Source organism: Rhamphochromis sp. 'chilingali' (genome assembly GCF_963969265.1).
Source record: "Rhamphochromis sp. 'chilingali' genome assembly, chromosome: 5".
Taxonomy (NCBI): domain Eukaryota; kingdom Metazoa; phylum Chordata; class Actinopteri; order Cichliformes; family Cichlidae; genus Rhamphochromis; species Rhamphochromis sp. 'chilingali'.
The window spans coordinates 30,655,268-30,727,356 of NC_137932.1; the positions used below are offsets into that span (position 1 = coordinate 30,655,268).

The window sequence follows — 72,089 nt, forward strand, 5'->3', positions numbered from 1 at the left end:
CTCGCTATTACAACTCTGTAAAACTCTGTAAAAAACCCAGGAGAAATAAAGACACAATGAGACAAGGTTTCTTTTTATGCTTTAACGTGAACACGGGTGAGCTGCTGAGAACAACTCACACCATGAACAGAGGCTTGGCACTTTTTATAGGAGAGACAGTGAGAACAGGATAAGAAAATAATAAACAGATAAAATAAACAACTCCATATGTGGCGCTAGTCTCGTCAGCAGAGAGCTGGGAGAAAGCTGTGAGAGATAAAACAATCTAAAACAATATGTCCCAAAACAATATGTCTTTGCTGGGAAAGTCTAAAAGGATAATTCTAAACTAATCTAACCATAGACAAAGGGCATCTTTGTACATTTAAAAGAAGGTAAAGAAACAAAGAATCATTTTCCACTAACATATTCCCTCCTGTTTTAACTTATTTTAAATGTATACAACAATTGTCTGTAAAGGTTATTTATTAAGTATCTTTAGCAATTTTTTAATTTTTCAAAATGTCAACATAGCAGAAATGTAAATCATGTGGTCTAAAGAATAAAACAAATAAAAAGATAATAAAAGAATTAAGGAAAATACAGTAAAAGAAAGTATAAAAGTAATAATGAAGAAAAATAATAAAACTAAAACTACAAAAAATAAAAGAAAATAAAAGAATAAGAGAACCTTATGTTGTACCTGTATAAACTACTAATGTGTTCATCAGTGCATGATCACTTGACAAGTCATTTTTAATCACCACGTCATTTATTAGCAGCTATTACAAGTTCCTCTAACAGAATTGCAACGGGATGCTGTTCTTCTTGAGGCACGGCAACATAAGCAGTCATTGTAGTTGTTATCATCTTTGAAATCATTACTCTTAGACATGGCAACACACACAACACTAATATGAGCAGTGCTATCATGATGAGACCTAGAAGGACAAACGGTTTTGCTACAGCAGCCAGCCATGAACCGCCGAACAGCCAGTCCAGCCAACCTTCAGGGAGTGACAGATAAGCCTTATTGCCACATAGGAAGTACCAGTCAGCCAAAACTCTGGTTCCTCTACTGCTGGGTGCCGTCCGTGCACATCCTGTCTGGTACTGAGTCTTTGTTTGTAGTGGCATTCGGTAGCTGTAGTTGGGGCGACAGTTGAGGCTCATCAGCGTCGCGTTACTGGCACAGGTTGTGTTGGTTGAACAGCCCTCTCATTCCTTGGTGGGCAGAAAGTGTATATGTATTTACATAGGTGAGTAGGCAGCTCCCCCACTGCCCGCGATCCATTTTTCATCACACATACTGGCAGTTGTGATGCGTTCAGTTTGTTCAGTAGAATTACATCAGGCAGTGGGTCTGAGACTTGGGGCCAGGTCAGCCCAGTCACCGGGCTGTAATCTGCAAGACACTTGATAGACATCATTACGTTCTTCGTTATTTACAATCATCTCTTTGTTTTCTAACAGCTTAGACATCCATTTTGCTACTGAAATTGCATCTGCCTTTTTCACTGGGTAGATTTCTGGCCACTTTGAGAATACATCTATAACCACTAGGGCGTATTTTTACCCTTGGCATTCATTTAGCTCAATAAAGTCCATATGGATTGTGTGAAAAAGATAAGGTGGTGTGGGAAAACGGCCTCTTTTTGGTCTTAGATTTCCCTGAGCATTATATTTTTGACACGTCATGCACGTTCTGACAAATTGTTTTGCTGAGGTTTCAAAATTTACAGTGTAGAATTTACAGTGTAGAAATGAGAGTTGACAATACTGGTCAGTCCCCCCCGTTGACAAATGCGGCCGTTTTGTGGAGGGATTTTGGCAACACTGGCTTGCCATAGCACATCATTAAGTCGTTTGTCAGAACTGCACCGTGTTTTAGCCATTTTGTCTGTTCGGCTGTGCTTGCTGCTTTTTGTTCATTTTGCAACACATCCAGTGGAATCTGATGTGTGTTTACTGCCATCAATGTGATGTTTGTCATTTGTGCCGCCTGTTTTGCTGCTCTGTCAGCAAAGTTGTTGCCTGTAGTAATGAGTCAGTAGGCGTTGTAAGAGGTTGGCATGCTGAACCGGTTTTCCGGTTGATGTAATCATTCCTCTGTTTTGCCAAATTTTTTGCAAAATGATGCACAGCAGAGAAAACATACTGGCTGTCTGTATGTATATTTATTAGTTTGTCTTTGTGTATTTCACATGCGCGAATCACAGCTATCAGCTCAGCGCTCTGTGCAGAATATGAAGAAGAAAGTGGTTTTGCTTCTATTATCCTACTATCTGTGGTTACTGCGTAACCTACACAATTTCGGCCTGTGCTGTAAGGTCAAATGCTGTTCTCCTAGCTTCCACACTTGCTGATCATAAGGTGGATCTGGGCCTGGAGTTTGTTTAAATCTCAGAATGTTGTGATACTCGGTTGGTTTCTGGAAAGTGGATGTGGCGGTTGTGTGTTGATGGGCCACATCGTGTAGTGCTTTTAGCTCTGGTGGGGTGTCATTTAGCATGCACTCAGCAGTTAATTGTTGTACAGTTGTGTGGCCTGCAGCTGACTTTACAACTAATTTGTCCTTTGAAAACTGTAAGTTCTTAAGTGGCTGCCTCAAAACTGTTTTGCATTATTTCTCTGTGGCCTACTCCTACAATCTCGTGTGAAGTGACCTTCCTCTCCACGGTTCTAGCAGGCATTGTCTCTATGTTATCTGCTGTTTCTGCGTGGCTGTCTGCAGCCTTGGTGTTTGTAACTTTGCTCGCCTCTCTGTCCCTGATAGCCACCTGCGGATTAGTGTTTTAGTCTATTGTCAACACGTCAGCCTTATTTTTAAGTTACAGAATGCTTCTTCTTTTTTTTTGTCTTGGTTTGGGAGAATAGATGCAACACTACATTTTCACTTAAGGCAGTTTTAAATAATTTCTAGTTTTTCAAACAAATCATGGATCTCACACATTTCAAACTTTCAAGTTAGGGTTGTTTCCCATTTATACATATATATATTTAACTTTGCATTGCTCACAGCTCATAGCTCACAGCTCTAAACCTAGGCATTTTTCAATCATATGCCTAATCACTATGTGTCACTGTGATTCTCAAGTATTGTCACAAGTTCGTTTAAATTTGTTTCCAAAACCAACAAAATAATCAAACAAAAACAAAAACATAAACGTGTAAGGACACAAAAGAAAAAAGAAAAAAAATGCTGCCATCCGAACAAGGCAGAAGTCTGCATATGTTGGCTTTTAATAGCATGCAGCTTCTGCTCTAAAAGAAACAAATAAATAAAAATAAAAGAAAATGTGTAACATGCTCATCAGCTTAGCAGTGTCTACATATTTAATTCAGCTTCTCAATCCTGTAGTTTTAGCTGTTGTCTACAGGGTTTTGCTTATTGGTTGTTATTATAGGTGTACTCTATATCTCAGCAATGTGTCATTCTAGGATGATAGGTTTCAAGCTGGTCAAGTGCCTCTATGCACTTCATTAGTTTAGTTATTCTCTGTATTGTCTTCATCTCACATGTCATTACACTGAGTTTCAGCAAACCTTAAGCTTGATGCAGACTACTGCTTAACAGTTATCCACCTCACATCATAACCGACTAAGGTGCCTCTTCATATTAATATTATGTCATTGTTAATATTATCCTCTTTGTCTTATATAACAGCAATAGCATATTATAATGTTTTATTAGTGTGTACCACTATACTACTACTGAGCCAATTTGTTAGTTAGGATCATCTTATTCAGCAAACAGATCATTTAGAATTCATCCAATCTGCGGTTACATTTGTTCTCTCTGTTGCATGGCGGACCAGGCAGTTCTATTATAATATATTATTTATATTTTATTTTGTATCCATCAAGGGCTTCAGATGACCTGCAGTATCATCCTTTTCCCAGGATGGAGACAGTTACCTTTTCACACACTGTCCTTGGCTGAACAGTGACACAGCCTTAATATACTTTATTTATGTTATTAAAATATTTTCGTGTGAATTATTTGCTTTATATCCATTTTATACATTGTGGGCATGGTCATCATGCCAACTGTGTTTCATTGTTAATATCACTTTACAGGTTATCCTTGCTATTATTAATTTCAAATACTCTAAAGATAATTTCTACTGTAATTTTCCCTTTATCTTTATTTCGTACTTTTTATATTTATATCTACTCAGTGGGGTCTGTTTTCAACCCTTTTAAACTACCTCAAACTACTGTGATCTCTAGTTTTCACTTAATAAGGGATTATTATGTTCTTCCTGATATGGGTGTTGCTGCAGATGCGGCTGCAGGAATGAGTGTTGGTTTACTAAAAAGGATTGGAAGGGACGAAAGACACTGTGCAGTGCGCACAGTGTCTCGTCTTCTGGTTTTACTAAACTGGCAGTTGAGTTCTATTCTTCTGACTGTTTATATTTTGTTTTCTTAAATTTCTCAATTTACAGACATTGTTTAGTCTGGCCCCTGGACTTTTCTTTTCTCACCACTGCTCGTCAGCAGGAGTGAGTTTTAATTTCACTTGCTTGATTACCCATCTTATTTGAGTATTTACTTATTTTTGTTTAAGTAATGTATACGCGATACAGCTGCTATCACCTTCGCTGGTATTAGAGACGAGAGTGGTTGCTCACACGCCCTTCGACTTTCGGACTAGTTCCGAAAGCGGTGTGAACTTTACGAGACGGAACTCGACCGTTCTCTCAACTCACCAGCACGTCAGTGAATAGCAGTAAAAGAAAAACACAGTAGGAGCAGCTCAGTCTCTTATTGGACCGTGAAAATTCAGCTTGCTCCGTTAATTAAAACAATACACACACACATTCACATTCACAGCTAGGGGTGGGTTTTTATAATCGATTCATCGATTAAAATCGATTCTGGCTTGGATAACGTAAAATCGATTCATTAAAATCCTGAATCGATTTTTTAATATAAATTTATTTTGTCCGAAATGCCAGAATCTCTGGTGACATCTCACAAAATTTCAAGAACCACCAAACAGTAAATGAGAGCAGGTACAGGGATTCTGCACATAGACTTAAACACACAGCGCGACCCGCGGATCAGAATCAGTTAGATGTCGCCTTTCTCACAGTCGGGGCTGAAAGCCGACAGCTCGCTGATCCGGGTCCGCGCTTTGTGTTCACGCCCTTTATGCGCTGATTCTAAAGCTGTTAGTTTGATCTCTCTCCAAACAATATTGACCGAACCAGCAGCAAAAGAAGATCCAAACGCTTCACATAAACATCGTCATGAATTCACTCTTTTACTGTTTTGCTTCCATTGCGATGCGCAGCTCTCTCTCTCTCTCCCTCTCTCCCCCCCCCTCTCTCTCGAACAGTTTCGCTTTCTTCATTATTCGCTTGCTTGTTACACAAGTCTACTGTTGCTTACAGCGCTGTCGGCCGCTGTTTTTTCCCCTTTTACATTCTTCCGAAAAGAAAACCTCATTTCTGCTGTTCAATACTGAACAAATTGAAACTTTTTAAAATTATTCAAAATGCAAAATGCTTAGCCATGTCTCTAATAAAACTGCTGTAACGTCAGAGGTAATGTTGATTAATTAATGGTTTTCTTTCGTTTTTGATGTACTGCAGAATATTTTTATAAAATCCCAGGCCAGGAAAATCACCTACATGTTTTTCTGTGTTTTATCTTCAGCTACTTTGACACAAAGGCATCTGCTGTGATGCTCACACCTTGGATAAAGTCTTGAGAGTGTCAGCTTCCTTTTTATAGATACAAAAATATGTAAATGTCCTGATCTGAATTATATCTCTGACTGTCAAAATTTCCCAGATTTAAATCGAATCGAATCGAATTAAATCGAATCGTGGATCGAATCGATTCGGGACCTTGTGAATCGGAATTGAATCGATTCTAGAAATCAGTGACGATACCCAGCCCTATTCACAGCTTCGACGCGCGCGCGACCGGAACCCTTATGATAAGGGGAGCTCCCAGAGCTACTTACTCCCTAGACCCAGTCTAGACCCAGCTGGGGGAGCTACCCAGAGCTCCAAAGCTACCAGTCGACGAGCTCCCAGAGCTACCAGTCGACGAGCTACTTCCGCTATTTTAAATTCCCTGAATTTAAAATGCGCTTTTACGCAAGATTGTGTCAGTGTGTCTGTATCTACCTGGTCAGTGTCGCCGGGTCTGGTCCACCTCGATCGGGTCCCACCACCATGGGTCGCTTTCTAAGACGTTGGCCAAGACCCGAATTTAACGCTCTTGGTCTTTTTCCACACACCTGGTGTGTGGGCTGTCGACAGGCGACCAACGTGGACTGGTCACGGAGATGGGACACGATGGAGGTGCTCCGGCTGCGAAGGACCAAGAAATGTTGGGGGAAAACTCTGTAAAAAAACCCAGGAGAAATAAAGACACAATGAGACAAGGTTTCTTTTTATGCTTTAACGTGAACACGGGTGAGCTGCTGAGAACAACTCACACCATGAACAGAGGCTTGGCACTTTTTATAGGAGAGACAGTGAGAACAGGATAAGAAAATAATAAACAGATAAAATAAACAACTCCATATGTGGCGTTAGTCTCGTCAGCAGAGAGCTGGGAGAAAGCTGTGAGAGATAAAACAATCTAAAACAATATGTCCCAAAACAATATGTCTTTGCTGGGAAAGTCTAAAAGGATAATTCTAAACTAATCTAACCATAGACAAAGGGCATCTTTGTACATTTAAAAGAAGGTAAAGAAACAAAGAATCATTTTCCACTAACACATTTGAATGGAGTTCTCGCACGAAACAAAGCATAGGTTTTCATTATGTGAATAACTTGAAAATCTTAGCTCAAACAGCTGCAAAACCTTTTTGCCCAGCACGGGGATATTGAATTCTATAAGATAAAGCCATAAATATGTGTATCCGTTTCTCGCTATTACATGCATTTGAATGGAGTTCTCGCCCGACACAAAGTATAGGTTTTCATTATGTGAATAACTTGGAAATCTTAGATTAAAAAAACAGCTGCAAAACCTGTTTTCCCAGCACGGGGACATTGAGTTCTATAAGATAAAGCCATAAACATGTGTATCCGAGTCTTCTATCAAAAGTTACAGCTATTTATATGAAGTTGTACAAAAACGCTTAATTTCGCCAAGACAGTGCGTTTCTCACTGTTACATGCATTTGAATGGGAAACTCGCCCGAAAGAAAGTATAGGTTTTCATTATGTGAATAACTTGAAAATCATGCATTTGAATGGGGTTCTCGCCCGATACAAAGTAGTTTTCATTTTGTGAATAACTTGGAAATCTTAGCTCAAACAGCTGCAAAACCTTTTTGACCAGCACGGGGAAATTGAATTCTATAAGATGAAGCCATAAACATGTGTGTCTGAGTCTTCTATCAAAAGTTACAGCTGTCTTTATGAAGACCATGAAAAACGCTTTATTTCACCACTTTAGTGCGTTTCTCGCTATTACATGCATTTGAATGGAGTTCTCGCCCGACACAAAGTATAGGTTTTCATTATGTGAATAACTTGAAAATCTTAGTTCAAACAGCTGCAAAACCTGTTTGCCCAGCACGGGGAAATTGAATTCTATAAGATAAAGCCATAAATATGTATTTCTGCGTCTTCTATCAAAAGTTACAGCTGTCTTTATGAAGACCATGAAAAACGCTTTATTTCACCACTTTAGTGCGTTTCTCGCTATTACATGCATAATGACCTCAGTGAACTGCTGTCTGTGATCTGTGTTGATTTTGACTGTGTAATTATTGCTGGGGATTTTAACATTCATGTGGACAACCCTCAGGACAAAGGGACTAAAGACCTGAGTAACAGTCTGGGCAACTTTGGGCTGACTCAGCATGTAACAGAGGCCACACATAATAGAGGACACACTCTTGACCTACTGATCTCCAAAGGCCTGAGCATTTCAAAGGTTACTGTGTCTGATGTGGGCCTGTCTGATCATTACTGTGTTTTCTTTGAAAGTAAAATCTCAGCCCACACAAATATATCAACAACAGTGATCACAAAACGGTGTATAACTGAACACAGTAGTGCAATTTTTAACCAGGTCTTCCCATTAACACCTGACCTGCCCAGAGGGTCAGTCAATGAGCTCGTCAATAGCTTCAATGCTAACATGTTAAATGTAATGGACACTATTGCTCCCATTAAGGTGAAGGTTATCTCTGGAAGGAAAAAGTCTCCATGGAGAAACTCCACACTGGTGAAAAATGAAAAAAGAGAGTGTAGGAAAGCTGAGCGCAGATGGAGAAAAACAAACCTCCAGGTTCATTATGACATTTATAAAGAGAAACTTCACAATTATAATTTACAACTGAGGAATGCAAGGAGGTCCTACTTCTCTGACATCATCACTAAAAACAGCCATAATGCTCGGGTCTTATTTTCTACAGTTGACAGGCTAACAAACCCTCCTGTGTCAGTGGCAGCTGAACTTCATTCGACCATGGCCTGCAATGACTTTGCCAAATTCTTCACTGAAAAAATCCAAAAAATTAGACAAGCAATTGGTACATCAACAGCAGATCCAGGATATGTACTGTGTCCACCAAAAAACTGTTTAAACACCATGAAACAGTTTCAACCTATTAACAGCTGTTGAAATCTCCCAATTCTTTGAATCTTTGGGCTGAAGGAGGGACAATATTCGGTGTATCAATGCTCAATCAACAATCATTTATTTCCATACAATTCAACAGTCAGAGCATTACAACGTCCGGACGGGAGAGATGCTACCAGAGGGTCAGGCACATGTCTCAAAATGGTGACGGGTTGCTCAGCTTTTTATAGTCTCTAGTGGCCCCCAGCTAGTCGTAAAAGCCAAAACATCACATTTTTTTCTCTGTTACAGCGCCTAAGTTATGACCTCGGCAGTTGTTTCTCTGCTTTCTGTAAGGTGGGGGTGTGGAATGTAGTCTATCTATCTCCCCTGTCTTTAGACACAGAGTCTCCTGCTTACAACCTTCTCTTCATGATTCAACAATTAAGCATGTCAAGAAAACAGTGTAACACATTCCCAGCAGATCAAGGATACAGAGTGATGCACATTTATCTAATGAACTAATATGTGAATATGTTCTTTTAACTCAAAAGTATAACGAGAACTAAACTACATACAGCTCACACACTCTATATTAAAGGGTATAATATGATCTACAGCAGTATTCTAATTCAACTACTTTGATTACATATATAAGGTAACATATAATAACAGAATAATATCACAATTCCCCCTTTGATCTCTTTTCTTCAAAGAGATCACTTACAACATACACTCCAGCATTGCAAGGTCCAGGTCTTCTTGATCCTGAGGCCCTCTGTCCCCCTTTAACGGGTGGACCATATGTGGGATGACCTCTGTGTTCACGCAGTTCAGATGCAAGCAAAGTTAGATTTACAACCATAACAGCAGTTACAGATGACTCTCCCATCACTCCCCAATTCTCCCACAGCTTTATTTTGGTGCTCCAGTTTTCCACTCCCATTTTAATGCCCCCTTATACCTTTCAAATGTACTTAGACTAGAACCTCTGTCTAAGGAGCTTTTAACCTTTATTTTTATTGCTGCAGCTACCAGTGTCTTCCAGTTGGGTGATTCTCAGCTTCTTTCTTCGACCTCCGGGGTTAGACCACCCTTTAGTCATTGCACAGTTCTGGGGATTATTCTGCCCTGAGTTCAAACAAAGATCTGTGTGTTTTGGGTTCACCGGCGTGTCCCCCTTTTTGCCAAGAGCCTCTCGAACCTCGTTGGTCTGGTGTTCCTGGTTTTCGCCAACCCCTTCATGGTTATTGCTGTGTTTGTGGGATCCATCTTCTCCAGGAGCCCAAACGTCATGACACTTGACCCCAGTTGCTGTCTCGGCAGTCCCTACATCTGTCTCTGCTGTGAAGGGTCCTCACATCTCCGTGTCCCCGTCTGGTGTCTCTTCCTTTCTCTGCAAGAGACAGAAAACCAAAACACCTCTCTCCCTAGCCTTGATAATCTAATATTGTTATCCATTGTTCTTCTAATGATTCAAATTTGGTTCAAAATATTATGTTCAGGACTTATTCTAATCATAATCTATGTGTGTGTGTAAAAGAAATCAAAAATTTGTGAACCATTTCTAAGTCTAACACATTATATGCTTAAGTTTTACCATAGCTAAATTATTAAACCCTCAAATAACGTCATAAGATGTTCATAAAACCATTGTTTGATGTTCGGACTCAACTTCCCCCTTTTTGACACACTCCCATGTGTCAATTCACCGGAGCTAGGCACTTAAAAGAGAAGGTTAGTGACATCATATCTCAGAAAGTATCTTCAATCCCGAAAATTTCCCTTCTCCTCATGTAATAAAGTCTGTCATCCTTGCATGCCCAGGTAACTGGTCCATCCAGAGCTGTAACATTTTGAAATGTACATACAACAAGCCAAACCACACCTTGGTCACACCAACCCTTTTCTGCCCTGAAGATGTCCAACGCCATCTTAGTCTGGACCAGGGTTGTAATAGTTTTGCAATTTTCATCAGTTTTAATCAGTTTTTACCAATTGTTTGCTAGTTTAGTTTAGTTTTTATTTTCTGAAAATCCTTAGTTTCAATTTAGTTTTATTTGTGTTTTGCAAAAATTAAGTGTAACAAAATCCCAGTTCCATCATATCAGTCATGCTCTTCTGGTTATCCTTGGGTGTTGAGACTAATAACTATTAACTCTTGCCGCACCGAGTGGTCCTAATTTTGGTTGAAGTGAATTGATAACCTTTTGAAGGCGATTGTTTCACACCTTTATTTAGATGTCCCAGTCCTGTTGTCTCGGGATACATCATGCTGCCTTATCTGGGGTTAGCTGTTTTCTGGGGATGCGGGTTGAGTGGGTGAGCTCTTCAAGGACGGGGAGTGTGCTCCCCCTGATGAGGTCTTCTAGGTAAGCTAGGTTAACCTTCTTGTGTGAGCTTTTCAAGTGCACTTTAAGGTTAGTGGGACTTTTAGTTTTATAAATGTCCCTCATGACCCCCTGATGACCCAGTATTTCATTTTTGCACACTGTAGTACACATTTTAGTTTTTGCTTGTAGCTCGCATACTCTACTTGCCACTCCTCTAAGTCCTGATGTTTCTTAGAGAGGGCAACAGTACCTTTAAAATTATATCACATGTGTGGGGGTGTGGCCTTGCCAATTGTTTTGCCCACCTTTTCAAAATGGCTGGCGTGCCCACAAGCACATTTCATGGAAAAAGAAAGGTAAGCTTGATATTTACATTTAAAATGTTTTGTTAAACTCAGATTTTTATTTTATTCTTTTTGCAAGTACCCCTCCTCGGTGGCGAGAAACTGTTGGTGTGGTCAAGTGGGTGCTCTAGAAACAAACGCTCAGGACAGAACAGTTATCAGTCATGTACTTCCTACAAATTTTGCATATGTTTTATTCCATATTGATCCTCTGAGTGTAATGGTACATTTTAATTTGAATTTATCCAAACTAAACACAATATTTTCTTTATTTACTTTGCTCTTGTTCTTTTTCAGTACCACATCCTATCAAATGTCCCTGTCGATTATATTCTACATTTAATAACTTACTATTTCAAGTGAGAACCTAAATCACGTGGACCAATGTTTATTATTGCATATCTCTATTCTGAATGTGGCCAGTCATTCATAGGTATTGTTAAATTTTGGCGATTTTCCTCTATAAAATTTAATTGACTTTTTTACAGTGGCCTGCTGTGGTTAATAGTAACATATTCCAGTCATGAGTGATATCAATAGTTATCTCCTCTGTAGCATTTGGCATTCCCAATAATATAACATGATACCTTAATCAAAACACAGCTAATATAGCACAGTTTTCTTAATGCAAACATCAGTAACTCAAAATCAGCAACCACAGTGTTAAGTCTGCAGTTCATACTTATGTGAAGCTAGAGTCTCCTCCTCCAGTCTCTCTTATCCTCCTGCTCCTGAAAAAACAAAACAAAACAAAGCGAAGCATCCACCCTTCTCTTGTCGGCTGGGTGAATTGTTTATGAATTGTTTATTGGCATTTACTAATCCTAAAGTTGGTGCAGTCATTGTCTCAGTATCAAGTCAGTCAAAACTTTTAGTCGTCAGTCCATCACAGTCCATTCACATGCATACCTCCATACACATTCATACCAGATGTTGCTGATAATGGAGTCTCACGCGCAACCTATTCGAGCATCCATCACCAGCAAGATGACGTCATCATTTTAAAAGGAAAACAATTCCTTGTTGTTTTTTGGACCGGATTGACTCGGTGCAATCCTTTTAGATCAGTGTTCCCTATAGGTGAATTTCTCCCAAGCCAATTACAATCATGGAGAAGCACACTTTGCAACTGTTTACAGTAATAATATTTTATAGCGCTTTAAATTTCAATCTTTCAGGCCTGGTTTAAAGAGCTGATTGTTAAATCATGAACTCACAAAATATCAACATATCACCACCGGTGGATCACACCTCTCAGATTTTCTTATCTCAGTGCACTGTAACAAAAACGAAAACAGACATAACCAACAAAATACTACTAAAATAACACAAACTAGGGCCCGTTGCAGACATGTCCAAGCATAAAACTATCCCTCTCTCGCTTACGAGAAAGAACACAAGCCAAAGCTCACTGATAACATCAAACTAGCGCTAAACAAAACCAAACAATCAACCAGAAATTCACAGGAACATTTTGCTTCCTGCCGGAACAATATTGTGTGGGAATGAGAACCTCAGGTGCCGTAACACCTTTTGTTCCTCCTTGAATTAAAACTCAATCACAGAAAATGCCGTACTCCAACCTAAACTTACACTATTAATTCATCATTTTCACTCTGTGCCACTGTTCCTCATCAGGGCTGTGTGAAGCACAGCAAAGAACTCAGTCAAGGCCTTGAGCCATAAACAGACATCACGCACAGACATTGTTTTCATAACCAAACTTTTTAGACCTTATTCCTAAAATCTACATAAATGCCCTCTGGGTGACATATAACACATTCTAAGTAATCAATGGCTCCTCATAAAAATTATGCATTGGGATGTTTGTGTGCAGCATTTTGCATATCAGCATAAGCAAAGCATTCTTCATTGCATCAGCGTGTGTGTGTGTGTGTATGTGGATCACTTCTCAGTGAATCAGCATTCCAATGTGTGTGTGTGTGTGTGTATATGTGTGTGTGTCATTTCTCACTCACTCAACGAGTGCACGTGTTCATGTGTGTATTTCACTTCATTCTGAATCTGTGTGTTTGGAGACGTGTGTGTGTGTGTGTGTGTGTTTGTTTCTCTTCATTCTGAGTCAGTGCATGTAGATGTGTGTGTTTGTGTGGGTGTTTGTGTTCATCACTTTCCTGTTCTGGTGTTCTGGGTAAACCACGGCCTGAAGCATGCCCTGGGGTCCTGCCCCCCTCCTTTTCAGTTTGTTTGTGACCATTGCTGCTGCTGCTGCTCAAAGTTCAGTCCGTCCTGGTTCTGACCCCAATTGGGGCAGTCCTTTCTCCAGTGTCGATGTTCACCGCAGGTGAAACCTGCATCTTCTTCTGTGTTTTTTGTCCATTCTGAGGTGCCTTCTGTCCTCAGTTACTCCTCCTGTCTCAGTCACGCCCTTTTTGCTGCCCGATCATCCGTGTTGGTCCATCACTGTCCTGCACAGTGTAAATGCAGAGTTATCAAGGTCAGCATTCTTTTGCTCGGCCTTACTTTTCCTTCGGGCTTGGCGGGCGTCTCTTTACAGCTCTGTCAGCTGACGCAGTCTGGGAATTTTCCCCCGTGTAGTGAAACGGGCCTTAGGTTTAGTGCTCTCCGTCTCGGCTGCATGAGATCACATTCCTGCAGGTCTGTTGACATTCTCAGGTCGTTGTTGTGGGTCCAGCTGTTGCAGCATTTGGTCAGTGTCACGTATGGGGGAGAGCAGGAGTCCAGTCAGCCTCGGCTTTCAGGGCCGGCAAAGCAGCCTGTAATTAAATATATATAGAGAAAAAACAAAAAAACAAAAACAGGCAAAAACAAAAGCAAACGAACAGGAAAATGATGTTGTGTTGGCTGTATTACAACGATATAATCAACTCCTAACCCACCAAGTTGACAGGACAACATGCACCTGTTAAAATTCTTAAGATCATGTTTAAAAGCCCAAAAGGAAATTTTCTTTCATTCAGTAATCACTTGTATCAATCAATCAGCAGAAAACATGTCACAATTTGAATCTTTTAACCCCTAAATTTGTCGTGTCATCACTGGTTGGTCAGACCAGTGTCTTTTTCTTTGAAGTTAAATTGTTGTCCTGCAACCCAGAGGGTTTATTTGTCAGTAATGTATTTATCCTTTAACAACAGATGTATGTTAAGTTTCGCTGCTTTAGCCTTGCTGGAAAATCTTCACGTGTTCATGAGTGTAAGCTGTTTCTTCATTGCGTGTGTGTGCATTTGTAGGCAGGCAGGTTAATTTTATCTTTTCTCAAACTAGGCGTTACCTTAAAAGGAGCCTTTCTCTCAGATTTCTCTGCTTGTGTGTGTTTTTGTTTCACCTTTTTGTTGTGATGCTCCGGACGCCTTCCCAACCTCCACAAGTCCGTTGGCCCCAATTTTATGTGTTAAAACTTCTCTTAATTTCTCCTCTAATTCTCTCCTCGCTGCTGTCTTTTTCACAGCTGCTGATTCGTGCTGGGTGTGGTTCCCATTACCTATAATTTTGCTTCGGCCACTGTGCTTGTGGGGGCAGTTGGTCCAGGTCCGCAGCTTCCTGTATTAACACACTAAGAGATTTATTTTAATTTCATTTTCATCACTTTTAAACCGATAAGCAGGCAACACGCCTACCTTGACAGCGTAAACTGTACGCCAGTCTCCCAACACATTCCTCTCTGTACTCCTCCATAATTCTCCACTACACACCTCTTACTATCTCTCTTTTTTATTTTTATTACACCACAGAGTAATACACCCAATTATGCCCGTCTATCTCTATGTGGCTCCAAATTCCCTCTTTATTTTAATTTCACACTCGTCAGGGGACAGGCACACAACAATTTCAACCACTGAAACGAGGAATTCAACCTTTTTATATTTCTTTACTAATCTAGACTCAACCTTTGTTCGCAAAATGTGTCTTGTTCTAGTCCGGAATAAATGTGAACCCGCGATTACGCTGCGGTCCCAGTGTTATTCCGTAGCTATGCGGGGGCCCTCACCTCCCCAAGTCACCACCTCGGCACCCGGACGCCGCCGGTCCTGGCCGCACGTCCACGAACAGGAGGGTCGCCACTCCTAGGGCAAAATTATTTCCACAGGTACACTAGGCATCAACCTTTGATCCTAAAATGTGTCTTTGCTCTAATGTCCTCCTAATCAAACACATCAACCGTCACTGTTACTGTGTTCAGACTTCACACACACAAAAAGCACACTCAGAGCGCGCCTCACCCACGGCCAGAGCGCGCCTTACACACACAGCGCGTTACACCATCAGTGTGACACACAGAGAGCGCCTCTCATCAGCAGAAATTTGCACAGAAACCTCTGAGCTCAACTATTAGATCTTCTTAAAGCACACTGCACCATAGACCAAAATACCCCTTTCTCTGCGCTTATGACCGCCACAACGGGGCAAAGTCGCATCATAAAAGTGATGCTTGCATCCCCGAAGTTATACCTGACATCATAAACCAGGTTTTGCTCTATGTACTTCTTGGCAAGTAAAATTTTACTTTGTTTTATGACCGCAGCCCTTGAGACTCGACTGACGCCACAAACCACCGTCAAACCTCTATCCAATGTACTAAAACTAGCACCAACCACTACTGCACTCCACGGCCGTACCACCGGAACACGGCCGTATCATAAACCAAACCTACGGACGTGTTTCGCTTCCGCGTTGCCAGTGTTCAACTGCACCGTGAGCCAGCATCTGCTTTTCCTTAAATCAACTTCTATTTCATAGCCGGCAAGAGCCAGGACTTTACCGACACCATAAACAACTCCAAAACCTCGACTTCAATGTACTGAACTAATGGCCGCGTCTTCAGAAGAAATTCTAATGTATTATTGCTACAGAAGCCAGTATTAGACAAAATTAAATGTGGAAGGTAAAGTGGCTGCAACTAGTCCAACGTAGTATGTTATTAGTATCTCGGTAGAAGCAGTTTACTGCAATTAGTCCAATGTAGTATGTTATTAGTATCTCGGTAGAAGCAGTTTATTTAACACACTGGAATTCAGCCTCAACTTATGTTGTTAGTATCTTGCGCCAAAAACCAGACACCGACAAATTAACTGTGAAAATACATGTGACTCAGCGAACAGATTAATTTGGAAAGCCCAATATGCACATTTGGTATTTATAATACAACAGGCTGTGGTTACCTTTCTGTTTTAGGCCGGCCTTCTGTTCACTTTGCCCCACGATCTCACCAAAGGCCAAATCTACACCACCTCAGCACACCAAAGATCCGGGTCACACGGCACCAAGTTGTTGAAATCTCCCAATTCTTTGAATCTTTGGGCTGAAGGAGGGACAATATTCGGTGTATCAATGCTCAATCAACAATCATTTATTTCCATACAATTCAACAGTCAGAGCATTACAACGTCCGGACGGGAGAGATGCTACCAGAGGGTCAGGCACATGTCTCAAAATGGTGACGGGTTGCTCAGCTTTTTATAGTCTCTAGTGGCCCCCAGCTAGTCGTAAAAGCCAAAACATCACATTTTTTTCTCTGTTACAGCGCCTAAGTTATGACCTCGGCAGTTGTTTCTCTGCTTTCTGTAAGGTGGGGGTGTGGAATGTAGTCTATCTATCTCCCCTGTCTTTAGACACAGAGTCTCCTGCTTACAACCTTCTCTTCATGATTCAACAATTAAGCATGTCAAGAAAACAGTGTAACACATTCCCAGCAGATCAAGGATACAGAGTGATGCACATTTATCTAATGAACTAATATGTGAATATGTTCTTTTAACTCAAAAGTATAACGAGAACTAAACTACATACAGCTCACACACTCTATATTAAAGGGTATAATATGATCTACAGCAGTATTCTAATTCAACTACTTTGATTACATATATAAGGTAACATATAATAACAGAATAATATCACACAGCAAAGACCTGGAGGACATCTTAGGTCAACTGAACTCCTCCTCCTGCTGTTTAGATGTCCTGCCAACAAGTTTTTTCAAAAAGGTCTCAAAGACTTTAGAGTCAGACCTGTTACAGATCGTCAACTTTTCTTTATTATCAGGTGTGTTTCCAGAATCACTAAAAACTGCTGTAATCAAACCTATACTGAAAAAGGACAATCTTGACAAGACACAAATGAACAACTACAGGCCGATCTCAAATCTCCCGTTTTTAAAGTAAGATCATTGAAAAAGCAGTTTCCCAACAGCTCAGTTACTTCTTAAAACAGAATAATTGCTACGATGCTTTCCAGTCAGGTTTTAGACAGAACCACAGCACTGAAACCGCTCTGACCAAAGTGTTTAATGACATATGTCTGAATACAGACAGTGGAAAAATGTCAGTCCTAGTTTTACTGGATCTCAGTGCAGCATTTGATACAGTTAACCACAACATATTACTCAAACGACTGGAGAACTGGACAGGTCTTTCAGGAACTGTACTAAACTGGTTCAAAACATACGTAGAAAACAGGAAATACTTTGTATCAATAGGTAACTTCACATCTGAGCAGACAAGTATCACATGTGGAGTTCCCCAAGGTTCCATCTTGGGACCCCTTCTGTTTAACATCTACATGCTCCCACTGGCACAGATTATAAACAACAACAAAATAAACTATCACAGCTATGCAGATGACACACAAATATATATCACAATGTCACCAGGAGACCGAGGCCCTGTACAGGCTCTTGGTAAATGCATTGAGGAAATCAATGACTGGTTGTGCCACAATTTTCTCCAGCTAAACAAAAACAAAACTGAGGTAATAGTCTTTGGCGCCAAAGAAAAACGATTACAGGTCACCAGAGAACTTCAATCTATACATCTAAAAACCACAAACCAGGCGAGAAATTTGGGTGTAGTGATGGATGCAGACCTAAACTTAGAAAAACACATTAAGACAATAACAAAGTCAGCTTACTATCACCTCAAGAATATATCAAGGATAAAAGATCTGATGTCTCAACAGGACCTGGAAAAACTAGTCCATGCATTCATCTTTACACTGGAAAAAACGGCCCTCCAAAAACAAGAAAAAAAAAAACTTAATACAAGTTATTTTTTGCTTGAAATAAGTGAAAAAATCTGCCAATGGAACAAGTGAAAATTCTCTTGACAAGATTTCTTGAAATAAGCCAGTGAATCAAGCCTTACGAGATCTTGAAATTAGCTGGAAAAACTCATTCTTAGCTATATTTTACTAGTGTTGTGAAGTTTTTGTGTCTCATAATAAGTTTGTGGTGCTCAAAAGTAGTATTTTCGCCTCAAAAAAAGCATTTTTTCTATAAACCTCCCAACATCATCCTCATTGTTTTCAGTGTATATAACTTGTTTTCAGTTCTAAAAACGTGACACCCATCTAGATTTAAGTCCAACACCTTACTTGAAATAAGATTAGAAATTGGCATTTCGAGACAAAATGTACTAAAGTTAGCATTCTTTTACTAGTATTAGGCAATCTTTTTTGTAATAATTCTCTATTTCTAGTGCATTTACCCCATATTCAAGACTTTTACCTACTGCTTATAAGGCAAAAAAAAATGAGAACTATAGACTTCAAAAGCAACAACTTTATTGATAAAACCCCATAAACAGAGGGGACTACATAAAAGAAAGCCATTTTGCAGTGACTTTTTCCCCTGCCCAAGCTAACACTAAACACACCTGTAACATATGTGCATTGCACAGGCCAAGTACAGACAAACACTGCTAGGCTAAAACTCCTCAACCTGTAACGTTTATTATTACAAAGTGCTTTTAACATGAACATTTGACCACATTCTTCAAACAATACCATAACATCATTAAGGATGCACAGTATTTGATTTTTCAGCTATATCTAATATTTTACAGTTGTACTAGCCAATACACAATAAAGCAATTCTTACTTTTATACCAAACTAGTCAGTCTCAGCTTAGTCAATTTACTCTTTCACAGTAGAGCCTATTTTCTGAATAGTCCTCTGTCTAAACTCAACATTAAAAAAAAAAAAATTAAAAAAAATAAATCTTAAAATTAACTAAAAGCGAGGCTGTCTCTGCACTGCACAAACCAAACACAAAATGCCGGCATGTTAGCCAATATTATTGTGCACCCTTAATTATAACACTGGGCTAACCTGGCCAAATTACAAACGAAAATCAATCACAACCAACATGGACTGTAGTAGCCGTGGAAGGAGAGAGGAAGTGCTTTCCTATAGTCCATCTGACCATATTGGCTTTACTGGCCAATAAAAGCAGTCCACTCAGCCATGCTCTTCTTGTAAGATGATGTGAGATCTCTCTCATGGATTTTGTCCAAGAGAACCTCCGTCTGTATGACGGAAAGCAGAGTGGCTACACACTTTGGGTATGTAAGGTGAAGGGTGTAATAGTAGGCCATAAGGTATAAAGCACCCTCGGTAACCAAGTCTTTTGGAAACGTGGTTATTGGCACATCTCCTACCGCTAGGATGCAGTTGGATGGACTCACAATCAGGACTGGGCAGGAGAGAGGACGTTTCATCAGATAGGTATTAGGGTCTTCTTGGTCCTTTAACACATAACACGGACATACTTTTGTAAGGATGATGCACTTTTGTTTCAAACACATAACTAAAGCTAAATTACAACAAAAGTTGAGGTTCTGAGAAAACACATCTGAAATTGCTACTTTTAATTATTCTCGATGGAATTACTGTTCACATCTGTCTAGCCTTCCTGAAAAACAGAAAACCAAGGCTACATTTAATTAGGTATCATTGAGGTGATAAAAAATGTGCTACCACGTAATGCATCCATGTTTGTATTTACTGGTCACAGAGATCTAACCTGTGAGAACCCTCATTCCAAAAATGTGTTTTAGGTGCCTTTTGAAGGCTTAGAACATATAATATGTGAATATAAAATACTTTGGCACTCATCAGAAGAAGCATTTTTTTAATACTGTTGTCCCAAAAAGAACAAAAACAAAAAACAACTGCTACATTTTACACAACTCACCTCAAGGACATGCACCAGAGCCTCACTCGCATCCCGTGCCCTCTTTGGAGGAGCAGAGGTGGATGGGAACAGTGATGGCAGCACATGTAGGATCTCAAGAGCCTGTTCAGCTATACAGAAGAAAGAATCATCATCTCATTACCACACTTAAACAAAATCCTCAAGATCAAAAAAAACAAAACAACAACAACAAATTTTTGGCCAGTGACAACCATCGTGGATTGAAAAGGTGAACAACAAGACACTAGCACATGAAAGTTAAAGCTGTAATCCATAGTTTAAGCTTGTCACGGTAACCTAAAAAAAGCTAAATGGTGTAGATAATTGTTGTATACTGTGTTTACAGTAGGCTAATATGACTTATGCTTGAATGCTAACTACACCTACATTGACTTACATTTCATTAATGTCAGTCTGTAAAACTTAATGCTGAGGAGGGGAGGGGGAACAAAAAGGGATTTATCTTACATCGTATGTTGTGTAGTGAGCCTACACAACAACCTTTTCCTAAACCGGCCTGTTGGTTTGTATTTTTAGCCTTTTGTAGCGTTGAGTCTGTTTTCCCTGCGCATAACTAGTAAAGGTGCGGCTTTCAGCTCCTTCAAGAAGGAGAGGGGGGGTGGGGGATTAGGCCTTTAAAATTTCAAATTCTCCTCCTCCTGTCCTCAGTGAGATTACTTTAAGCATGTTAAAGCAGTAGTCCGTAAAGATCCAAACTATACTCTGATGACCAATAACACCAAAACATCATTGCTTACCTTTATCCATTCCCATTGGGGGCTTCAGCGTCTTTTTCCATACACCAAAAAACTGCACCTTCTGGCAGAAATCTTGCCATCTTCCCTTCAGTTCATTGATGAAGTTGGCATTTTCTTTATCCAAAATGCGATGAAGCTCCTCCATCACCTATAAAATATTCAGCATACCAATACAAACATGTCAATGCATCACTGAGGAGCAAGAAGTTGGTATGATAAACATTGTTTGGCTTGAATCACATGGATTCAACAATGACTTACATGTCCAATGTCCTTGAAGCAAGGATATGCTTCTAGAACCTTTTTGTGTCTGTCCTCCTCGCGAATAGTATTTGAATCAATGAATGCTCTTCTGGCTGAAAATTCCAAATCCAGGAGCTGAGAGACATCCTGCTGGTTTGGGTTTTTTCTTTTAAACAAAGTTTGTAGGGTCTTGTAGTGTTTGGCCAAGGTTGCTGGACAGTGGGTGTCTGGACTGTTGATATCTGCAGGCTTGTTTGCTGCAAGACACAAAATTACATAAACAATGTCTCTCACTTTAAAAAAAAAAAAATCTGTCATTAATTATGTCATTAAAATGACAAGTGTCTATAGACTATACTTTAATGGAGTTAAATCTTAAAAAAAAAATAAAATACAGCTCTGAACTTAACTATTAAATACTTATTCATTTTTCAAAATATTTACCATGTAAATGCCAATTTACATATGGTCATGCAATCATATACAATTATATGTAGGCACACAAGTGCACCCCTATAAAGAAGTGCCCACACACACACACAGCCATGAGGCAGTTGGATGGACTCACTATTAGGACTTGGCAGGGTAGAGGGTTCTTCTTCAAGTAGGTTTTGTGCTTTCCTTTTTCCTTAAAGACATAGCAAAGAGATATTTTGTGTCAGGGTAATACACTTTAAAAAATAGTTTGGAACCTAAATTAAAAAACAGTTAAAAAGAGAAAAAAAAAAAGCCTCTAGTGAGGCACATTGTTTTTTAAAAACATTACTTTACATGATATACTGAGTGGTTAGAGACAGTGATGTTGCACAGACTTATACTATAAACACACCACAATACCCAGCTCTTTAAATTTATAATATACTGGCTTTTATTAATACCAATACTTTATTAACATTAATTTCCACAGAAATGTTAACAAACTGATGATAAAACAGGAAAAATGTGATGTAGTTATCATTTTCTGATGCCCATTTTAAAGCCTTTTACTTCTGTCATGTCAGGACTGCCATCTTGACTCAACATGCAGGTATATTTGTTTTATTTTTTTATGATGACCACACAGTTTGTAAATGTAAAGTTGAAACTCACCTTCTAACTCACTTGTTTTACTGGCCGACTCTGGGCTGCTCCTCCCTTCTGTGGACAGATCCAGAATGATTGTTGAGTCACTTGAATCCATTTCTTCTATGTCACTTGGCTGATCAAGACGTCGCCTCTTGGCAGAGCTGCGAAGATTAGTCAGTTAATCAATTAGTTATCAACTATAAACTCAATCAATTCATATCTTTATTGTACAGCCATTTTCAAATATACAAAGTGTAACACAAAGTGCTTCTTCCTTTCATGCTAAAACAGGTGAGGAAACTAAAGGCAGGTCACCAAATACTTGATTGATCACATTGGATCACTTCTTTCTTTCCTTAATAAAATGCCCAAACATGATTTTAGCTTTTTTGTTTGTCCTCTATCGTTGAAATTAAAATTGTCAGGTTGTGGACAAAAGAAGACTTTTGGGGAAAAACTTTCACAACTTTCAAACATCGTACTGACTAAACAACTTATCAATTAATGAGGAAAATGAATAACAGAATTATCATAGTTAAAATTAAAATTAATTAGTTACAGCCTTACCTCTTTGAATGTCTCCCATCTGGAGTGGCTTTTTGTGGGGATCTCACATTTTGCAGTCTTTTGTTTAGCTGTGTGTACACAGTAACCTGTATAGGACATTTAATACATTTTTCCAACCACTACTAAAATGTCCAACATGAAACACTTTGGTATTGAAGTGGATGCATTTCACTTACCCATGTATTCTTGATGCCTTGGTCCTGTAGCATAGGGTAGTACTGCACTATTCTCTTTGCCATTGCTGTAATTTCTGGTTTTGATGGGTATCTATGCGATTCTCCATCCCCTTTTGCCCTCAGGATTGCAATCATACTAGTCATGGTGTTTCGGATGAGCCGACATCTGAGCTCCTTTGACATTTTGCAGCTGCGCTCTTCACCTTTCTTTGACAACTCAAAGTATTGTTGGCGGACTTGCTCAAGCTCAGTGTCAGTGTGCAATACATATTCTGGATAGAATAACTTCACAACCTTTTCAGGGCTTGTGCATTTTGCAGCAGTTGCATTTACAGTAGTGGATGTCTGTTGCTTGGGTGACTCATTAATGGAGGAGCTGGTTGAAGATTTTGAGTCATCTTGGCCAGATTCCTATAAAATAAATAATAATGAATAAAAGCAAAACGCAATTTTTGTGTGTGTGTGTGTGTGTGTGTGTGTGTGTGTGTGTGTGTGTGTGGAGAGGGGGGAATAGTGAAGAGCCATTCAACTCTGCCCGCGGTTAAACTAGTTGTAATCGGACAAAAACACGACGATGCCAATTTTAAGTGGTGGTGAGTGACTGAGAAACTGACCTCCAGTACATCCTGACAAGCACGTCAGACAGCTTTTCTCCGTAAAAAGTTCTCTGGGCCTGGGAAAAGATCCTGCAAGTCTTCACGAGACAGGGTGCCCATCATTCCCTCGCTGATGTTTGCAGCTATGAACACATTGGAAGAAAAACATAGCAAGATGAAATTATGCCCTACAAAGGAAACTGCATGAGAGATGAGACTATGAAAGTTGACACTTCATTAAAATTGTGTTGCTATTGCTAACTAGTTTAGTATAGAAATGTGGATACCTCATTGTCTGCTACTGTTTTTTGTATAGAGCTAATGATCAACATGCTAAAAAGACTGTACTTAAGTAAAAGTAGTGTTACTTCAAAATAAAATGAAGTAGAAGAAAAAAGTATTCTCCTCAAAAAAATTACTTAATTAAATTAAAAAATATATATCTGCTGGGCTAACTGCTGTGGAAAAATTCTGTTTACAGACAAATTGTCACACTACTTTAGTAGCATTGTTGACCTCATTTTTTATATATTGGACACTGAATTTTTATCCAGCTTTAGGTATTATTAAAGGAACTGAGCTTTTTGGAATGTAGTGGAGTACAGTTACTTCTTTACAAATCTACTCAAGTAAAAGTGTAAACTATAGTGCAGTAAAACTACTCTTAAGTACTTTTTTTCCCCAAAAGTTAATCAATTAAATGTAAATTGTTAAATGTTACTGAGAATTATCCACCTCTAAGGATGAATAAATACACTTGCATAAGTAAAACAAATAACTACAAATGTTCCTAAAATGAGGAAATGATCACATGAAATGGAAGGTAAAAAAAATTACTTAAACATCATCAACGACATTATTTATAAAATAATGTAATTTGCACACTTCCGTGTTCATACACCTATGTAAAACATAAGTCCATTTAATCTGTTTAAAAATAAATTTGCATACATTACCCTTTAAAACCGACACTGTGACCTCATCCAGTCCTTCCATGCTGTTAGCCTACTTAGCACACTAGTTAGCTTTTTTGGCGTTAGCTTGCCTCGTCCAGTCACTGTTCGGCTGCAACGTTACACAATATAAACACACCAAAACATTTAGAACTTTCGAAAGGAGTGTAATATGTACAAAAAATGAGCACTGTATAATACATTTTAACTTACTTCCAATGAAACGCGAATGCAAAGAACTCTGGGACAGTAGTGGCAGGCACGTGTCTACATGAACTTAAGATGTCCACCAGATCATTCACGACAGCCAGAAACGAAGTTCGTCTTCAATTTGCCTGACATTTCTTTGGCCCAAAAATCCTAAAAGGATGATTGATTGGTTTTTAAACCAAACAACTGTCTTTGTGCATTGCAAAATAACGTTAATTATTATAGGTTAATAAAAATTTTTTTTTACTTTATCCCCCACATTTACGACAATTTAGCAGGCGCGTTTAACCATGGTAACGAGTTATTTTACGGCACAACTGCAGCCCGCGCTACCGAATGAAACATACTAGCTTCCAACATGACTTGGCGTTGCTTTATATGCTACGTGTTTGTAGCATTGAGTCTGAGACAACTTTTGAGTCACATTAATACCATGCACAGCCGCAGCCCTGACTTTCGCGTGGTGTGTGGAATTGATGGCTGTCCGAGTGAGTACAGAGTATATAACTCTTTCGACTATCACGTAAAGCGGACACACGCGCGTCACCTTCTCGGAGTGGAAGCGGATGAGGAGGATGGATCAACCCGCCACGGTTTACCTGGAGCAGGTGAAAGGACGGCCCCAATCAACCAAACTAACGCCAGTTCTTCAGTAACTGACGAGGGCTCAAGCATCCCCGCACTAACGGTAAGTTATTTTAACAAAAGCCAGAGAAACGAGCTGCAGAAGCTGTAACATAATGTTAGCATTTACTTTGGCTGATCCAAGTACGTCCATTAAATGTGTTGTTTTTGACAGACTCATGTTGTACTTTTATTTTAACAGTGATGAGTGTCGAACTAGTTGTTTCGCTAAATTAAGTAACTCACCTGAAACGTAAATGAGAGCTGTGGCAGAAACGCAAAGCTGCAGTCTTGTCAGACTGTTTTTTTTTTTTTTTCAGTCATCCGTTCGTTCGCTCCGGTGAATGCATCCAAACTTTGCAGAAAGTCCTATTAGTTTAAAAAAAGTTGATATATTGTTGAAATACGTGTTGAAATCAGCTGGTAAAAGCCAGTCAGCTAACTGAATAGGTCGCTATCATGTTTACATATGTGTTCAAGGTCAATTTAAGCCATGTCCACACGTACACGGGTATTTTTGAAAACGGAGATTTTCCGTTTTCGTTTTAAAAAATAATCCCGTCCACACGTAAAGGCAGAAATGAAGGAAAACACTGCTAGGAACATGCCAAAGCAACAGGTGGCGATATATTCCTAACCGTGCAGCAATGTTGGCCAATCAGAAGTCTAGAAGCCTCGGTGGGAAAAAGTAAACAAAGCTGGGGCATAGAAGCAGAAGCAAGTGGTATGTGTGGAGGGACAGTAACTGTGTGTGTATATGTAAGCATTTAAACAGTGCAGAGAGTAGAAGTAACAGTATTGTAGAAATTCATTTCACCGAAATAATAACGTGGCGCACAGTGTGACGTCAAAAAATGAGCACACCTTTGACACTGCGTTTTCTCCATTTTTATGTCCACACGTAAATGCAAAAACGGAGTTTTAGAAAATATCCACCCTGGCCGGAGTTTTTAAAAATCTCCGTTTTCAGTGACCAAAAACGCCGTTTACGTGTGGACGAAAGGTGCAAACGCATAGAAAAATCTGCGTTTTCAAAAATACCCGGGTACGTGTGGACGTAGCCTAAGAGAATGACTATTAGGCAAAGCAAACCAAAATTACATGATTTGTTCAGAGTTACTGTCAAAAAAAAATTTAAACACACAAAAAAATACTCATCTTCACATTAATAAGAGCATTAAAGTCAATATTACTTTTATTGTCAGTATTGGTCATTTTTTTTAAAGGTGAAATTACTAAATATAACATATTTCAAATTGTCAGTAACTTGTCCAACAGTAAATAACTGACATAACTAATTAATAAAGTACAATAAAGTAAAGTAAAGTAAAGTACTTTCATACAAACCAATCAGTAAGTTATTTTGTATATTTTTTAAATGAGTAATCAGTTATAAATAACTATTTGCATTTCTGAAGTAACAGTAAGACTACTGACAACATTAACTGTTACTTTTTTTTCTAAAACTATCTTTTGTTTTTCTTTTCTTTACCTTTTTTCTTAGTAACTCAGGAGGTTATGTTTTTGGTGGCATTTGTCTGACTGTTAGCAAAATAACTCAAAGTTATGGACAGATTTTAAATTTTCAGGAAATGTCACAAATGGGCCAATAAACAAGTAATTCAATTTTGGGGGTGATCAGGCATGATCAAGGAATTTAAACTATACTGTACTGAACTCTCCATGTGCTTTGCTAGTCTTATTAATCTATTATCAAGTACTGCTTTGTTTGTCATTTTAGTTGTCATTTTAAAAGCTCAAATTAAAGACATCAGTCAGTAAAAATACATCTACCTTGTACCTTATGGGCATGAATCTAGCTAACTAATGAATGCAATATTGTTTGGTGATTGCTACCTATCAATGCAATTATTTATTTCTGTTTTAATAGATATGTTTTTGTTATTCTGTTTCAGAGTGGATTTCAAGAAGATGGAGAGGGTCACCTGAATCTTGACATTTATAAACATGCAACTGCATTTCTTCTTCAAGCCAAGGAAACCCATCGACTGACACAGGTAATTTATGCCATTAATTTTCCATTGAATTGTATTTCATTGTTAGAGAACCTAAAAGCAATATGCTTAACTTATGCTTAACAGTGCTCAAGCTATAACTTGGGCACTGTTCAGACCTGGCATCTTGAATGATCTGATCATAAATGGACAGCTATAGGTATGTGAGTGAAACACCTGACATTCGAATGTGTCTCCATGTAATTCATGGGTGACCACTCAGATCTCACTCCCCCACTATATATGGAAATAGACATGTATGTTGCATCCAAAATCTGCCTATCACTATATTTCCTTAGCATGAGCTAAGAATAGAGACAACATAATACACACAACACAAATTTTCAATTTGCATTTCCACCTATGATCCGATTCCTCAAAATGCATTATAATTAAGTGAAAACAAGGTTTTAACGTTGCATAAGACAATATTATTCTTTACAAAAAAAATTGGGTGGTGGGGGTAACTTATTTTGCTCATTGCATCTCACTAACTTTATGTAACTGAAGGTTTCATTTTTCAAAAATTGTGTCTCTGTGAGTTTGCATGTTGACTGTGTTCTCATATGAATTTTGTAATTAAGGATTTTCCTTTGTTTTTTCCTCTTCCACAGAGAGCTGTTAACCACATCGTGAGTGGAATCCAGCAATATCAGGCCGTATTATTGGAGCACCTAAAACAACAAATGAGTGACATGATTGAGAGACATTCTGGGGACCTGGATCAACTAAAGAGTGATGCAGTGGGGGTATTTGACCAGTTTGTTGACCCTTTCACTCAAATTGCTTCCACCCATTTGCAGGACAAGACCATCAAAGAACTGTTAAAACCAGTTGAACCAGAGATTATTGTCACAAAACAAACAGTCTGTTATTCGAAGCGTGGAGACTCCAGAGTTCTTGCCATTAAAGACCATTGTTTTCATTACATACCGTTGGTGAAAAGTTTGGAGCAGCTGCTATCACATCCAAGAATGCTTGCAATGATTGATGAGAGGCCAAAGCCATGCAAGGATGGCTTTCTTCATGATTTCATTGATGGAGACATTTTTAAGTGGCACCCACTGTTTATTAAAGTCCCTACAGCATTACAGTTGATTTTATATACAGATGAAATTGAACTATGCAATCCTCTTGGATCTCGGGCAAACAAGAACAAGCTGTTATTGATTTATTACACCTTAGGTAACATCAGCCCTAAGTACAGATCAAGACTTCCTGCTATTCGTCTGCTTGCCATGGTAAAATCAAAAGATCTTTCCCGTTGTGGTATAGATGAGATATTTGAGAGGATTAACCGTGACTTAATTGAGCTGTGTGATGGTGTCCAAGTTGTCACTGCAAGTGGTGAGAGGACAATTCATGGGGCACTCATATCTGTGTGTGGAGACACTCTAGCTCAGCATGAAGTGGCTGGATTTAAGGAAGGAGTGGGTTTTGCCTACAGTAAATGCAGGCACTGCGAATGCCACTTTGAAGACATGCAGGAAAAATTTAATGAAGATTTTTTTGTTAAAAGGACCATGGCCAGTCATAACAGGCAATGTAATGACATTGAGAAGGCAAGTACGGACTTTCTGAAAGACAAACTAAAAATAACGTATGGTATAAACAGGAGAAGCAAGTTAACAGAATCTCCTCACGTTGATATAATCAATCAAACCCCACAAGACATCATGCATGTTATTCTTGAAGGCGTTGCCCCATATGAAATCAAATGTGTTTTAAAGAATCTTGTGCTTTCAGGGCAAATGAACTTAGATTCATTCAATAGTGCAATTTTGTGTTTCCCTTATTCTCCTGTTGATGTGAGGGATAAGCCTTGCCCCATATCTGTCAGTACGCTGTCATCAAATGACAATAAATTGAAACAGTCAGCTGGGCAGATGCTGGTTTTGTTGAAGATCCTTCCATTTCTTATGGACAAAATTGGAGAAAATCATTACACACAAATGCTACGTAACATGTTAGAGATCATAAAAATTCTGTTTTCACCTATTATTGCTGTCTCAACTCTCTCCAGATTGAAGCTTTTAATAGAGCAGCATTTAAAACATTTCAAACAACTGTTTCCAGATGAAAATATTATACCTAAACAGCATTATTTACTGCATCTTCCTTCTCAGATTAAGGCTCTTGGTCCTACAGTGAGGCATATGTGTATGCGTTTTGAGTCAAAACATTGTTTCTTCAAGCAGTGGGCTCTGAAAAGTAGTTTTAAGAATATTTGTAAATCTCTTGTGAAGCACAACCAACTTTATGAATGTAGTCAGAACGTGCATGAGAAACATCCCATTTTTTCAAGTGAAGTCGACATGGGTCCAGCCAAAGAGGTGAAAAATGTTCATTATGTAGAAGGCAAGATTAAAGACTTCATTGAGCAAGTTGAACATGTAGTTTCTGTACAGTGGATTATGCTACATGGAAATATACATTCATGTGAAAAATCTTTGGTTATTTCTGATGTCATAAATGATGCTCCAGAGTTTGCACTTGTTAAAAACATCTATATTGTAAATGCATCTGTGTATTGTTTTGAATGCCAGCCTCTCTCTACAGTTGGGTGGAATGATCAATATTTAGCTTATGAGGTAGAAGTTCCCTGTCTAGCTCAGGCAAATATTTTTGTGGATGCTGGAAATCTTGTTGATTATACAGCATACCACTATGTAAACTTTAATAACAGCAAGTACATTCCAGTGAAGTATGATCTAACTGACATCATCAAACATTATTCTTGAGTCTTTTGTGAATATGTGGGCTGAAATAAGGTTTTTAAAGACTGGCAAAAAAATTGTTCTATTTACTTTTTATTTTACTTTTGGCGCAATCTGTTCAGTGAGGGAAACAATTTCAGTGTTTTGCCTCTTTTTCAATGTCACATTGATATGGTTTGACTGGTATGTAAGAAAAATAAATACACTGTGCTTAAGATACTAAGACTCATAATAATGCAATGTTGGGCATGATATTAACCTGCAGTTCTCAATAAAGTAGATTTGATGTCCTGATTCAAGTTAGGTCTATTTCTTGAAACAAGATGATACATCTTTTACAAATAACACAGCAGCTTAAAACGTTTATGAAATGCCAAAAAAGCTTGTTTCGTGTGAGATATGACTCAAAACAATATGTTTTCAAGAGTTTTTCACTTAACAAGATATCCAAGATGCACTGTCTAAAAACAAGTTCCTATATCTCACTGAAATGTTACTCTTTAGCTGATTATGGCTTATTTTAAGTGTGATTAGATATTTTGACTTGAAATAAGACAAATATACTTGGTAAGATTTTGAGTTTTTGCAGTGTAGTAGGCTTGATTACTGTAACAGCATCTTTACAGGTCTACCTAAAAAATCAGTCAGACAACTACAGCTCATTCAGAACTCTGCTGCTCGAGTCCTCACTAAGACCAAAAAAGTGGACCACATCAGTCCAGCTCTGAGGTCCTTACACTGGCTGCCTGTCCGTCAGAGGATAGACTTTAAAGTTCTGATGCTGGCCTATAAAGCTCTGAATGGTTTAGGACCAAAATACATCAATGACCTCCTGACCCAGTATGAACCATCCAGATCCCTCAGGTCATCTGGATCCGGTCTTTTATCAGTTCCCAGAGTCAGAACCAGACACGGAGAGGCTGCATTCAGCTTTTATGCTCCTTATATCTGGAACAAACTCCCAGAAAGCCTCAGATCAGCTGAAACACTCAGTTTATTTAAATCCAGGTTGAAGACTCACCTGTTCTCAGCTGCATTTGAATAAAGCACCAAATCCACACTTTAAGCTTAAATTTCAAAACTTACATTTAACTACTGATTTTATCTACTGTTCTGATTTTATCTGTTTTGATTTTATATACTGTTGTTTGTTTGATTGTTAATTAGTTAGTTTATTTGCTTGTTTTATTCAATTTTAAATCATGCTTTTTATTTGTTCTTGTTTCTAATGTCTCTGTAAAGCACTTTGAATCACCTTGTTGTTGAATTGTGCTATACAAATAAACTTGCCTTGCCTTGCCTTGCCTTGCCTTGAAAGGTGTTCTCGCCCGACACAAAGTCTAGGTTTTCATTATGTGAATAACTTTAACATCTTAGCTCACACAGCTGCAAAAATTGTTTGCCCAGCACGGGGATATTGAATTCTATAAGATAAAGCCATAAATATGTATTTCTGAGTCTTCTCTCAAAAGTTACAGCTGTCTTTATGAAGACCATGAAAAACGCTTTATATCACCATGTTAGTGCTTTTCCCGCTATTACATGCATTTGAATGGAGTTCTCGCCCGACACAAAGTATAGGTTTTCATTATGTGAATAACTTGAAAATCTTAGTTCAAACAGCTGCAAAACGTGTTTGCCCAGCACGGGGAAATTGAATTCTATAAGATAAAGCCATAAACATGTGTGTCTGAGTCGTCTATCAAAAGTTACGCCGATTTATATGAAGTTGTGCAAAAACGCTTTATTTCACCAAGACAGTGCGTTTCTGACGATTACATGCATTTGAATGGGGAACTCGCACGAAACAAAGTATAGGTTTTCATTATGTGAATAAATTGAAAATCTTAGCTCAAACAGCTGCAAAACCTTTTTGCCCAGCACGGGGATGTTGAATTCTATAAGAAAAAGCCATAAATATGTATTTCTGAGTCTTCTATCAAAAGTTACAGCTGTCTTTATGAAGACCATGAAAAACGCTTTATTTCACCACGTTAGTGCGTTTCTCGCTATTACATGCATTTCAATGGAGTTCTCGCCCGACACAAGGTATAGGTTTTCATTATGTGAATAACTTGGAAATCTTAGATAAAAAACAGCTGCAAAACCTGTTTTCCCAGCACGGGGACATTGAGTTCTATAAGATAAAGCCATAAACATGTGTATCCGAGTCGTCTATCAAAAGTTACACCGATTTATATGAAGTTGTGCAAGAACGCTTTATTTCGCCAAGACAGTGCGTTTCTCGCTATTACATGCATTTGAATAAGGAACTCGCCCGAAACAAAGTAGGATAGGTTTTCATTATGTGAATAACTTGGAAATCTTAGCTCAAACAGCTGCAAAACCTTTTTGCCCAGCACGGGGAAATTGAATTGTATAAGATGAAGTCATAAACATGTGTGTCTGAGTCGTCTATCAAAAGTTACACCGATTTATATGAAGTTGTGCAAAAACGCTTTATTTCGCCAAGACAGTGCGTTTCTGACGATTACATGCATTTGAATGGGGAACTCACACGAAACAAAGTATAGGTTTTCATTATGTGAATAACTTGGAAATCTTAGATAAAAAACAGCTGCAAAACCTTTTTGCCCAGCACGGGGAAATTGAATTGTATAAGATGAAGTCATAAACATGTGTGTCTGAGTCGTCTATCAAAAGTTACACCGATTTATATGAAGTTGTGCAAAAACGCTTTATTTCGCCAAGACAGTGCGTTTCTCACTATTACATGCATTTCAATGGAGTTCTCGCCCGACACAAAGTCTATGTTTTCATTATGTGAATAACTTTAACATCTTAGCTCACACAGCTGCAAAAATTGTTTACCCAGCACGGGGATATTGAATTCTATAAGATGAAGCCATACATATGTATTTCTGAGTCTTCTAACAAAAGCTACAGCTGTCTTTATGAAGTTGTACAAAAACGCTTTCTTTCGCCAAGACAGTGCGTTTCTCGCTATTACATGCATTTGAATGGGGAACTCGCCCGAAACAAAGTATAGGTTTTCATTATGTGAATAACTTGGAAATCTTAGCTCAAACAGCTGCAAAACCTGTTTGCCCAGCACGGGGAAATTGAATTGTATAAGATGAAGCCATAAACATGTGTGTCTGAGTCGTCTATCAAAAGTTACACCCAATTATATGATGTTGTGCAAAAACGCTTTATTTCGCCAAGACAGTGCGTTTCTCGCTATTACATGCATTTGAATGGGGAACTCGCACGAAACAAAGTATAGATTTTCATTATGTGAATAACTTTAACATCTTAGCTGAAACAGCTGCAAAACCTGTTTGCCCAGCACGGGGAAATTGAATTCTATAAGATGAAGCCATAAACATGTGTGTCTGAGTCGTCTATCAAAAGTTACACCGATTTAAACGAAGTTGTGCAAAAACGCTTTCTTTCGCCAAGACAGTGCGTTTCTGACGATTACATGCATTTGAATGGGGAACTCGCCCGACACAAAGTATAGGTTTTCATTATGTGAATAACTTTAACATCTTAGCTCAAACAGCTGCAAAACCTGTTTGCCCAGCACGGGGATATTGAATTCTATAAGATGAAGCTATTAACATGTGTGTCTGAGTCGTCTATCAAAAGTTACACCGATTTATATGAAGTTGTGCAAAAACGCTTTATTTCGCCAAGACAGTGCGCTTCTCGCTATTACATGCATTTGAATGGAGTTCTCGCACGAAGCAAAGTATAGGTTTTCATTATGTGAATAACTTTAACATCTTAGCTCAAACAGCTGCAAAACCTTCTTGCCCAGCACGGGGATATTGAATTTTATAAGATAAAGCCATAAATATGTGAGTCTGAATCTTCTATCAAAAGTTACAGATGTCTTTATGAAGACCATGAAAAACGCTTGCTTTCACCACTTTAGTGCGTTTCTCGCTATTACATGCATTTGAATGGTGTTCTCGCCCGACACAAAGTATAGGTTTTCATTATGTGAATAACTTGAAAATCTTATCTCAAACAGCTGCAAAACCTGTTTGCCCAGCACGGGGATATTGAATATTATAAGAGAAAGCCATACATATGTGTGTCTGAATCTTCTATCAAAAGTTACACCTATTTATATGAAGTTGTACAAAAACGCTTTATTTTGGCAAGACAGTGCATTTCTGACGATTACATGCATTTGAATGGGGCACTCGCCCGAAACAAAGTATAGGTTTTCATTATGTGAATAACTTGAAAATCTTATCTCAAACAGCAACAAAACCTAATTTCCCAGCACGGGGACCTTGAGTTCTATAAGATAAAGCCATAAACATGTGTATCCAAGTCTTCTATCAAAAGTTACAGCTATTTATATGAACTTGTACAAAAACGCTTTATTTCGCCAAGACAGTGCGTTTCTCACTGTTACATGCATTTGAATGGGGAACTCGACCGAAACAAAGTATAGGTTTTCATTATGTGAATAACTTGAAAATCTTAGCTCAAACAGCTGCAAAACTTGTTTGCCCAGCACGGGGATATTGTCTGAGTCACATAAAGCCATACATATGTGTGTCTGAGTCTTCTATCAAAACTTACACCTATTTATATGAAGTTGTACAAAAACGCTTTATTTTGGCAAGACAGTGCGTTTCTGACGATTACATGCATTTGAATGGGGAACTCGCCCGAAACAAAGTATAGGTTTTCATTATGTGAATAACTTGAAAATCTTAGCTCAAACAGCTGCAAAACTTGTTTGCCCTGCAGGGGGATATTGAATTCTATAACATAAAGCCATAAATATGTGTGTCTGAGTCTTCTATCAAAAGTTACACCTATTTATATGAAGTTTTACAAAAACGCTTTATTTTGGCAAGACAGTGCGTTTCTGACTATTACATGCATTTGAATGGGGAATTCGCCCGAAACAAAGGCCTGTGTTACTGGCTGATACCATCTTCATTTCACCAGGTCCTGCGTTGCTGGCTCATGCCATCCACATTTCAAGAGGGCTTGTGTTGATGGCTGATGCGATCCAAAACACAAAAGGGCCTGTGCTACTGGCTGAGGACATTCACATTTCACCAGGACCTGTGGTCATGGCTGACGCCAACTACATTTCACCAGGACCAATGGTCATGGCTGATGCCATCCAAATTACACCAGGGCCAGTGCTCCCTGTGAGGCCATATTCAACACACAAGGGCGTGTGCTGCTGGCTGATACCATCCTCATTTCACCAGGTTCTGCGTTGCTGGCTCATGCCATCCACATTACACCAGGTCCAGTGCTCCCTGTGAAGCCATACTCACCACACCAGGGCCTGCGTTGCTGGCTGAGGCCATCCTCGTTTCACCAGGGCCTGCGTTGCTGTCTGATGCGATCCACAATACACAAGGGCCTGTGCTACTGGCTAAGGCCATTCACATTACACCAGGGTATTTGTGGTGCTGACCAATACCATCCATATTTCACCAGGGCCACTGTTTTTGGCTGAGGCCACACACTTCACATCAGGGACAGTGCTTCCATTGAAGCCATCTTCACCACACCAGGCTGTGGGCTGAGGCCATCCACATTACACCAGGGCCTGTGATACTGGCTGATGCCATTCACATTACACCAGGGCCAGTGGTGCTGACCAATACCATCCATATTTCACCAGGGACAGTGTTGTTAGATGAGGCCATCCACATTTCACAAGGGCCTGCATTGCTGGCTTATGCCATCCACGTAACAACAGGGCCTGTGCTACTGGCGGAAGCCAACTACATTACACCAGGGCCTGTGCTAGTCGTTGATGCCATCCACATTACCCCCGGGCCTGTGGTGATGTCCGAAACCATCCACATTTCCCCAGGGCTTGGGTTGATGGCTGCTGACATCAACAAAACACAAGGGCCTGTGATACTGGCTGATACCATCCACATTTCACCAGGGCCACTGTTGTTGGCTTAGACCATACACTTTACACCAGGGACAGTGCTTCCTGTGAGGCCATCTTCACCCCACCAGGGCCTCTGCTGCTCGTTGATGCCATCCACATTACACTTGGGCCTTTGGTGCTGACCGATATCATGCACATTTCACCAGGGCCAGTGGTGTTGGCTAAGGCCATTCACATTACACCAGGGCCTTTGCTACTGGCTGAGGACATTTACATTACACCAGGGTGTGTGGTCTTGGCTGAGGCCAAGTACATTTCACCAGGGCCTGTATTGTTGGCTGATCCCATCCACAATATACAAAGGCCTGTGCTACTGGCTGATACCATCCACATTTCACCAGGGCCAGTGCTTCCTGTGAGGCCAGCATCACCACACCAGGGCCTGCGTTGCTGACTGAGGCCATCCACATTGCACCAGGGCTAATGCTCCCTGTGAGGCCATGTTCACCACACCAGGGCCTGCGTTGCTTGCTCATGCCATCCACATTACACCGGGGCTTGTGCTATTCGTTGATACCATCCACATTACGCCAGGGCATGTGGTTTTGGCTTAGGACATTCACATTACACCTGGGCCTTTGGTGCTGGCCAATACCATCCACATTTCACCAGTGCCAGTGTTGTTGGCTTAGGCCATCCACATTACACTACTGCCAGTGCTTCCTGTGAGGCCATCATCACCACACAAGGGCTTGTGTTGCTTTCTGATGTGATCCACAATATACAAGGTTTCTGTACTACTGGCTGAGGCCAACCACATTACACCAGGGCCAGTGGTGTTGGCTAAGGCCATTCACATTACACAAGTCTCTGTGGTGCTGACTCATGCCATCAACATCACAACAGGGCCTGTGCTACTGGCTGAGGCCAACTACATTTCACCAGGGTGTATGTTGCCAGCTGAGGCCATCTACATTTCACCAGAGCCTACTTTGCTTGCTGATTCCATCAACATTACACCACGGCCAGTGTTGGTGTTTGATCCCATCCACAATATACAAAGGCCTGTGCTACTGGCTGATGCCATCCACATTGCACCAGGGCCAGTGCTCCCTGTGAGGCCATCTTCACCACACCAGGGCCTGCGTTGCTGGCTGAGGCCATCCACATTGAACCAGGGCCACTGTTCCCTGTGAGGCCATATTCAACACAAGGGCTTGTGCTGCTGACTGATACCATCCTCATTTCACCAGGCCTCTGCTTCTGGCTGAGACCATCTTCACCAGACCAGGGCCTGTGCTTCTGGCTGATGCCATCCACATTACATCAGGGCCACTGCTTCCTGTGAGGCCATCTTCACCACATCAGGGCCTGTACTGCTTTCTGAGGCCATGTAAATTTGACCAGAACCTGCGTTACTAGCTGATGTCATCTACATTGCACCTCGGCCTGTGGTGCTGACCGATATCATGCACATTTCTCCAGGGCCAGTCATGTTGGCTAAGTCCATTCACATTACACCAGGGTGTGTGGTGCTGGCTGAGGCCATACTCATTTTACCAGGGCCTGCGTTGCTGGATAATCACATCCACATTACACCAGGTCATGTAATACTGGCTGAGGCCACCTACATTTCACCAGGGCCTGTGCTACTCGATACCATCCACATTTCACCAGGGCTTGTGTTGATGGCTGATGCGATCCACAACACACAAGGGCCTTTGATACTGGCTGAGGACATTCACATTACACCAGGGCCTTTGGTGCTGGCCAATACCATCCACATTTCATTAGGGCGACTGTTGTTGGCTGAGGCCATACACATTACACCAGGGTCTGTGCTTTTGGAAAGGCAATCTTCACCAACCAAGGGCCTTGGATGTTGGCTGAGGCCATCCACATTACACCAGGGACAGTGCTTCCTGAGAGGCCATCTTCACCCCACCAGGGCCTCTGATGCTCGTTGATGCCATCCACATTACACCTGGAACTGTGGTGCTCGCCAATACCAGCGACATTTCACCAGGGCCAGTGCTTCCCGTGAGGCCATATTCACCACTGTGCTGTTGGCTGAAACCATCCACATATCACCAGGGCCAATGGTGTTGGCTAAGGCCATCCACATTACACCAAGGTCTGTGGTGCTGGCCATTACCATCCACATTTCACCTGGGCCAGTGTTGGTAGATGAGGCCATCCACATTATACCACGGCATGTGCTCCCTGTGAGGCTATCGTCACCACACCAGGGCCTGTATTGCTGGCTTAGGCCAACCACATTGCACCTGGGCTAGTGCTCCCTTTAAAGCCAACTTCACGACAGCAGGGCCTGCACTGCTGTCTGAGGTCATCTACATTTCACCAGAGCCTGTGTTGCTGGCTGATGTGATCCACATTACACAAGGGCCTGTGCTACTCGCTGATGCCGTCCCAATTACACCAGGGCCAGTGGTGTTGGCCAATACCATCCACATTTCACCAAGGCCAGTGTTGTTTGCTGAGGCCATCCACATTACACAGGGGACAGTTCTTCCTGTGAGGCCATCTTCACCACACGAGGGCCTTTGCTGCTGGCTGAATCCATTCAAATTACACCAGGGCCTCTGGTGCTGGCCAATACCATCCACATTTCAGCAGGGCCACTGTTGTTGGCTTAGGCCATCCACGTTACACCAGAGACTGTGATTCCGGCTTCTACCATCCACATTTATAGATACTTTATTGATCCCCATGGGGAAATTACTTGTTTTTCTCTGCATTTGACCCATTCACTCAGGGTTACACCAGGGCCTGTGCTTCCTGTGAGGCCATCTTTACCCCACCAGGGCCTTTGATACTCGTTGATGCCATCCACATTAGGGCCTTTGATGCTGGCCGATATCATGCACATTACACCAGGGCCAGTGTTGGTAGATGAGGCCATCCACATTACAACAGGGCCTGTGCTACTGGCTGAGGCCATCCACATTATACCACGGCATGTGCTCCCTGTGAGGCTATCGTCACCACACCAGGGCCATCCACATTACATCAGGGTGTGTGGTGCTCACCAATACCATCCATATTTCACAAGGGCCAGTGTACCGTATTTTCACGACCATAAGGCGCACTTAAAAGTCTTAGATTTTCTTCAAAAAGTGCGGCGCGCCCTATAGCGCAGTGCGCCCTATGTGTTGTAAGGAGGACGTAGTAGAGAACACCATGAGAACGTTAAAGGGTGAAGTGTGGGCGTTGATCGTATATACCGGGACAATCGCACATACCTGTATAAAAGAACAGGTATGTGCATTATGCAGGACATCGTTGTTTTAACAACCCTGAAAATGGCAAAGAGACACGCTTACGAAGCACAGTTTAAACTGAAGGCCATCAGCTACGCGGAGGAACATGGAAATCGAGCAGCGGCGAGAGAATTTAAGATTAACGAATCGATGGTTCGCAAATGGAGGAAGCTGGAAAACAAGCTCCGGCAGGTCAAGAAAACGCAGCTGAGTTTCCGCGGACATAAGGCGAGGTGGCCCGAGTTGGAGGAAAGACTCGAGCGGTGGATCATCGAGCAAAGAGCGAGCGGGAGAAGCGTTTCGACGGTCACCATTCGGCTAAAAGCAGTTTCACTAGCTGAAGAGATGAACATTGAACAGTTCCAAGGAGGTCCGTCTTGGTGCTTTCGTTTTATGAAACGGTGCCATTTTTCCATCCGGACCAGGACTACGATAGCGCAGCAACTTCCAGCGGATTATAAGGAAAAGCTGGCCATCTTCCGCTCCTACTGCAGCAAACACATCGGCGACAAAAACATCCAGCCCAGCCACATCACAAACATGGACGAGGTCCCGCTCACTTTTGACATCCCGGTGAGTCACACTGTGGAGAAGAAGGGGACCAGCACGGTAGCGATACGCACAACGGGGTATGAAAAGTCTTCTTTTACTGTTGTGCTTGGCTGCCATGCTAATGGACAGAAACTGCCGCCTATGGTGATTTTTAAGCGAAAGACTTTGCCTAAAGAGAAGTTTCCAGCAGAAATCATCATTAAGGCAAATGAAAAGGGCTGGATGGATGAGGAAATGATGAAAGAGTGGCTGAGGGAGGTGTATGTAAGGAGACCAGGTGGTTTTTTCCACGCATCACCATCACTGTTGATCTGTGACTCTATGCGTGCCCATCTCACAGCCGATGTGAAAAAACTTGTGAAGCAAATGAACTGTGAGCTTGCTGTCATTCCGGGAGGCCTGACAAAGGAACTCCAACCGCTGGACATCGGTGTGAACCGCCCGTTCAAAGTAAGGCTGCGAGCGGCCTGGGAGCGATGGATGACCGGTGGAGACCACAGTTTCACTAAGAGTGGAAGGCAGCGCCGGGCGAGTTACGCCACAATTTGCCAATGGATTGTAGATGCTTGGGCTAACATGTCTGCTGGCACTGTTGTTCGAGCTTTCGCAAAAGCCGGCATCGTTTCCGAGGAGCCGCACGGCACGGAAAGTGACTCTGACGGTGAAGACAGTGAACCTGGCATGTTTGATGGAGATTTAGCGCAGCTGTTCAATTCAGACACAGAGGATGAGGACTTCGATGGGTTTAATTGATGATAAAAATGTGAGTACCAAACTTTGTTTTGCTCCTGCTTTATTTTTAAATACGCACACTTGTATGCTTGTGTGTTGTTGATGATGACGATTATTGGTAATAAAAATGTGAGTACCAAACTCAGTTTTGCTCCTGCTTTATTTTTAAATATGCACACTTGTATGCTTGTGTGTTGTTGATGATGACGATTATTGGTAATAGAAATGTGAGTAAGGTACCGAATTCACGTTTGCTCCTGCTTTATTTTTAAATATGCACACTTGTATGCTTGTGTGTTGTTGATGATGACGATTATTGGTAATAAAAATGTGAGTACCAAACTCAGTTTTGCTCCTGCTTTATTTTTAAATATGCACACTTGTATGCTTGTGTGTTGTTGATGATGACGATTATTGGTAATAAAAATGTGAGTACCAAACTCAGTTTTGCTCCTGCTTTATTTTTAAATATGCACACTTGTATGCTTGTGTGTTGTTGATGATGACGATTACCGGCAATAGAAATGTGAGTAAGGTACCGAATTCACGTTTGCTCCCGCTTTATTTTTAAATACGCATACGGTACTTGTATGCGCCCTATGGTCCAGTGCGCCTTATGTGTGTGTTAAATACAGTAAGGGCACACATAACTGAGACTGCGCCTTTTAGCACAGTGCGCCTTATGGTCGTGAAAATACGGTATTTAGATTATGCCATCCACATTGCACCGGGGCCACGGGGTTGGATGAGGACATTAACATTGCACCAGGGACTGTGCTGCTGGCTGAGGCCACCTATATTTCACGAGGGCCTGTGTTGATGGCTGATGCCATCCACAATACACCAGGGCCAGTGATTTCTGTGAGGCCATCTTCACTAGACCAGGGTCTGTGCTGCTTGCTGATGCCATCGAAAATACACCAGGGCCAGTGATTCCTGTGAGGCCATCGTCACAAGACCAGGGCCTGTGCTGCTAGCCATCCAAATTACCCAAGGGCCTGTGTTGCTGGCCGAAAAAAACCACATTTCACCAGGGCCTGTGGTGTTGCTGGATGAGGCCATCCACATTACACCAGGGCCTGTGCTACTCGTTGATACCATAGACATTTCTCCAGGGCTTGTGTTGCTGGCTGATGCGATCCACAGTACACAAGGGCCTGTGCTACTGGCTTAGGACATTAACATTACAACATGGCCTGTAGTGCTGGTCAAAACCATCCACATTTCACCAGGGCCACTGTTGTTGGATGAGGCCATACACTTTACATCAGGGACAGTGCTTCCTGTGAGGCCATCTTCACCACACCAGGGCCTGTATTTTTGGCTGAGGACATTCACATTACACCAGGGCCTGTGGTTCTGGCCAATACCATCCACATTTCACCAGGGCCAGTGTTGTTGGCTGAGGACATTAACATTACACCAGGGACTGTGTTGCTGGCTGAGGCCATTCACATTGCAGTAGGGCCTGTGCTGCTGGCTGAGGCCACCTATATTTCACGAGGGCCTGTGATTTCTGTGAGGCCATCTTCACTAGACCAGGGTCTGTGCTGCTTGCTGATGCCATCGAAAATACACCAGGGCCAGGGATTCCTGTGAGGCCATCTTCACCAGACCAGGGCCTGTGCTGCTAGCCATCCAAATTACCCAAGGGCCTGTGTTGCTGGCCGAAAACAACCACATTTCACCAGGGCCTGTGGTGTTGCTGGATGAGTCCATCCACATTACACCAGGGCCTGTGGTACTGGCTGAAGACATTTACATTTCACCAGGGCCTATGGTCATGACTGAGGCCAACTACATTTCATCAGGGCCTGTGGTCATGGCTGAGGACATTCACATTACACCAGGGCCTGTGGTTCTGGCCAATACCATCCACATTTCACCAGGGCCAGTGTTGTTGGCTAAGGCTATTCACATTACACCAGGGCCTGTGGTGCTGGCCAATACCATCGACATTTCACCAAGGCCAGTGTTGTTTGCTGAGGCCATCCACATTACACAAGGGACAGTGCTTCCTTTGAGGCCATCTTCATCACACGAGGGCCTGTGCTGCTGGCTGAAGCCATTCAAATTACACCAGGGCCTTTGGTGCTGGCCAATACCATCCACATTTCACCAGGGCCACTGTTGTTGGCTGAGGCCATATACTTTACATCAGGGACAGTGCTTCCTGTGAGGCCATCTTTACCACACCAGGGCCTGTACTTTTGGCTGAGGCCATATACATTACACCAGGGCCTTTGGTGCTGGCCAATACCATCCACATTTCACCAGGCCCTTTGGTGCTGTCCGAAACCATCCACATTTCACCAGGGCTTGTGTTGCTGGCTGATGCGATCCACAATACACAAGGGCCTGTGCTTCTGGCTGAGGCCATTCACATTACACCAGGGCCTGTGGTGCTGTCTGATACCATCCATATTTCACCAGGGCCAGTGTTGTTGGATGAGGCCATCCAAATTACACCAGGGACAGTGCTTCATGTGAGGCCATCATCACCACACCAGAGCCTGTGGTGCTGGCTGATACCATCCACATTACACAAGGGCCAGTGCTGCTAGCCTTCCACATTACTCAAGGGCCTGTGTTGCTGGCCGAAACCATCCACATTTCACAAGGGCGAGTGGTGTTGCTGGCTGATGTCATTCACAATACTCAAGGGCATGTGCTACTGACTGATTCCATCTACATTACAGAAGGGCCTGTGGTGCTGGCCAATACCATCGACATTTCACCAAGGCCAGTGTTGTTTGCCGAGGCCATCCACATCACACCAGGGACAGTGCTTCCTTTGAGGCAATCTTCACCACACGAGGGCCTGTGCTGCTGGCTGAAGCCATTCAAATTACACCAGGGCCACTGTTGTTGGCTTAGGCCATCCACATTACACCAGAGACTGTGATGTTGGCTTCTACCATCCATATTACACCAGGGCCTGTGCTTCCTGTGAGGCCATCTTTACCCCATCACAGGCCCTAATGTGGATGGCATCATTACACTACTGGCAGTGCTTCCTGTGATGCCATCATCACCAAACCAGGGCCTGTGGTGCTGGCTGAGGCCATCCACATTACACCAGGGCCTGTGCTACTCGTTGATACCAACCACATTTCACAAGGGCTTGTGTTGCTGGCTGATGCGATCCACAATACACAAGGGCCTGTGCTTCTGGCTGAGGACATTCACATTACACCAGGGCCTGTGGTGCTGTCTGATACCATCCATATTTCACCAGGGCCAGTGTTGTTGGATGAGGCCATCCAAATTACACCAGGGACAGTGCTTCATGTGAGGCCATCATCACCACACCAAAGCCTGTGGTGCTGGCTGATACCATCCACATTACACAAGGGCCAGTGCTGCTAGCCTTCCACATTACTCAAGGGCCTGTGTTGCTGGCCGAAACCATCCACATTTCACAAGGGCGAGTGGTGTTGCTGGCTGATGTCATTCACAATACTCAAGGGCATGTGCTACTGACTGATTCCATCTACATTACAGAAGGGCCTGTGGTGCTGGCCAATACCATCGACATTTCACCAAGGCCAGTGTTGTTTGCCGAGGCCATCCACATCACACCAGGGACAGTGCTTCCTTTGAGGCAATCTTCACCACACGAGGGCCTGTGCTGCTGGCTGAAGCCATTCAAATTACACCAGGGCCACTGTTGTTGGCTTAGGCCATCCACATTACACCAGAGACTGTGATGTTGGCTTCTACCATCCATATTACACCAGGGCCTGTGCTTCCTGTGAGGCCATCTTTACCCCATCACAGGCCCTAATGTGGATGGCATCATTACACTACTGGCAGTGCTTCCTGTGATGCCATCATCACCAAACCAGGGCCTGTGGTGCTGGCTGAGGCCTTCCACATTACACCAGGGCCTGTGCTACTCGTTGATACCAACCACATTTCACAAGGGCTTGTGTTGCTGGCTGATGCGATCCGAAATATACAAGGGCCTGTGCTTCTGGCTGAGGACATTCACATTACACCAGGGCCTGTGGTGCTGGCTAATACCATCCATATTTCACCAGGGCCACTGTTGTTGGATGAGGCCATCCAATTACACCAGGGATAGTGCTTCCTGTGAGGCCATCATCACCACACCAGGTCCTGTGGTGCTGGCTCATACCATCCACATTACACAAGGGCCAGTGCTGCTAGCCTTCCACATTACCCAAGGGCCTGTATTGCTGGCCTACACCATCCACATTTCACAAGGGCCAGTGGTGTTGCTGGCTGATGCCATTCACAATACTCAAGGGCCTGTGCTACTGGCTGATGCCATCCACATTACACAAGGGCCAGTGCTGCTAGCCTTCCAGATTACACCAGGGCCTGTGGTGCTTGCCAATACCACCGACATTTCACCAGGGTTAGTGTTGTTTGCTGAGGCTATCCACATTACACCAGGGACATTGCTTCCTGTGAGGCCATCATCACCACACCAGGGCCTGTGGTGCTGGCTGATACCATCCACATTACACAAGGGCCAGTGATGCTAGCCTTCCACATTACACCAGGGCCTGTGGTGCTGGCCAATACCACCGACATTACACCAGGGCCAGTGGTGTTGGCTGAGGCCATCAGCATTACACCAGGGACAATGCTTCCTGTGATGCCATCATCACCAAACCAGGGCCTGTGGTGCTGGCTGAGGCCATCCACATTACACCAGGGCCTGTGCTACTCATTGATACCAACCACATTTCACCAGGGCTTGTGTTGCTGGCTGATGCGATCCATAATACACAAGGGCCTGTGCTTCTGGCTGAGGATATTCACATTACACCAGGGCCTGTGCTACTGGCTGATGCCATCTACATTACAGCAGGCCCTTTTTGTGCTGGCCAATACCATCGACATTTCACCAAGGCCAGTGTTGTTTGCTGAGGCCATCCACATTACACAAGGGACAGTGCTTCCTGTGAGGCCATCTTCACCACACGAGGGCCTGTGCTGCTGGCTGAAGCCATTCAAATTACACCAGGGCCTGTGGTGCTGGCCAATACCATCCACATTTCACCAGGGCCACTGTTGTTGGCTGAGGCCATACACTTTACATCAGGGACATTGCTTCCTGTGAGGCCATCTTCACCACACCAGGGCCTGTACTTTTGGCCGAGGCCATATACATTACACCAGGGCCTTTGGTGCTGGCCAATACCATCCACATTTCACCAGGGCCAGTGTTGTTGGATGAGGCCATCCGCATTACACCAGGGCCAGTGATTCCCATGAGGCCATCGTCACCAGACCAGGGCCTGTGCTGCTAGCCATCCAAATTAGCAAAGGGCCTGTGTTGCTGGCCGAAAACAACTACATTTCACCAGGGCCTGTGGTTTTGCTGGATGAGGCCATCCACATTTCACCAGGGCCTGTGTTGCTGGCTGATGCGATCCACATTACAACATGGCCTGTAGTGCTGTCCGAAACCATCCACATTTCACCAGGGTTTGTGTTGCTGGCTGATGACATACACAACACAGAAGGGCCTGTGATTCTGGCTAATGCCATCCACATTACACCAGGGACAGTGTTTCCTGTCAGGCCATCATCACCAAACCAGGGCCTGTGGTGCTGGCTGAAGCCATCCACATTACACCAGAGCCAGTGCTGCTAGCCTTCCACATTACCCAAGGGCCTGTGTTGCTGGCTGATGCCATTCACAATTCTCAAGGGCATGTGCTACTGGCTGATGCCATCTACATTACAGCAGGCCCTTTTTGTGCTGGCCAATACCATCGACATTTCACCAAGGCCAGTGTTGTTTGCTGAGGCCATCCACATTACACCAGGGACAGTGCTTCCTGTGAGGCCATCTTCACCACCCCAGGGCCTGTGCTGCTGGCTGAATCCATTCAAATTACACCAGGGCCTCTGGTGCTGGCCAATACCATCCACATTTCCCCAGGGCCACTGTTGTTGGCTTAGGCCATCCAGATTACACCAGAGACTGTGATGTCGGCTTATACCATCCACATTACATCAGGGCCTGTGCTTCCTGTGAGGCCATCTTTACCCCACCAGGGCCTTTGATGCTCATTGATGCCATCCACATTAGGGCCTGTGACGCTGGGCGATATCATGCACATTACACCAGGGCCAGTGGTGTAAGCTACGGCCATCCACATTACACCAGGGTGTGTGGTGCTTACCAATACCATCCATATTTCACAAGGGCCAGTGTTGTTAGATTATGCCATCCACATTACACCAGGTCCTGTGCTTCTGGCTGAGGCCATCCACATTGCACCGGGGCCATGGGGTTGGATGAGGACATTAACATTACACCAGGGACTGTGTTGCTGGCTGAGGCCATTCACATTGCAGTAGGGCCTGTGCTGCTGGCTGAGGCCATTCACATTGCAGTAGGGCCTGTGCTGCTGGCTGAGGCCACCTATATTTCACGAGGGCCTGTGTTGATGGCTCATGCCATCCACAATACACCAGGGCCAGTGATTTCTGTGAGGCCATCTTCACTAGACCAGGGTCTGTGCTGCTTGCTGATGCCATCGAAAATACACCAGGGCCAGTGATTCCTGTGAGGCCATTGTCACCAGACCACGGCCAGTGCTGCTAGCCATCCAAATTACCCAAGGGCCTGTGTTGCTGGCCGAAAACAACCACATTTCACCAGGGCCTGTGGTGTTGCTGGATGAGGCCATGCACATTACACCAGGGCTTGTGCTACTGGCTGAGGACATTTACATTTCACCAGGGCCTGTGGTCATGGCTGAGGCCAACTACATTTCATCAGGGCCTGTGGTCATGGCTGAGGACATTCACATTACACCAGGGCCTGTGGTGCTGGCCAATACCATCCACATTTCATTCCACCGGGAGAACGGAAAAGAGCAGCTGGGGTCAAGCTAAGGAACGGTCTTTGTCCGGTTCTCTCCCGTGCACGAGAAACATGAAGAACTTTGCCTACTTCGGGTCTTGCTTGCTGTGTAATTATATTGCCTTTAACGTTCCAGCGAATAGGTTCAAGCTACAAACCTATCATTAATTGGTCCTTCGAGCCGGATCCTTGGAGTCGACATTCACCGAGGGGAGGAGAGGCACGTTGAAAGACTGACGTCAGCCAGGAAGTTCCTGTGGATTAACTGTCTGTCTTTTCTCCTCGATGAATGACGATCGGCGGGATTCGAGGCTGATATTACACGCTAAGCAACACCGAGTAAGGTTAGAGTCCAACTCTATAACTGTACGTCTTCGCCGCTCAGTGGGACGTTGTCTGTGGCCGCTCAGTGAGGCTCATGCCATCCACATTTCACCAGATCAAGTGGTGTTGGCTATGGCCATTCACATTACACCAGGGTGTTTGGTGCTAACCAATACCATCCATATTTCACCAGGGACAGTGTTGTTAGATCAGGCCATCCACATTACAACAGGGCCTGTGATACTGGCTGAGGACATTTACATTTCACCAGGGCCTGTGGTCATGGCTGAGGCCAACTACATTTCACCAGGGCCTGTGTTGTTGGCTGATCCCATCCACAATATACAAAGGCTGTGCTACTGGCTGATGCCATCCACATTACACCAGGGCCAGTGCTGCCTGTGAGGCCATCTTCACCACACCACTGCCTGCGTTGCTGGCTGATGTGATCCACAATTCAAAAGGCCTGTGCTACTGGCTAAGGCCATTCACATTAAACCAGGGTGTGTGATGCTGACCAATATGATCGATATTTCACCAGGGCCACTGTTGTTGGCTGAGGCCATACACATAACACCAGGGACAGTGATTTTGGCTGAGGCCATCATCACCACATCATGGCGTGTGGTGCTGGATGAGGCCATCCACATTACACCAGGGCCTGTGTTACTGGCTGATGCCATCCACATTACACCAGGGCCAGTGGTGTTGACTGAGGACATTCACATTACACCTGGGCCTGTGGTGCTGAACGATATCATCCACATTTCACCAGATCAAGTGGTGTTGGCTATGGCCATTCACATTACACCAGGGTGTGTTTTACTCGTTGATACCATCCACATTTCACCAGGGTTTGTGTTGCTGGCTGATGCGATCCACATTTCACCAGGGCCAGTGTTGTTGGCTGAGGCCATCCACAATACACCAGGGCCAGTGCTCCCTGTGAAGCCATCTTCACCACACCACTGTCTGTCTTGCTGGCAGAGGCCATACACATTGCAACAGGGCCAATGCTCCCTGCGAGGCCATATTCACCACACCAGGGCCTGTGCTGCTGGCTGATACCATCCATATTTTACCAGGGCCTGTGCTTTTGGCTGATGCCATTCACATTACACGAGGGCCAGTGGTGTTGGTTGAGGACATTCCCATTACACCTGGGCCTGTGGTGCTGAACCATTTCATGCACATTTCACCAGATCAAGTAGTGTTGGCTAGGGACAGTGCTCCCTGTGAGGCCATCTTCACCACACCAGGGCCTGCGTTGCTGGCTGATGTGATCCACAATTCACAACGGCCTGTGCTACTGGCTAAGGCCATTCACATTACACCAGGGCCAGTGGTGTTGGCTGAGGACATTCACATTACACCTGGGCCTCTAGTACTGAACGATATCATACACATTTCACCAGATCAAGTGGTGTTGTCTATGGCCATTCACATTACACCAGGGTGTGTGGTGATGACCAATACCATCCATATTTCACCAGGGACTGTGTTGTTAGATCAGGCCATCCACATTACAACAGGGCCTGTGATACTGGCTGAGGACATTTACAGTTCACCAGGGCCTGTGGTCATGGCTGAGGCCAACTACATTTCACCAGGGCCTGTGTTGGTGGCTGATCCCATCCACATTACACCAGGGCCAGTGCTCCCTATGAGGCCATCTTCACCACACCACTGCCTGCATTGCTGGCTGATGTGATCCACAGGTCACAAGGGCCTGTGCTACTGGCTAAGGCCATTCACATTAAACCAGGGTGTGTGGTACTGACCAATACGATCCATATTTCACCAGGTCCACCGTTGTTGGCTGAGGCCATACACCTAACACCAGGGACAGTGCTTTTGGCTGAGGCCATCATCACCACACCATGGCGTGTGATGCTGGCTGATACCATCCACATTACACAAGGGCCAGTGCTGCTAGCCTTCCACATTAAACCAGGGCCTGTGGTGTTGGCCAATACCACCGACATTTCACCAGGGTTAGTGTTGTTTGCTGAGGCCATCCACATTACACCAGGGACATTGCTTCCTGTGAGGCCATCATCACCACACCAGGGCCTGTGGTGCTGGCTGATACCATCCACATTACACAAGGGCCAGTACTGCTAGCCTTCCACATTACACCAGGGCCTGTGGTGCTGGCCAATACCACCGACATTTCACCAGGGCTAGTGTTGTTTGCTGAGGCCATCCACATTACACCAGGGACATTGCTTCCTGTGACGCCATATTCACCACACCAGGGACTGTGCTGTTGGCTGAAACCATCCACATTACATCAGGGCCATTGGTCCTTGTCGATGTCATCCATATTTCACCAGGGCCAGTGGTGTTGGCTAAGGCCATCCACATTACACCAAGGTCTGTGGTGCTGGCCATTACCATCCACATTTCACCTGGGCCAGTGTTGGTAGATGAGGCCATCCACATTATACCACGGCATGTGCTCCCTGTGAGGCTATCGTCACCACACCAGGGCCTGTATTGCTGGCTTAGGCCATCGACATTGCACCAGGGCTAGTGCTCCCTCTGAGGCCAACTTCACGACAGCAGGGCCTGCGCTGCTGTCTGAGGTCATCTACATTTCACCAGAGCCTGTGTTGCTGGCTGATGTGATCCACAATACACAAGGGCCTGTGCTACTCGTTGATGCCATCCACATTAAACCAGGGCGTGTGGTGAAGGCCGAAACCATCCACATTTCACCAGGGCTTGTGTTGCTGGCTGATGCGATCCACAATACACAAGGGCCTGTGCTACTGGCTGATGCCATCCCCATTACACCAGGGCCAGTGGTGTTGGCTGAGGACATTCACATTACGCCAGGGCCTGTGGTGTTGGCCAATACCATCCACATTTCACCAGGGCCAGTGTTGTTGCCATAGGAAATACACATTACACCAGTGACAGTGCTTCCTGTGAGGCCATCTTCAACACACTAGGGCCTGTACTGTTGGATGAGGCCATCCTCATTACACCAGGTACAGTTCTTCCTGTGTGGCAATCATCACCAAACCAGGGCCTGTGGTGCTGGATTAGGCCATCCACATTTCACCAGGGATTGTGTTGCTGGCTGATGCGTTCCACAAAACACAAGGGCCTTTACTACTGGCTGAGGATATTCACATTACACCAGGGCCTGTGGTGGTGGCCAATATAATCCACATTTCACCAGGGCCACTGTTGTTGGACGAGGCCATCCACATTACACCAGGGCCTCTGCTACTCGATGATACCATCCACATTTCACCAGGGATTCTGTTGCCGGCTGATGCGTTCCAGAAAACGCAAGGGCCTTTACTACTGGCTGAGGATATTCACATTACACCAGGGCCTCTGGTGCTGACCAATATAATCCACATTTCACCAGGGCCACTGTTGTTGGCTGAGGCCATACACATTACACCAGGGACACTGCTTCCTGTGAGGCGATCTTCACCACACCAGGGACTGTACTGTTGGATGAGGCCATCCACATTTCACCAGGGCTTGTGTTGCTGGCTGATGCGATCCATAATACACAAGGGCCTGTGCTACTGGCTGATGCCATCCCCATTACACCAGGGCCAGTGGTGTTGGCTGAGGACATTCACAATACGCCAGGGCCTGTGGTGTTGGCCAATACCATCCACATTTCACCAGGGCGAGTGTTGTTGGATGAGGCCATTCACATTACACCAGGGCCTGTGGTGCTGGCCAATACCATCCACATTACACCAGGGCCAGTGGTGTTGGCTGAGGACATTCAAATTACACCAGGGCCTGTGGTGCTGGCTAATACCATCCACATTTCACCAGGGCCAGTGTTGTTGGCTGAGGCCATACACATTACACAAGGGACAGTGCTTCCTGTGAGGCCATCTTCACGACACAAGGGCCTGTGCTTCTGGCTGAGGCGATCCACATTACATCACGGCCTGTGATGTCGGCTTCTACCATCCACATTACACCAGCGACAGTGATTGCTGTGAGGCCATCTTCACCCCACCAGGGCCTCTGCTGCTCATTGATGCGGTCCACATTACACCTGGGCCTCTGGTGCTGACCAATATCATGCACATTTCACCAGGGCCAGTGGTGTTGGCTAAGGCTATTCACATTACACCAGGGTGTGTGGTGCCGACCAATACCATCCATATTTCACCAGGGAAAGAGTTGTTTGATGAGGCCATCCACATTACAACAGGGCCTGTGCTACTGGCTGAGGACATTTACATTTCACCAGGGCCTGTGGTCATGGCCGAGGCCAACTACATTTCATCAGGGCCTGTGGTCATGGCTGAGGACATTCACATTACACCAGGGCCTGTGGTGCTGGCCAATACCATCCATATTTCACCAGGGAAAGAGTTGTTTGATGAGGCCATCCACATTACAACAGGGCCTGTGCTACTGGCTGAGGACATTTACATTTCACCAGGGCCTGTGGTCATGGCCGAGGCCAACTACATTTCATCAGGGCCTGTGGTCATGGCTGAGGGCATTCACATTACACCAGGGCCTGTGGTGCTGGCCAATACCATCCACATTTCACCTGGGCCAGTGTTGGTAGATGAGGCCATCCACATTACAACAGGGCCTGTGCTACTGGCTGAGGCCATCCACATTATACCACGGCATGTGCTCCCTGTGAGGCTATCGTCACCACACCAGGGCCTGTATTGCTGGCTTAGGCCATCCACATTGCATCAGGGCTAGTGCTCCCTCTGAGGCCAACTTCACGACAGCAGGGCCTGCGCTGCTGTCTGAGGTCATCTACATTTCACCATAACCTGTGTTGCTGGCTGATGTGATCCACATTACACAAGGGCCTGTGCTACTTTTTGATGCCATCCACATTAAACCAGGGCCTGTGGTGCAGACCCAAACCATCCACATTTCACCAGGGCTTGTGTTGCTGGCTGATGCGATCCACAATACACAAGGGCCTGTGCTACTGGCTGATGCCATCCTCATTACACCAGGGCCAGTGTTGTTGGCTGAGGACATTCATATTACGCCAGGGCCTTTGGTGTTGGCCAATGCCATCCACATTACACCCTGGCCTGTGTTGCTGGCCGAAACAATCCACATTTGACAAGGGCCATTGGTGTTGCTGGCTGATGCCATTCACAATACTCAAGGGCCTGTGCTACCGGCTGATGCCATTTACATTACACCAGGGCCTGTGGTGTTGGCCAATACCACCGACATTTCACCAGGGCCAGTGTTGTTTGCTGAGGCCATCCACATTACACCAGGGACAGTGCTTCCTGTGAGGCCATCTTCACCACAACAGGGCCTGTGCTACTGGCTGAGTCAGACTACATTTCACCAGAGCGCATGTTGCCGGCTGAGGCCATCTACATTTCACCAGGGCCTGGCTGCTGTCTGAGGCCATCCACATTACACCATGGCCTGTGCTTCCTGTGAGGCCATCTTCACAACACTAGGGCCTGTACTGTTGGATGAGGCCATCCTCATTACACCAGGTACAGTTCTTCCAGTGTGGCAATCATCACCAAACCAGGGCCTGTGGTGCTGGATTAGGCCATCCACATTTCATCAGGGATTGTGTTGCTGGCTGATGCGTTCCACAAAACACAAGGGCCTTTACTACTGGCTGAGGATATTCACATTACACCAGGGCCTGTGATGATGGCCAATATAATCCACATTTCACCAGGGCCACTGTTGTTGGCTGAGGCCATACACATTACACAAGGGACAGTGCTTCCTGTGAGGCCATCTTCACCACACCAGGGCCTCTGCTGCTCGTTGATGCCATCCACATTACACCTGGGCCTGTGGTGCTGACCGATATCATGCACATTTCACCAGGTTGTGTGGTGCTGACCAATACCATCCATATTTCACCAGCGACAGAGTTGTTAGTTGAGGTCATCCACATTACACCAGGGCCTGTGCTACTGGCTGAGGACATTCACATTACACCAGGGCCTGTGGTGCTAGCCAATACCATCCACGTTACACCAGGGCCAATGGTGTTGGCTGAGGACATTAACATTAGACCAGGGACTGTGTTGCTGGCTGAGGCCACCTATATTTCACGAGGGCCTGTGCTGCTTGCTGATGACATCGAAAATACACCAGGGCCAGTGATTCCTGTGAGGCCATCTTCATCAGACCAGGGCCTTTGCTGCTAGCCATCCAAATTACCCAAAGGCCTGTGTTGCTGACCGAAAACAATCTCATTTCACCAGGGCCTGTGGTGTTGCTGTATGAGGCCATCCACATTATACCAGGGCCTGTGCTACTCGTTGATACCATCCACATTTCACCAGGGCTTGTGTTGCAGGCTGATGCGATCCACAGTACACAAAGGCCTGGTCTACTGGTGAGGACATTCACATTACAACATGGCCTGTTGTGCTGGCCAATACCATCCACATTTCACCAGGGCCATTGTGGTTGGCTGAGGCCATACACTTTACATACAACAACAACAACAACAATCTTTATTTATAGAGCACATTTAAAAGCCTTGGGCATACCAAAGTGCTTTACATAAAACAATAAAAAATAAAACAGTTCACACATTAACATCAAATACATAAAGGTAACGAATTATGTTCACCGATAAAAGCCAGCAATAAGAGTAAACTGCAGCACATAGGTTATAGCAAGGTAAGACTGTACCCCCAAGATAAAAGACATCAATAATGGAAAGATAGCAGAGAATTTAATACAATAGGTCAATAGGTCACTGCAAGCAAGCCAGCATTTAACTGGTAGAAAAGGCAAGTTTAAAAAGATATGTTTTTAGCTGTGATTTAAAAGAATGAATAGAATCAGACGCTCAGATGCCAATCGGGAGATTGTTCCACAGCTCCGGTGCAACTAGAGCAAACGATCGATCACCTCTAGATTTCAGTCGAGATCTGGGCTGAACCAGCAGTAACTGTGAGGATGACCTTAAAGCCCTAGCAGGAGCATATGGGTTTAAAAGTTCCAGGTACACACCGGCTCACTCCTTGGCGGCCGCTTATCGGGGCCTGGAGCCTGGGGCTCGCTCGGGCCACTTCGGAGGTGGGGTGCCCCCGGCCTCTCGGCCTGGGGCTCGGTCACTCAGGCGCAGCTGGCTGCCGGCGGAGCTCACGGGCGCGTCACTGCAACTCCCCCTGGCTTCTGCTCCGCGGCTGCTGAGTGAGCCCTCATCTGGGACTCTCCTCAGCTCTTTCCGGGACAGTGGCGCAGCTGCCCCTCTGTTGGTCTTCCTTGGTCTCTTGTGTTCTGGGGGCCTCTGGATGTCTGGAGTTTTGATCTCCTCCACACCTGCTTCACGCCCTGGAGGACGGGGCTGTGGCCCCCCCACACCCTCTAGCAGATTATTACATGAAGGAACCTTTTAAAAAAACAAAAAACAAGCGCGTCCATGCTCACAGGTGTACACACGGGTGATCACACCCACAAACTACACCCTTTTTGGCTCCTACCTCAAAGCACACTGTGTTCTGTTGATCTTATGTGCTGCACAATAATGTTTAACATTTAGTATTTACTGTCATATTCCCATATATCATTGTGATGTTGTTTATTCTATTACTCTTGTTCTCTTCTGCTTGCTTTCTTTTTTCTTTCTCAGCAGGTGATCCAGGTGATTGATATATGCATTTTTTTTTCTCTGCCCGTTCTGTTGGTTTTTGTCTTTTGCCCTTCTCCCCCGTCCCTCTTCTCAGCTGTTTCTCTTTCCCTCTTTCTTTCTCCCCTTCTTTCCCCCAGTCAAGTCTGTCCCGTATTCAGTAAGTGAAAATAAAATAAACAATAAAAGGTGAATCAAATGGACCATTACGGCAAGGCTGGGATGGTCAGTTTGGTAAAGTAAATCCGTTGGGCATCTTTCTTTGCCTTTAGACAACAATTCTGATGGCAAAAGAGCCAAACGGGACAGGCCAAAAAAAAAAAAAAAAAAAAAAGATCAAGTGTTTTAAAACCAGTAATCATAGAAAAATAATCTAAATAACCCCTGTCTGAAAGGTTTTCAGTATCTATTGGTTCTACACTGTGGTGCAAGGTAGCCGCAACCTGAACTCACATGACAAAATGTGGTCAGGACGGTTGATGGCTGATGGCTTTTTGCTTTCTTTATCACCTGATTTTCCCTCATGCTGGTGTACTACTAGTGCCAGTCCTAAGGTCAATTAATAGGAGGGTTGTGTCCAGAAGGACAAATAAAACATGCAAATCCATCTGGTGTGACAACCATTTAGGAATGTAGGAAAGTAAGGAAGGAGCCAAATGTATCTTTTTCTGCGCTACAGTGTTACATGTATGTTTTCACATAGAAGTAGAACATAATAAAGAGTTTACCATAAGTGCATCCAATGCATTTGTTCAGATGGGTGTCTTGAATCTCTGGCATTGTGTTAGCTGAATGATAACTCTCTGGCATACACATATCGCAGATTTAAATTTTCTGCCCTGTCTTTACTCCATTAGACTTAATGGAGGAACCAGGTTATCAAATTCAGGATTAAATTCTGACAAATCTAGTGATGCATCTGTGAGCTTTATGAGTTTCAAGGCAATCAACATTTGGTGTCTGTTACATAGCTCTAAGCATATCAGACTGCTGGTGGATTTAGTTGTGTGTCATCAGCATAGCAATGAAAGCTGTTCTTGTTTCATGAGGAAGTTACTTTATGTCAACATATGATATATGAGACCCCACCAACGTTTGTAACTATAGACAGTATAAAAGATGGACTTAGCCACCGAGACATTTTTGTGAAGCTCCATAACAAGCCCAGCACCATTTTGGTATTTTGAAAATGGATGTAATGAGCGAGGGGTGAAACTGCACACTCATCGGCAAACAACCACAATATAATTCTCTATATGGAGTGAATGTTGTATTGACTGGCAAATTTATATGGTGTCAGCAACAAACTTTCATTTTGCTGGTTCACCTATTTTCCTACCCTCACATATGTTCATGAGATATGGGCAATAACCAAAGAATTCAGACAAGTGCCTGAGTTTCTTCTCTAGGGTGGCTGGGCTCAGCCTTAGAGATAGAGTGAGGAGCTAGAAGTAGAGCTGCTGCTCTTCCGTGTTTAAAGGAAAGGTTGTGCATCTGGTTTGGATGCATCCTGGTTGCTTCCCTTTACCTGAAAGTAGATCCAGAACCTGCTGGAGAGATTATATACCTTGTCTGGCCTGGGAACATTTCATGATCCCCCAGGAGTACCTTAAATGTGTTTCTGATCAGTAGAATAACTAGAATAACCTGCTTAGCCTGTTGCCACTCAAAGTCATCAGGAAAGCGTTTATGAAGGTCACAGTGAAAACATGCAGATACAGAAAAAAACAATTTAAGACAGAGCATTACTTTTTATTTCACTGAGACAGTAAATTTTAGGAATGCTATTTGCATATATTTGTTTGAGAGATAAGAACGGAACCTCTTGCATTGCATGCAAAATATAATGCTAAGCAATAATTATTGGTCAGTCTCACTAAAACAGTCACAAAGCTATAACTTAGAGACTGTCCAAAAATACTGTGTAATGTGGCCTTGTCTGTGTATCGTTCATATGTAATCTTTGAGAATTGGGATGTGATCTTTGAAGATCTAAACTTATCCCATCCATCCATCCATCCATCCATCTTCTGTTTATCTGTCTTAAAGAGAATATGATAAAATGCCAAAAATGCTAAATGTTTGATCGATCTCTTATAGAGTAAAATGGAAGATCTACTTGACATGAGGAGTGGTTATAGTGATAGAGTTTCTCCAGGAATGCTTGGAGAGAGAGAACTTCATAATAGCACTGTAGAATTGTAGGTTGGCAATCTTAAGTAACAAAACTGTGGTATTCTAAGTTACTCTTTTAGTTTTATAGTTGTAACATTGTTGAAAAGATTTCATACATCTGAGAATAACATGTTAATAAACTTTTTTTTTTTTTTTTAAATTTAATCTTCTTTTGAATGAAAATGTGGACTGTAATTTCTTGTAATAAAACAGGTGGTGTGAGCAAAAATAAATAAATAAATAAATAAATAAATAAAAAATAAAAATAAAAGTTCCTTAAGATAGCTTGGTGCAGTGTTATTGGTCATTTTAAAAGTAAACAACAAAATTTTAAATTGAATACGATATTTGACAGGCAACCAGTCCAGATCAGCGAGGACAGGAGTAATGTGGGCAAACTTCTTGGTTTTAGTTAGAATGCGTGCTGCAGCATTCTGAACTGTCTGTAATCTATGTAAAAGGGAAGAGTGGAGACCACAGTAAAGTGAATTACAGTAATCTAGCCTTGACGTTACAAAGGCGTGGATGAGGTTTTCTAGGTCTTTATACGGGATATAGTGCCTGGCCTTAGAAATAAGGCGAAGCTGGTAAAAACTAGATCTGACAACAGCAGACACTTGTTTATCAAGTGTAAATGAGCTGTCAAATAAGACACCCAGATTCCTAACAGTGTCAGAGAAAGAACTAGTGAGAAAACCAAAGGCATCCCGAAGTTTGGCACGAAGGGCATTACTACCAAAAATCATTGTTAGAGATTTTCTACATTATACAATATAACCAAATCTCTATAATACAATATAATCAAGTATGCCTTATATTTTGTGTGTTCATATATTTTCACATAACCAAGCTTATTGTTAAAGAGAACATAATGCATTCCTTACCTCAGTGTGTGATGTCAGATAAGCATGATATACTTCTGCATTGTTATTTTCAGTGTATGTGTGCAAGGTCAGATAAGCTGAGATAATGCCTGACCTCTCCCTTTTCAGTTAAAAGAGGAAGTACTATGTAACTTACTTTCACTATAAATAAAGAACCCAGCCTGTGCTCAGTGTGTGTGTCTTCTGAGAGGCATTCACACCCGTGCGCACGCTTTCTAATACTCTCAGAGTCGGTCTACAGTGTCTCATTTCTCTTACTTGTGTTTGAACAAATGTCAACCCCTGACAATCATAATTTCGGTTTTCTTATCATTAAGGATAAGAGTATTTGCCAAAAGCCATTTCTTGACCTCACACATGCATTCTCGGAAGCTATTCAAAGACAGAGCAAGATCATCGTTTAACTCAAAATAGATCTGGATATCATCCGCATAATAGTGAAAAGCAATGTGGTATTTCTCAAAGATAGCACTTAAAGAAAGCATGTACAATGAGAAAAGGGTAGGGCCTAACACAGATCCCTGGGGGACACCACAGCAAACAGGTACAGCCGAAGAAGAGGATGTGGCCAGATGTACCGAAGAGAGCCGATTGGAGAGGTAGGATTTAAACCAATCCAAGGCAGCGCCCTTAATGCCTACAGTGTGCTCTAGTCTCGCCAATAGGATGTTATGGTCAACCATGTCAAATGCCGATGAAAGATCCAATAGCACTAGGACAGAGGGGCGTCCATTGTCAGCCATTAGTAAAAGATCATTGAAGACACGAAGCAGCGCTGATTCAGTGCTGTGATGTTGTTTGAAGGCCGATTGAAATTTATCATTTATATTATTCTCATCCAGGTAGGTCTGCAGTTGAAGCAGAACCACCTTCTCAAGAATTTTAGCCAGAAAGGGAAAGCTTAGAAATCGGCCTATAGTTGGCAAAATCACTATGATCAAGGTTCCTTTTTTTTAGAACAGGTTGAATTATAGCATGTTTGAGAGCTGAAGGTACATAGCCAGAAAGCAAGGAAAGGTTCAATATGGACAATAAACAAGGTCCGATTGCATTAAAACAATCCTTGACTATACGGGACGGGAGAACATCATGTACAAAATTAGTATTGTTCAGTTTATCAATTAGACGCTTCAGAGTAGTGAGTGAAACGGGTTCAAATTGATAAAGAGTAGCAGAACAATCAGGAATAGACATACTATCAGTCACCAAAGGAAGAGTAGATTTAAGAGATAAAACTTTATCTAAAAAATAGTTTGAAAATTTTTCACAAAGACCCGGGGAGCACGGCAGTGGCATAGAGGGGCAGGGGTTCACCACAGAATTAAAAATTTTAAATAGAATTCGAGGATTATCACCATTAGTGGTAATAATTTTAGAGAGAAAAGCCGCTTTGGCCATTCTGGCAGCAGTTTGGAACTTCGACCGGCTAATATGTAAAATATCATATGATGACTGGAGTCTATCATTCCTCCACTTCCTCTCATCCTGCCGACATATACGTCGTAAAGCATGAACAGAATCATTTAACCAACATTGTGAGTAAGTTCTGGGGCGTTTCATTTTGATAGGTGCAACAATGTTAAGAATCGAGGAACAAGTAGTTAAAAGAGTATTAGTAAAATTCTCAAGCGTGTGTGGAGTAAAACAATCCAGCATAATAAATGGGGAGTTCACAAAAGACGTAGAAAAGTTGACCACAGTATCAGCATTAATAGTACGCGTAGGGTAAAGAGGAGCCTCTAAGTATTGTCCAGTGTTGCCCAGGTCAACATCGAAGATAACCGGGGAATGATCAGAAGTCCAGTATTTCTAATTTCCTTAATGCAAATATCCACATTAAATGAAAAAAACCAAATCAAGGGTGTGGCCTTTAACATGGGTAGGCTCATTCACCCACTGAATAAGATTAAAAGAGTCAGTCAGTGCAAGAAAATCTTTAGCCAATTGGTCATCCATACAGCAGACATGAATGTTAAAATCACCAGAAATAATAACAGAACCATATCTAAAAAGAATGGATCCCAAAAAGTCAGCAAATTCAGAGATAAACATCTTATGGTATTTAGGCGGACGATAAACCACAACACACAGAGTAGTCCGAGAGCCAGTCAATTCCAATAGCTGAGCTTCAAAGCTGGAATAGGTTGGGGAGGGTAGCAGCCGTGCTTCATGTTTATTTTTAAAAACCGAGGCTAAGCCACCACCTCTACCATAGCCTAGGTGAGCTAAAGAAGGCACAGTCAGGAGGGAGAAGCTCAGAGAAGGGGATGAACTCACCCGGAGAAGTCCATGGCCCTATTTCAGGAAGCCGGTTTAGTGGAAAAACTGAGCAAGTATACCCTGAGTTAACGAAAACTCTGGGTTTTCAGTTTCACAAAGCGAGTTCAGATGAAGCCTCAGTGAGTCACTATGACGACACACTCCGTGAAGCTAACCTGCCCCCTAGCAGGTTTACTTCAACTAACCCTGACGTTCTCCGCCCCTTTGTCGGAAACCTGACTGTAGGAAGTGTCAGACATGGCGTGCCCCGTCCTTGAAGAGCCAGTAGATCGTGAAGCCCAAATTCTCCGCAGAGCTCTCCGCCGGGAGAGAGTGATTAGAGCGCGTTCGGACATTTTATCATTTCCTGATGATTTCCTGTGTGAACGTTACCGTTTCTCAGCACAATCTATAAGTTATTTGGATAACATCCTCAGGCCATATATTACGCATGTGACACATCGCGGACATGCTCTCAGTTCTGTACATATTATTTGTATTGCACTTCGTTTTTTGCAAACGGGAGCTTTCTGTATAATATTGATGACGCTGAGCACGTTTCCAAGGCTACCGTCTGTCGGGCAGTCAGGAATGTTACAGTTGCACTGAAACGTCTCCTGTACTCGTCTGTGGTGTTCCCCGGTCATAGACCCACAAGATTTATCAAAGAGGGATTCCACAAAATTGCAGGTAGCAGGATGACCAAAACTTAATTTATGATGTGGTGATACTTGGACTACTACTTAAATTTTATATTTATTTCCAGGGTTCCCAGGCGTGATTGGCTGCATAGATGGCACTCACATTCCAATCATTGCTCCTTCAGTAAATGGAGGGGACTATGTGAACAGGAAGTCTTTCCACAGCATCAATGTACAGGTACATAGTTCCCTGTAGCATTTCAAACTAACAAATTATTTCATTATAGTAATGGATGCTAATTTGCGTTCTCTGCACTGTGAAGATTATATGTGATGCTGCCAACATTATCACAAATGTGGAAGCCAAGTGGCCAGGCTCTGTCCATGACTCACAAATATTCCGTGAATGTACACTGAGCACAAAATTTGGACATGGTGAGTTGAAAATACTTTAAAATATATAAAGACCAATTGCTACAGGGACATTTGAACTGAAGTGTATCCTTCTGTCTTAGGAGAGTTCACTGGCTACTTGCTTGGTGATAGGGGGTATCCATGTTTACCCTATTTGCTTACCCCTTACCCTGACCCTGAACCGGGCCCACAGCAGCGATATAATCTGGCTAATTGCAGGACAAGAGCCAGAATTGAAATGACTATCGGAATGCTTAAGGCCCGGTTCCAGTGCCTGCAAAGACTCAGGGTCACCCCAGAAAGGGCATGTGACATTATTGTGGCATGTGTGATTCTCCACAACATTGCCACAATTAGAGGAGAACACTGTCCTTCTGAACCAAACATCAGCAGTGATCCAAACCATGAACATCCTGACCCTCCCACAGACATACAAGATGGAAGCGCAGTCAGAGACACCATATGTCACAATCATTTCTTTTGACCCATCACCTCAACATGTTGAAAGACGAATAAACAGATTTTCTGTTCAACTGGCTTTATTGGTCGCCTGTATTTCCTGTACACAAAGTATTAAAAGATGTAAACCTCATAAAGTGTCTCTGTTGCTTCCTCCTCTGTAACAGCTGTCAATGTTTCTTCATTATTTTCCTGTAGTAAAGAAATAAACAACATTGCTGTTCTACTGTAAACTCATATAATCTGTGGAGTATTACTCACAACTGCATGTTGGTCTGGCTCAACAGGAGGCAGCACCAGATGCAGTACACCATCACCATCAACTGATAGAATATGAGGTTTATACAGGTCACTTATAACTTACAAGGGACCAAATGGCAATTAACAAACATATAGCACTCAGCTTACACTTCATTGTCATTATGCTCTCAAAGACAACCAAGACTGAGGGAAGGCAAAATCAGTAGGAAAATAACTTCACTACAAACAAATTCATTATGGTGAAGAGTTTATCAAATGAATGAGCAGCACTGCAAAGGTGACTGTGAAGAAAGGATGTATGCACATCATGTATTATTTTGAATTTACCCCCTATGTAGGCACTTGTGTCTTGCGGGGTTATTGACTCAGAGGATGTCCCCACAGAGATGCCTTCAGCCACAGGGCGCCCACTGTTTTGGCTGAGGGCCAACTGCTCAGCCTCTGTGAGTGGTGGTGGTGGAGGACCCCCACCTGTTTTTCGGGCCTCCGCTTTTTTTCTGTTGGCTATAACGGGGTCACATTTGAGCATACAGAGTAAGCAAATATGTACTTGTAATGTGCTCAGATAATTTCAATAAGTGCTTACAGAAAGAAAATTAATGTAGCCTCTAACTGCAATTGATTTACATGGGACAAACAGACCAAGCACTATGGCTCATAATACAATTACACCTTACCTGTTTGGACTATATTTTTATATTTCATTTTTACTTGCTGCCAGGCACGTTTGGGGCCTGTTGGGTTGCACCTGCGCTCACATCACATCACAACATAAAATTTATAAAATAACAAATAAAATAACATATGATAAAATAACGTGTTAAATGGGTGGAAATCCCTAGATCAATGTTTATATTAACACTCACGCATTGACTCTGTCGGCTATGTTTTGCCATGCATGCTCCCTTTCTTTTGCAGCTGAGGCTGTGTTACCTTTTTTTCTGCAAAATTTGCATGTTATCGGCATATGCTGCCATCAGAATTTCGGCCTCAAGCGCTGTAAAATACATTGACCGCGCCTTCTTTCCCTCCGTCTCCATGGTGACTCGCTTACTCTGTGCTCCGCTTATCAGGGCTTTATGTATCCTCGTCCGCGCGCTTCACTTGGGGTTAGAGCAACTCCGCGTTGATTGAACTACTTGTTATCAGCCTTTCTGAAACCGAATATTCCGAGTTGGACAGTTCGGGGTTACTCAACCCTGAGTATCGTTTTTCACTCTAAGTTTTCTAAACCGGCTTCCTGAAATAGGGCCCATGTCTCCGTCAGGAATAGAACATCCAGTCCCGTGGTGAGAAAAAAGTCATTTAGGAGGAAGGCCTTATTTGAAAGAGACCTAACATTAAATAAGGCCATCCGAGTCCGAGGAGCCAAGTCCTTAGTAGTAGATCGAGCAGAGTGGTAAGCCACTGGGCAGGCAGAGTAGGTTTGAAGACCGATGGAGCATATCCAACGGTGGGTTAGCAATCTAGCCGCGAAGCGGCTACTGAGATAGTGGATGAAACGAGATAGCTCACGGCTTGTAGCAGGGTAATCCGTAGCCATGGCTCTGATATAAGCCTTGAAGCGGACACGGACACCACTCCTTCTACCCCGTTTCCTGAGACGTTTCCTGCGGAGCATGGGAAGAGGTAAGTAGGTCACATTGGTGGGGGAGACAGGCATCAGGGGGATAGCGGCACCCGCGGTCCCAAGGCTGTCCAGTCGTTGAGAACAGGAAAACCGAAGATTCAGGAGCGTGTCTCTATCATAAGTTATTAGTGTACAATCACCTAGAGAACATAAAACCAAAGATAAAACAACGAGGAGTACAACGCCGAGGCGCAGACGGGGTCGAAGACGGTCAGCCATGCACACCGGCGCCATCTTGACACACATATGGCGTGTTGCATCAGGGACAGTGCTTCCTGTGAGGCGATCTTCACCACACCAGTTAGTGTAGCAGTTAGCAGGCCAGACTATTTGTCCAAAAGGCACCATGAGCACAAACACAGTTGAGAGGTTCAGTTCAGCCACAGTGTATTAGTGGAAGCCAAAGAGCTCATCAAAGAGGACATGCACTCAAACTTTAAGCCTCAGCAAAACTGAAGCAGTTTAGTTCTGAGAAAGAGTTCAGTTATCATAGACAGAAACTATCCATGTTTAAAGTTGGACATTCTAACATGGGACACCCATGATTCCCAGCCTCAAGTGGCCACTATTGGAACTGCATCTTTCAGCACCTCAGTGCTGCTTTTCTTTTCCAGCCCCAGATGATGTAGCTTTGTGTACCTATCTACACCCTAATTACAAACATTGGTAAAAAAAAAAAAGAAAAGGAAAAAAAAAGTTTTCTTAAGTTTCTAACTTTGGCTTGATTCATGGCTTCCTCTTCATTGGTCCATACATGATGTAAGTATGTATTCTAGTTGTCAACTAGAAAGTGCATTTTCTGAAGAAACTGCAGTGTGAATGCTTGAATCTGAATGTATGCATTGAAATGCATTAATTGCTGAATTTTAAGTTAAAAAGTTTGAATGAGATAAAAAGAAAAAGAATTTAATCTGAAAACAAAAGTGCTGAAGTGCTAAAAGCTGACGTTTACACAGAAGAAGAAGTTGGAAAAAAGCTGAAAATGTTTTAATTGTAAATTAGAAAAACCTTAGAAATGAGAAAAGAAAATTTAGAGTCAGAAAACCTCTGAATGAATATTAAAAGTTCATATTCTTTGAGTCACTGAATGACTAAAATGTGATCCCTCCACTTGGATCCATACAGTTTAAAATTTTTAAATGTCTGAGCTTTGAAAGACAAGGTGTTGGAAAGAGAAATACGATGGCAACGTTTTGAGGGTAAAATCATACCTGTAGAGCAAACACTGAGGACACAGCAGCAGTTGAAAGAGAAGTGTTTAAGATGAATCTTGGCAGAGTGAGAGACAGAGCTAGTTAAGCAGGCAGGTGTGAGCCTGGTTGCTATAGTGACTGCACCCAATGGCTCCATACACACACACACACAGACATGCGCCTCACTTCTGCTGCTTAAAATGAACAGAAAAGTCATGTGAGTGAAGTTGGCCCCCCCACCTTCTTCAAATCCAACAAAAGTGGTATCAAACGTTTGTGCTACGTTTGTGCTGGTTTGTGCTGCAAAAATTTTCATTTGTGCTACTATCATTTTAAAGATATTAATCAAAATTTCTAGAGGTCATCAGAGGTCAACCAGCCCCCCCACATTACCCAAATCCAACAAAAGTGGTATCAAACGTTTGTGCTACGTTTGTGCTGCTAAAATTGTCGTTTGTGCCGCTTTCATTTTAAAGATATTAATGAAAATGTAAAGGTCAAAAGGTCAACCAGCCCCCCCACATTAATGGAATCGAACAAAATTGTTGTCAAATGTTTGTGCTAGGTTTGTGCTGGTTTGTGCTGCTAAAATTGTCGTTTGTGCCGCTTTCATTTTAAAGATATTACCAAAAGTTTCTAAAGCTCAACCAGCCACTTTCTTTACCGTAAAGAAATTGAGAGATATTAACCAGCATTGGATATTTTTTTCTTATGATCACACTCTTAAACCTAGTAATCAAACTGCAATAACTTATTTAAAAACTAGGTTAAATATAGCATTTAAAATAATTAATGCATTCGGTTAGAGAAAAAACTTTATTTGCTGGTAACAAAATACAAAACTACGAGAACAATGTAGTATATATGTTTCCTGTTAGAAAAGGTAAATACATTGAACTGTCTGAGCCTCACAAGTTTAATACAATAACTGAAAAATAACAGCTATTTCCATCATCTAACTCACAAACTAGAAAAGGACTTTCTTTCATGAGATCTTGCCATCATTCCTTTGTGTAGAGCACAGCGTGCGGACATACGCTGGTGTTTTCAGATGCTATGGTTACATCCTTTCTTAGGTCATCATACATCTCCCAGATGTACGGGGTCCTGTTACAGAATGTCATATAATGCCCGAGTGTTTCTGGTGTTGGGCCCTCCTGAAATGTAATGACTGCTTTCAGTGTGAATTTCTCTCCTTGAAGTAGCAGAGTGGATGGGAATTCAGTAACCAAAAACCTTTTTGGACTGTGAAAACTGTGCTCCAGAGTTTCTGTAGAGCATTTTCCAAGGTCTGTGTCAATCCATACAAGCTCTCTCAGGGTGAAACTGTGACAAACAGTCCCTGTGCAAAGTTGCTTTCCTGATGAATCTGTTTTAAATGCTGTTGGAGATGCATCAGGACTTTCGATTGGTCTTAGGCATGGCGATGCTGGAAGGTTGAGCCCTTGTTCAACAGCAGACTGAAGGTGAGCTATGCCAGAAGCTGAGAGGACTGACAGATCAATGGAAACAAAAGGTATTTGCCTTGTGTTTGGTGTGTAAAGTTTGCAGTACTGGGAGGAACACTGTCTTGTGAAGTGAACACTTGGATTTTCCGTCATTGTTTTTTGAATTACTGTGGACACATGGCACTGTGCATCAACACGATGAACACCAGTCTTCAACTGAACAGGGCAGAATATTGAGCTCAGCACCTCTGCCCTCAATGAATAGGAATGTTGAGTGACACCCTTTGAAGCAAGGGATTTCACAAGCTGGAATACTTTGTTCTCCTCTGAACTATTCAACATGTTTTGAGCAGTACGACTGTCACAGTAAGCGCAGCACAGACTTTGACAGAAGGCATCAAAGGCACAGGTGTTCATGACACAGTATTGTCCTTTGCCAAGTTTTACTGCACTGCAAACCCCAACAGTCTACCTGACTTATAAAGTTTGTGGATATAACAATTGAAATTCCTCAAAGTTGAAACAACTTAAAACTTTTGTTCTGTTAACGATTCAAACAGTTATAATTGTACATGGCTTAGAAGTTAAGAGTAAATACTGCTTTCTTAATTATGATTTTTGAGTAAATGTTTTTTTTCCGAGCTCCGCATGTGTATGTCAACTACGTCATGAGGTTTTCTCTCTAACCTGAACGACGTTGACAGAAAATTCTGTTCAATATGGCTGCCCTTCTCGAGCAACTGGAGAGCACATTTGGAGAAACTTGTAAGTAAAACGGAACCTTCGTTATGTTTATTTTTTCCGTAAAAAAGCAAGTATATTAATATGTTGCAGGCAAGAACTTCGATTTCGAATGCGCTGTTGTGTTAAAAAGCACAGACCCAGGTGATGAATAGTGGTTCGCTGTTGTTCGCGCTCTTTTTCAAACATAGATTATGTCGTCAGTTTTAACCGATTAAAACAGTTTTACTAAGAATTACATAAAAAGAAAGGGTCTTAATGATATTTTAACGACCACTTGCCAACGCAAGAAAGTTGGCGTTTTTACAACAGCAGCCTCATTGTTCGGCAGGTTTTTTTTTTCTTCTTCTCATTAGCATGATTCAAAACTGACTTAGCTAGCAGTGGCAACTTCAATCTAAAACAATTGAAATATAGCAAGGTTTTGTATATTTAGTGTGCTAATAAAGTTTTCAATATTTTTATTTTTTCCTTCCAAGGCTGAAGACCGAAGACAAAAGGACAGAAGAAAAAAAAAAATTCAGACTGCAATTAATTTCAGGTGGAGACAGTAAACACAGGTGAGTTGAAAGATCTATTGAAGAGTCCTTTCTTCATGGCCATTAAAACATTTTTAGGTTAAAAGACCCGTGTCATGAATCGCTGTGCGGCAGGCAGGAGTTGGACCCAATTCAATTCAATTTTATTTATATAGCGCCAAATCACAACATAAGTCGCGTCAAGGCGCTTCATAGATACAGAGAAAAACCCAACAATCATATGACCTCCTATGAGCAAGGATTTTGGTGGCAGTGGGAAGGAAAAACTCCCTTTTAACAGGAAGAAACCTCCGGCAGAACCAGGCTCAGGGAGGGGCGGGGCCATCTGCTGCGACCGGTTGGGGTGAGAGAAGGAAGACAGGATAAAAGACATGCTTTGGAAGAGAGCCAGAGGTTAACAACAGATATAATTCAATGCAGAGAGGTCTGTTAATACATAGTGAGTGAGAAAGGTGACTGGAAAGGAAAAACTCAATGCATCATGGGAATCCTCCGGCAGCCTATGTCTATTGCAGCATAACTAAGGGAGGATTCAGGGTCACCTGGTCCAGCCCTAACTATATGCTTTAGCAAAAAGGAAATTTTTAAGCCTAATCTTGAAAGTAGAGATTTTGTCTGTCTCCTGAATCCAAACTGGAAGCTGGTTCCACAGAAGAGGGGCCTGAAAACTGAAGGCTCTCCCTCCCATTCTACTTTTAAATACTCTAGAAACAACAAGTAGGCCTGCAGAGCGAGAGCGAAGTGCTCTAATGGGGTGATATGGTACTACAAGGTCATTAAGATAAGATGGGGCCTGATTATTTAAGACCTTGTATGTGAGGAGCAGGATTTTGAATTCAATTCTGGATTTAACAGGAAGCCAATGAAGGGAAGCCAAAACAGGAGAAATCTGCTCTCTCTTTCTAGTCCCTGTCAGTACTCTTGCTGCAGCATTTTGGATTAGCTGAAGGCTTTTCAGCGAGTTTTTTGGACATCCTGATAATAATGAATTGCAGTAGTCAAGCCTGGAAGTAATAAAAGCGTGAACTAGTTTTTTAGCGTCACTCTGAGACAGGATATTTCTAATTTTAGAGATGTTGCGCAAATGGAAGAACGCAGTCTTACATACTTGTTTAATATGTGCGTTGAAGGAGATATCCTGGTCAAAAATGACTCCAAGGTTCCTCACAGCATTACTGGAGGCCAAGGTAATGCCATTCAGAGTAAGAATCTGGTTAGATACCATATTTCTAAGCTTTTCAGGGCCAAGTACAATAACCTCAGTTTTATCTGAATTAAGAAGCAGAAAGTTAGCGGCCATCCAGGTCTTTATGTCTTTAAGACATTCCTGCAGTTGAACTAATTGGTGTGTGTTATCTGGCTTCATGGACAGATAGAGCTGGGTGTCATCTGCATAGCAGTGAAAATGTATGCTATGTCTTCTAATGATGCTGCCTAAGGGAAGCATGTATAATGTAAACAGAATTGGTCCCAGCACTGAACCCTGTGGAACTCCATAATTAATCTCAGTGTGTGAAGAGGATGGAGTCTATTAGATATGATACAAACCACTGCAGCACAGTACCTGTAATACCTACAGCATGTTCTAATCGCTCTAATAGGATATTATGGTCAACAGTATCGAATGCTGCACTAAGGTCTAGCAGGACAAGCACAGAGATGAGTTCACTGTCAGAGGCCATAAGAGGATCATTTGTAACTTTCACTAAAGCTGTTTCTGTGCCGTGATGAACTCTGAAACCTGACTGAAACTCTTTAAATAAGCCATTCCTCTGCAGATGATCTGTTAGCTGTTTGACAACTACTCTTTCAAGGTTTTTGATATGAAAGGAACGTTGGAGATTGGCCTATAATTAGCTAAGACTGCAGGGTCTAGAGATGGCTTTTTGAGTAAAGGTTTAACTACAGCCAGCTTGATGGCCTGTGGTACATAGCCGATTATTATAGATAGGTTGATCATATTTAAGATTGAAGAATTAATTAATGGCAGGACTTCTTTGAGCAGTTTTGTAGGAATGGGGTCTAAAAGACACGATGGCTTGGAGGAAGTAATTATTGAAGTTAACTCAGAAAGATCAATTGGAGAAAAAGAGTCTAATATAACATCAATGGTACTAAGAGTAGCTGTAGATAATATTACATCTGTGGGATGATTATTGGTAATTTTTTCTCTAATGATAAAAATTTTATTTGTGAAGACGTCCATGAAGTCATTACTAGTTAACGTTAAAGGGATGGTTGGCTCAAAAGAGCTCTGACTTTTTGTCAGCCTGGCTACAGTGCTGAAGAGAAACCGGGGGTTATTCTTATTTTCTTCAATCAGTGACGAATAGTAAGATGTTCTGGCTTTGCGGAGGACTTTCTTATAAAGCAGCACACTATTTCTCCAGGCTAAATGATGATCCTCTAAATTTGTGACACGCCATTTCCTCTCCAGCTTACAAGTCATCTGCTTTAGGCTATGTGTTTGAGAATTATACCACGGAGTCAGGTACTTCTGATTAGAGACCTTAGTTTTCACAGGAGCTACAGTATCCAGAGTCGTATGTAGTGAGGAGGTGAAATTGGGGGTAGCAATCAGATAGCTGCTCTGCTCTATGTTGGTACAGGGCATTGAAGATGATAACAGTGGGTGGATTATATTCTTAAACTTAGTTACAGCGCTTTCAGAAAGACATCTACTTTGATAAAGTCTATAGATACCCAAAATGCAGGACAGACTCAGGGGATGAACTCAAAATCACAGCTTTAATTGCTAGTCACAGAAAACGAGCATACAAAATTAAACTGGGAAAATATAAACTCACACCTTGCAGAGAGGCACACGAAGAAACACACAGCTTAAGGGACGACGCAGCACTGACTCAGAGAAACACAGGGTTTAAATACAATGGGAAGTGACGAGGGGAATGAGACACAGAAGGAGAGCACAGCTGGGAGAAATCAGAACTGACGAGACAAGGGAGCAAAGTAGGATACACTCACATGAGACACAGACCTTCAAAGTAAAACAGGAATTAGCACAGATGCAAACTAGACTAGGGGAGACAGAGCAACTAAGAAACACAGAGGGCAGCTACCAAATACTCAGAACTAAACAGAATACAAGAAAACCAAACTAAGACACTACACTAAAGAATACTCTGGGACAACAAAGAGAACTAAGAACATAATACAAAAAACTCAGAGGCACAAGAAACTCAAAACACTGGGTCACTGACCCAGGACCGTGACAACCTGGGGGGCTTTTTTGTTTTGTTTTTTAATCATGCCCTGGCTTTGTCACACTGAATCATGTTGAAAAGATATATTTTCATGGCTCCCCCCATTACCATTTCCTTGTACTTCTTTCTACCAGTCTATTTTATTTTGTGACATTAACATCTTAAATGTACCCCACCAGTTTAATTATTAATAGCTGTGTTAGTATTTATAATGCTTTTTTTTTTTTATCATGTGCACATCTACCAAGGGTCAGTGGCACAGTTCACCTTTTGTGGTAAGTTATAACACTTCATATGTGGTCACATAAGTAAGTTGTTTCATTCAATTCAATTCAATTCAACTTTTTCAATTCAATTCAATTCAACTTTATTTATATAGCACCAAATCACAACATAAGTCGCCTCAAGGCGCTTCATAGATACAGAGAAAAACCCAACAATCATATGACCCCCTATGAGCAAGCACTTTGGCAACAGTGGGAAGGAAAAACTCCCTTTTAACAGGAAGAAACCTCCGGCAGAACCAGGCTCAGGGAGGGGCGGCCATCTGCTGCGACCGGTTGGGGTGAGAGAAGGAAGACAGGATAAAAGACATGCTGTGGAAGAGAGACAGAGGTTAACAACAGATATGATTCAATGCAGAGAGGTCTGTTAATACATAGTGAGCGAGAAAGGTGACTGGAAAGGAAAAACTCAATGCATCATGGGAATCCCCCGGCAGCCTATGTCTATTGCAGCATAACTAAGGGAGGATTCAGGGTCACCTGGTCCAGCCCTAACTATATTTAGCAAAAAGGAAAGTTTGAAGCCTAATCTTGAAAGTAGAGATAGTGTCTGTCTCCTGAATCCAAACTGGAAGCTGGTTCCACAGAAGAGGGGCCTGAAAACTGAAGGCTCTCCCTCCCATTCTACTTTTAAATACTCTAGGAACAACAAGTAGGCCTGCAGAG

General features: G+C 42.7%; 1 protein-coding gene and 2 long non-coding RNA genes across 4 annotated transcripts; 1 reads left to right on the plus strand and 2 right to left on the minus strand.

Annotated features, from left to right (window-relative positions):
• Positions 1-8,648: 8,648 nt before the first annotated feature.
• On the minus strand, positions 8,649-17,073 carry LOC308397280. Its single transcript, XR_013971712.1, has 2 exons — positions 16,348-17,073; positions 8,649-13,941 (listed from the first exon to the last, which is right to left on the minus strand). It is a non-coding gene; the product is annotated as an uncharacterized lncRNA (long non-coding RNA).
• Positions 17,074-18,994: 1,921 nt separating this feature from the next.
• On the minus strand, positions 18,995-25,842 carry LOC308396602 (uncharacterized protein). Of its 2 annotated transcripts, none has more exons than XM_080882048.1 (11): positions 25,593-25,842; positions 24,516-24,624; positions 23,578-23,702; positions 22,964-23,374; positions 22,788-22,873; positions 22,245-22,381; positions 21,724-21,783; positions 21,174-21,412; positions 20,913-21,060; positions 20,155-20,264; positions 18,995-19,705 (listed from the first exon to the last, which is right to left on the minus strand). In XM_080882048.1, the coding sequence occupies exons 4-11, from the start codon at positions 23,144-23,146 to the stop codon at positions 19,394-19,396; spliced, it is 1,275 nt and encodes a 424-aa protein (XP_080738174.1). In that variant the 5' UTR covers positions 23,147-23,374; positions 23,578-23,702; positions 24,516-24,624; positions 25,593-25,842; the 3' UTR covers positions 18,995-19,393. The 2 variants fall into 2 exon arrangements, with proteins under 2 accessions (XP_080738174.1, XP_080738173.1); XM_080882047.1 differs by lacking the exon at positions 25,593-25,842 and adding an exon at positions 24,726-24,865.
• LOC308396603 lies at positions 25,256-30,367 on the plus strand. Its single transcript, XR_013971596.1, has 3 exons — positions 25,256-25,410; positions 27,263-27,364; positions 27,976-30,367. It is a non-coding gene; the product is annotated as an uncharacterized lncRNA (long non-coding RNA).
• The last annotated feature ends 41,722 nt before the right edge of the window (positions 30,368-72,089 follow it).

Excerpts from the sequence above, each read along its gene's own strand:
- LOC308396602 (XM_080882048.1), bottom strand. The coding sequence starts at position 23,146 with ATGTCAAAGGAGCTCAGATGTCGGCTCATCCGAAACACCATGACTAGT. Across the intron at positions 21,784-22,244 it reads TAAAACAAGTGAGTTAGAAG|GAAAAAGGAAAGCACAAAAC; the intron begins GTGAGTTTCAAC and ends TATGTCTTTAAG. Across the intron at positions 21,061-21,173 it reads GCTTCAAGGACATTGGACAT|GTGATGGAGGAGCTTCATCG; the intron begins GTAAGTCATTGT and ends AATATTTTATAG.